Source organism: Ammospiza caudacuta, chromosome Z (genome assembly GCF_027887145.1).
Source record: "Ammospiza caudacuta isolate bAmmCau1 chromosome Z, bAmmCau1.pri, whole genome shotgun sequence".
Classification (NCBI taxonomy): domain Eukaryota; kingdom Metazoa; phylum Chordata; class Aves; order Passeriformes; family Passerellidae; genus Ammospiza; species Ammospiza caudacuta.
This window is the reverse complement of record NC_080632.1, coordinates 61,904,864-61,976,952: the sequence shown is the minus strand read 5'-3', so window position 1 is coordinate 61,976,952 and position 72,089 is coordinate 61,904,864. Positions and strand designations below refer to the sequence as shown.

The 72,089-nt window shown below is 38.7% G+C and overlaps 1 protein-coding gene across 1 annotated transcript; it reads left to right on the top strand.

The window, feature by feature from the left end:
• The first annotated feature begins 19,318 nt into the window (after nt 1–19,318).
• Nucleotides 19,319–46,518, top strand: LOC131571389 (solute carrier organic anion transporter family member 4C1-like). Its single transcript, XM_058824092.1, has 13 exons — nt 19,319–19,553; nt 24,363–24,626; nt 28,360–28,554; nt 31,150–31,246; nt 32,140–32,261; nt 33,108–33,223; nt 33,498–33,642; nt 35,531–35,726; nt 38,888–39,041; nt 40,600–40,787; nt 42,341–42,405; nt 44,174–44,311; nt 45,863–46,518. The coding sequence occupies exons 1-13, from the start codon at nt 19,319–19,321 to the stop codon at nt 45,985–45,987; spliced, it is 2,040 nt and encodes a 679-aa protein (XP_058680075.1). The 3' UTR covers nt 45,988–46,518.
• Nucleotides 46,519–72,089: the final 25,571 nt, after the last annotated feature.

Below are 72,089 nucleotides of genomic sequence, written 5' to 3'. Positions count from 1 at the left end.
ATTATGAAACATAGTTATTAAAAAATTACCATAAAACAGATTATCACTATGTACAGCGACCCTGATGTTCCAAAGATGAGTAGCAATGCTTCCTGAAGCAGGCTATTATTGGAACTTCTAGCCACTGGCTAGATTGCTTTAAAAACTGAGATAGAAAAATTTCATTTCTTTATGTCCTGATAAAAGTATTGGCTACATCTAAAGCCCTGTGGGCAGCAGGGCAGGGAGGGGATTCTGCCCCTCTGCCCCACTCTGGTGAGACCCCACCTGCAGAGCTGCCTCCAGCTCTGGGGTCCCAGCATAGGAAGGACATGGAGCTGTTGGAGAGAGGCCAGAGGAGACCACCAGGATGATCAGAGGGATGAGTCCCTCTCCCGTGAGGGAAGACTAGGACAAGTGGGATTGTTCAGCCTGGAGGAGAGAGGGCTTCTGGGTGACCTAACTGAAGCCTTCGGTGCCTGAAGGGAGGCCACAAGAAAGATGGAAATGTACTTTTTACTGGTGTTTGTAGTGGTAGGACAAGGGGGAATGGCTTACTGATACAGCTTTAAAATAGAATCAGTTTAGATCAGTTACTAGGGAAAATTTTTTTATTGTGAGGGTGATGAGGCCTTGGCACAGGTTGCCCAGAGAAGCTGCGCATGCCCAGACCCTTGAAGGAAGTGTTCAAGGCCAGACTGGATGGAGCTCTGAGCAACCCGGTCTAGTGAAATATGTCCCTGCCCAGAGCAAGGGGGTTGGAACTAGATGATCTTTAAAGTCCCTTCTACTTTTAACCAGTCTTTGATTCTGTGATTTCATGAGAATGCAATATGCAGTTCCCTCTTCAGTTATACGGCCACAGATAAATTTTCTCATTTTCTCACGTTATTTGTTACATTACTTTTTTAATCTGTGATGAAAGGTATGTTCTAATACCGTTAACAGCAATCTAAAATTTTTTAAACAGATTTTGGATTTAATATGCACATTAATATGCAAACAACCAAACTGTCTTCCCATAGTGACATGATACAGCAACATGGCCAAACCTTTCCTCAGTGTGTGCATTAGAACAGAATCTCCCAGACTGCTGTCACTGGCATGTACTAGACAACTTACCCATTGTTGCTATCTCTTCTTGCTGTGGCAAACTTTTTGAAGCTGTAGTGAAATTGTCTTTAGAGACGTGCACTAGAAAAAAGCTGGTTTCTCCTGTTGACCATATCACTCAGATTTCTGGGTCACAGGTAAGTTCTTAACAAACCACTGCTGATATAACAGGGCAGTTGTTTTCCAGTTGGCTGAAACACGGATATTGACCTAAGCCCTATTGACTCATAGCACAGATGAGATCTGACACCTGTGCTTTCAAATTATCATGAAATCGTGGGCTCATAACCACTGCCCTAATGGAATGCACCATTCACCTTTAGCCATTAGGTGTTCTTAGGCCTTTAAAAGCTAGACATCACACTCTAATAGATTACTGAAAGGCGTCTTATTCACTGAACACCTTTCTTTCTTTTGTAAGGCAAACACATGCTTTCAGTTTTGTTTTGTTTGAAAAAATGCTCCCAAATAAACAAAATTGGAAAAAGAGAAACATTGGTTCTAAGGTACTTGTTTTATGAAATAAATAAACATTTTCCTAAATACATTATTGAGAAACATGTTGAGGTCTAACTCTTCTTAAACTGGCTAATCAAGTACTGGCTTCCAAGCAGATGAAGACCATTGAAGTAGCAGCAAGTTAGGTATTTCCAGAGTGAACCAATGTTTGTAAACAACAACACTAAACAAAATACTACTGAAATCAACAAGTTACTTCAAAATGTGCATTCATACTATCACACAGAATATGGAAATTACAATAAACTCTTGTTTTGTTTTTCTCAGTAGTCCGATTTGGAGCCCTCTCCTGGAACTTCCAAGTATAAGGCCAAGTGAACTGTCACTCAACTTCGTACATTTGAAACCTTAAGCAGCCACTTCTACCTTACAGAATCACTCTGTTTCTTTAGGTTTTTTTCATTTGATGTGATTCACACTATTTTTATCAACTCTTCTATCTCAAAAAGTCAGACATACAATAGTTGTATTGCTTTGGCAGGTTAAGACATTCTACTAAGTAATATTTTTTAAAGTATTATTCTTTAAGATTAATATGAATTTATTTTTTGAACAAAAAGGAGACTATGGAAAAACAGTAGATTGCTTTTGCACACTTACAAATATTTTATAGATGTCATATTGTATTGAGGTATTTATTAATGGAAGATAAAATCTTATTGCTACAACATTTGAAGTTTATATTTGCAACATGGACTCCAAGTTTATGGACATGTAGATTTGAAATGAAAATGATTTTATAAATTTTATGTAAGAAATAAAGTAAAAGTGAATTAAAGAGAATTTGAAATACTACACAGAAAAATGTCATGTGAATTATGTCAATAACACATATTTTAAGACATTAAAGTATTTAACAGATAAAGGTGGCTAGCCCAGCCTTCAACATAAGGGATGAATTAAGAAAGTTCAGAGTAGTACAAATATATGAGAAGGATATGAATAATCTCTTCCTTTAAAATAGCTGGGGTTTTTTTTCTCCTGCCTGCTTCTTCATCCTCTCCACATATTTACAGCAGAGTGTGTCTCACAGACTCAACAGATCAGATTATTTCTGAAGGTTGAGGCCAGCATTTTGAATGCTTTATCTGGTTTGAAAGAGAGCCTGAGTCCTTGTGGAATGATTTTGGCATAGGGATAATGTAACCCACTGCCTTTAAATCTTACTCAGACCAGATGTTAGTATTAAACACATGGGATGACTGAGTAGGTAATTGTTTTTTTTCCTCAAATGCCAATTATTTAATTCATGTTTTCTCACAAACATGTCAAACATTCACTGCATTGGTGGTTTTAGTGTTGGAAATTTATCTTAAAGATTATGTCTTAAACAATTAAACGAGTAAGATTATAATTTACATATTGCCACATAACTTACAAAATGAGCAGACTGTATTTATGAATTGAATTTTAAAATATTTCCTATGTAACACATTTTAATGTAATGTTGCCTCTGAAAATTAAATGTCTTAATACGTTTCAAAAAGTATCCAGAATCCGTTTTTTGTTTAATCTCAAACAAACAGGAGTCTATTTAATGTACTTAATTCTATGTTAATTTTAATAATTTCATATTACTTCCTATTTTTTCCATAGTTTATACTTATATTTTTTCTATTATATTACATTATATTTTATTGTATTTTACTTGGCTTAAACTTAAATCCTGAAAACTACCAACTTTTATGTTTCCATTTAAAGAATTCATTCATCATCTACTACTAGAGGCACATGGGTCTTTTATCAGTTTCAGCATGTAGTGACCCTTTACATCTTCTAAAAATATTTCCTTAGCATTTAAATCTATATTGATGGCAAAATATTGCAGTTATTGAGAGTTCATACACTCTTGACAGTGAATACACGTTGTAGTGTTCCTACTCACACAAGTGATTACTTGCTGGTCTTCATTTATTTAGAATGCTATCCAATCTGTTCAATTCCTTCTCAAAATTTTCCTCAGATGACTAACATTCTTCCAAAGAGAATATATTTTAAGTACAAAAAATTGTACACTTTCTTCTTGGTTGTAATCTAGTAATTTGAAAAATTTCTAAAGTCAGAATGAATTTTAAGAACTACTTAAGGCTTCTGCATCTTCAGAGATGTGGGCTGCGTGCCTGGAACAAGAAAAAGACTATCTAAGGTTCAAATAAGACTACTAATACATTCTTTTTGGAGGTAAAATAATAGGATACTGACAAAACAAAAAAAATGTGTGTGTCCCCAGCTGCCATTACCATCTAAACAAGGGTGTGGAACAAAAGAAGAAAGACACGTGATAGCAATTAAAAATGGGAAAGATGCACAGCTGGTGCTATTTAAAGTGAAGTAGTTCAAGAAAATTAGAACAAATATTCATAATATGACTTCTTTAACCAGGTCAACAAGGATGTCCAGTGCTCCGGACTCCTTACTCCCATTTATCTCTTCTTCAGGTTTCCATGGATGTGCTCGCACAAGCTCTGATAGTGCAGCTGTGCTACCCTAGTGTCTAGGCTCCTGCCTTGAAACGGAAGATGCAAACCTCCTCCCTCTGAATTATTATAATTTTGAAATTAAGGGGCTCTCAGGCAAAGATAGGGGAACTGATACAGGAAAAGATGTAGGAATAACAGTTTTTTACTAGGAAAATTAAAAAGCATAAACACAATAGTACAAAAAAATCCAAACAACTCAGAAAACAAACCACTCTCAGAGTCAGAATATGACCTGACACCCTGTTGGTCAGGGTGTTGCTAACTGTCCAATTAAATGTTGGCTGCAGTCTTCCTGGAGTGACAGAGGGCGTTCTGTTGAAGCAGTGATCCTGTAGAAGGGTGTAGTCTTCCTCTGAAGGCCTGGTGGTAGTGTAGGTGGGCCTGGTCTTCCTCTGAACATCCAGTGGAGAAGCAAGCTGCTTCTCTGGGAATCCAGTGGGAAAAGGCTGCGTCTGTTGTTCTAAATCTCAGATTATATCCAGGTAGGAATGCTTGGCTTCTCCTTCTGGGTGGAGCATCTCACAATGGGACAATGTAATTTTATCAGTTATGCAGTGAGACTCATTGGACCATTAACAGAAGATATCTCCCCAGAGGGATGATTGGTTTTGGAAGAGATAAAGAAAATTGCCCAATTAACAGAAGAGAACTGCCTCACCGCTAACAGATGGCAAATAGAATACACACATACCTTACAACCCAGGGGCTGTCTCTGCTTCCCCTGGGAGCTGCATCATGCCCAGGTCTCCTTACCTGGGGTGTTGATGCTCTCAGTGCCTGGCGCCCCAGAAACTGCACAGCAGCAAGAGCTGCTGCTTGACAAAACCCGTCATGAACATACTTTCACCATGCTCACAGGTCTAACAGTGATGGAGCGGTACTGCCTCCAAAACTCAACCACTGCACACTTGTTTGCCTTCTATACAGCTTTTTAAAATAACCTTCAATATCCTTTTTCTTATGACAGGCTGCAAATGTCCACCCTGTGCTTCTGATTGCCAAGTGGAAAACACTATGGATTGCTCTCTCACTTTCAAATTACCCACAATTATTCCTGAGATTTTGATTTTCCTCTGGTGACACACTCTAAGACACTTTGAGTCTGAGGCTTCGAAAGCCTCACATGGGATCTGCACCCACACCTTTGCCTTCCTGCCTGCAGCCTGGAGCTTCAGGGGAGAACAGGGGAGAGGCCCCTGCCCTGCCTTCCTGGCTGTGCTTCTGGAGTTTCCTCTTAGCTCCTAGTCCCTGGCACACTCACTGGCCCTTTTCATTCCCTGACCTCAGATTTGGGGTTACACTACCTGATGTCTCAAAAATCTGCTACTCCTTACACAGTCATTTGTTGTCATTATAGTGAAAGACTTCTATTGCCATTACACTGCAAGATTTCCATATTGCTAGAGCTTCATACCTCCTTGATATTCCTTGTAGGCATCTCCTCTAAGCATTGACTCTAAGCATTGTCCTCACAGCAGCCAACCAACTCCAGTTCCCCTCAACCAACCAATCTACTCTTTTATAACACTCTTCTTATTGGCTACAGCTGCGGCCTGTTAACATCAGGCCTGCTCCTAATCCTTAATAATTGGCTCAGCTGCAACTCTTTAGGGAGGTAAGATTGTTTTCGATACTGCCTTTATTTACTTATGTTCTATCCCTCTACAGTCATTGATTACTTCACAACTCTCTGGGAGGCTGGAGGTGATTTTTGCTCCCTCAGGTCTCCTGAAATTTCACAGTCTCAGTGTGTCAGTGCTGAAATTGCTACTTGGAGAATTCAGGGTGTTTATAGAGAAATTTGACTAAGCCACTCTTCAGCTGGTCCTTAGCTATTGAGAGATGATGACTAGTAGCAGAAGATTCATGGGCTGTTCTCCTGCCTACCTTTACAATGTCCTTTTCCAAGTTGCATAAGTGAAAAGATGATAGCAACCCCTCCCCCATCACCCAAACTGAAGCCTCAAGCCATCTTGGGAAACACAAGAGGTTTCTGCATGTCATTTTAGCTATACACAACTTAGACTTGAAATGTTAAAAGCATCGCCATTGGACTATCAATAATTCCTTGATTAGAGATCTAAGTGTGTTTCCCCTAGAAATGTGAGTTTAACAAACTGTTCAAAATTCAAGGAAGCTATTCCAACTTGGATTCCATAACCTGGTGATAGTAAGACGGGCCTGTAGATCTGTCAAAATCTTCCCATGCCTTTCTGTTAGTGCCATGTCTCCTGAACCTTCTGGTGGGTATGTTATGCCCTCTCCTGTTGCATTTAGTAGGAAATCCTCTAATCCTTTTTCACCCTATAGCTCTTTTGTCACTCTTGAGGCTGTTAAATAGATTGACTGTAAGGTTTTGGTTATTTAATCTTGTGTTGAATACAGCCCTTTCTTTTTGCAAGGTACTTTAACATCACCTACTTTATTAACTATACATTATACAAAAATGTAAATATAATTTATTTCATAGAAGACCATCAGTTTAGCTTATTTCTGTTTTCTCAGAGCTTCAGCTTCCTAATCACGTAATCTTCAGCAAATTAGGTAGCTCTGACCCAGATACTTTACTTGTATGATCTGAAACAGAAATCTTGTTATTCCATTGCATTAGTCACCATAAAAGTAAAAACAAAATCTAGTACAAAATTAGACTGTATATGAAGCAAATTTTAAATCTGGTATATACAATCTCTCAATCAAAAATAAAGAAGTAGAAATGTATTATTATGGTTTCTTGTGACCAACACCTATCATATCATTTTATGCATAAATAAATTGCAATTTCAATTATTGTGCTATGGACCTCTGAAGTGGTACTTGAAAATAAACCATTGAATGAAGAACAACACTCTTTTCCAGTCAAATAATCACTTGAGCATTTTTGCAAAAAATAAAAAAGTCTTCTCATTATTTAACTTCATAATTTGACTACTGCCTTTGTTAAGAGCTAACATACAAAGGGTTTGAGGTTTTTCTTCACTTACATTTGTTTGATATACTCCATGAATTATATCTACTTGCTGAACGTGGTATTCAGTGGGCTGCTAAGTAGGTTAATTGCTTAATTTTTAGCTAAAATTATTTGAACTCCAGTGCAGTTTTTCAATTGACTTTGAGTTGTCAAGTTCTCTATTTTTTTCTTTCCATTTAGAGCTTTTAATTTATACATTTGCTTTTTAATGTTATTTTCAGTATTTTGTTGTTTTCTTGTTTAAAAGAAATAAAAATGGTAATTAATGCGTGCAAAGCTTAAATTTTCTGTTAAAAAGAGTATTTTTCTGTTCAAGTGTTCTGGTTTGAAAGCAAAACCAGTGAGAGACTCCAAATCAGGAATACAATTTATTAGGAAAAGGAAAAAAAAAGCCTAAAATACATGCAATAATACAAAAGAAAAAGCACTGACAGAGTCAGAATACAACCTGACACCCTGTTGGTCAGGATGTTGGTGGCAGTCCAGTTGGAATGATGGCTGCAGTCCTCCTGGAGCGGCAGATATGGTTTGATTGGAGCAGTGATCCTGTAGAAGGGTGTAGTCTTCCTCTGAAGATTCAGTGGAAAAAGGCAGCTGTTCCTCTGGGAATCCAGTGGAAAGGCTGTTCTGGGGTCCCAAAAACTTGGATTATATCCAGTTAGGCAGGCTTGGCTCGTCACTCTGGGCAGAGCATCTCACAATGGGATGATGTAATTTTTATCAGTCATGCAGTGACACTCAACAGCCCAGTAACAGCAGGTATCTCCCTGGAGGGAGGGTTGGTTTGTGGAAGAGATAAAGAAAACTGCCCGAATAACAGAAGAGAACTGCCACACTACTAACAGATGGCAAATAGAATACATATTGCCTTGCAATCTAGGGCATCAAGGAAACATTTGAAGGCTTAATTTGTTAATAGATTTTTGTGATAGAGATATTTTATGGTGTTGTCCAGATTAATAATTTTCTGGCACAGATTTTTCGATTTGTAATATATATTACTGGTCACCTTTTATATACCACATATACAATTATCATGACTAAGCACATATAAAAATAAACCTGGAAACATTTTTAGCCAGAAGGATAAGTGAATGAAATCATACTAAAAATCTCCTATACAAACAGAAGCTTTATAAATTCAGAAAGATGGGGAAATCCCTGAAAAACCCAGGCAGGTTTATGCTGCATCAATAAAATCATGGGGCATGTGTAATTTTAGTTTTATTATACTTAACGTTGAAATTTTCCGGTAAAAGGCTAGAACAGTTGGAAATATTTGACATTCTGAAAATCAAAGCAACAAATTCAGAATTTATATATTTATCTGGATATACTCCTGGCATCTAGACAGAAATATCTGCTAGTAAGATGTTTTCAAGCAATGTGTGGCTATGATTTGCTACAACCACCCTATATGTGGAAGGGGCTAGCAGCGGGCCTGTTAGCTAAAGGAGCGAGAAGTAAGAAGGAGAAGCTGAACCAAAGAGATCAAGAGAAGAAAGATAAGAGCATTCTACAGCTGGATGGGAAACAACTGGACAGTGTATAAAAGATCAGCCATTTTCACTAATAAAGTGTTGCCAATGGTTGCCAATGGTTGCCAACAGTTGCAAACGGTTGCTAACGGTTGACAACTGAGACTGAGACTGAGAGTGCTTGTGATCTCTGCTTTAATGTCATGACCGCCTTGACTGCGACATTTTGCTGATCCCCGATGTGATAAGAACATAGTTGGTGGGGGCCCATATGGGGTCCTAGCAATTGGCAACCGTGACCCACTGGGATGTGGTGGGGGAGGTGGCATTGGTGCAGCTGAGAGTGGCAGGTGGAAACCACAGGGAGGTCCGGACCTGATTCTCTCAAATCAAGACACCTGGAAGTAGGTGAGCCACCAACTGGTAATAATGGGACAAAATTTATCTAAAGAGGAAGAAGATGTTCTGTCTACATGGAAAGTTTTATTAAGAAATAAGGGAATTAATACGTCAGACTATGCACTTCGTAATATAGTGCTGTGGGCTAAATCACAGAATATTGGCACTGATCCCGACACAGCATTTAGTGTTAAGGCATGGAAAAAGGTTGGGAACAGACTTTGGCAAGTCATTCGAGTGGGAGATAAAACAGTTGTTGACCTAGCAGTTACTTAGAACTCGCTCTTTGAGGCTTTAAAGGAATGGAAAATAGAGAGAGAAACGGAGCAAGATGCTGACGAAGAGTCAGGCCTGATAACAGAACCTGACGGGAGGGCCTCTGAGGTAGAAGGGGGCTCTGAGGGAAAAGCTGCCAAAGCTTCTGGGAAAGCTGGCAAGGCTTCTGGGAAAGCTGCCAAAACTTCTGGACAACCTGCCCTAGCCTCTTCTTATCAGGCCCCTAAGCCTCCTTATCTCACACCTGCACAGCAGCTCGCAATAGTGCCTGTATATACTACACCTCTACGCCAGTTAGTTGAAATGTCTCTAGCAGAGAGAGAAACCCAGCCATCTGCCCCCCCCCACTTCCCTCCTCTCTGGTCCAGCCATCTGCCCCCCCGCTCCCCTCTGAGCGGCTTGAACAACCTGCAAGGCTGTATCCTCCTTTACCTGACAGTGACAGCAACAGCGAATCAAGTGATGAGTCGCCCACAGTAACACCTGACTTGGGGCAAGGAGCTCTGGTCTCTTCATCTCCTAAGAGCTCTAGCCTTACTGCCCCATGGACTTTGCCTCCATGCCAAGTCACTGTGCTTTCTCGACACCCTCAGGAGTTTTGGGAATTTGTTAGGAGGAAAGCAGTGGAAGAAAAGAATTGGGACATCATAGAAAGGTTAGATGCTCCAAGAGTACCTAAGAAGAACAGCGCCAATGCAAATGTTGCTTGTGATAACCCTATGGCTTTTCCAGTTTTCAAAGCAGTTCCTGGAACAGGACAGAACGACAGTCATCACGTCTTTGCCTGGAGGGTTGTGCAAGACCTCCAATCGAAAGTAGCTCGGTATGGTATTAATTCCTCAGAGGTAATGCAATTAATATGTGTGATTAATGCAGATTTGCTTGCACCTTATGACATCACTCATCTTGCTACAATTCTATTCCAGCCAGTACAATATGGTGTATTTCAAGAAACTTGGAGGCGAGTGGCTGAGCGCACTGCTTTAACAAATACACAGTTGCCTCAACATGACCCTCGTCATGCTGTGTGTGTTGATGCCCTACTGGGCTCTGGGCCTTTTGCTAATCTAGATTTACAGGCAAGGTGGGATCCTTCAATTTTGGCACAAGCTCAGCAAATTGGCATGAATGCTTTAACTAAAACAATGGAAATAGCAGCTCCAAAACAGAAATATATCACTATACAACAAGGGACGAGAGAACCATTTTTTGCAGTTTGCAGAAAAACTTGCTGCCGCTATTGAGAAACAGGTAGATGATGAAACTTTGCGAGACAAATTGTGCGTACAATTGGCTAAAGAAAATGCAAATGCAGATTGCAGAAAGATGATTGACACTTTGCCTGGGGAACCCACCTTGTCTGAAATGGTTACTGCTTGCTCGAAAGTTGGTTCAGTTGAGCATAAAATGGCAGCTCTTGCTGCAGTGCTAAGACCTTCAGCAAAGTGTTATAATTGTGGACAACAGGGGCACGTAAAGTCACAGTGTACTGTCTGGAAAACAACATTTAGGCCAAGTGCAAGCAGCGATGTTGTATGCAATCATTGCACTAAATCTGGACACTATGTGAAACAATGCAGGAGTAAATATCATGCAAATGGTCAGCTATTGCCGGGAAACCCAAAGAGGAGCGTGAGGGGGCGCGTGGGGAAACAAATACCCCAACAACCACAACAGCAAATGCGGGCCTTCCCAGCCCTGCAAAGCTACCCATTTGCGAACAATACTCAGGGGCAACAAGCGGGTCCGCAGGGATTGATGTACCCACAGCTGACACAGTAACCATTTTAACAAAAGAAGTATGTAAGGTACCCCTTGATGCCTATGGTCCGATAGGGGATTGAGTGCATTTTTGATAGGGAGATCAAGTACTATGCTTAGAGGTATTCATGTGCATCTAGGGCTTATTGATGCTGATTATTTAGGGCAGATTCATGCCATGGTATCCATTGATGATCCTCCTGTCACTATTCAGAAAGGAACTTGCATTGCTCAACTTGTACCTTTTGTGAGTTCTGTTCCAAATACAGTGGACCAAAGTCGCGGCACAGGAAGCTTTCGTTCGACAGGAGTACCTCAAGTGTTTTGGACTGAGAAAGTAACAGAGAGCCGTCCAGAAAAGATAGGCACTCTCACCGCCAGTGGAAGTCATCCAGGAGCTATATCAGTAACAGGTTTGATTGACACTGGAGCAGATGTCACAATACTTTCGTGACTTTCCTGGCCTCAATCGTGGCCTCTCACTCATGCAAGTTTTGGACTCTTGGGAGTGGGTGGTGCTACAACAGGTGGCCTGTCAGCCATTGTAATTAATGTGAAACATCCTCATGGCCAACAAACTAACATCAGACCCTATGTTGCTGATGCTCCTCAAAGTTTGTGGGGATGAGATTGTTTATCTCAATGGGGTGTCAAAATTACTACGGATTTTTAATGGGGGCCACTGTGTTGCAGGGCAATGAACGTCCAGTTGTACCCCTGACATGGTTGACAGATAAGCCTGTCTGGGTTCGCCAGTGGCCCCGACTACTGAAAAGCTTACTGCCCTGCAAGAATTAGTTACAGAACAATTGCAAACAGGACACATTGAGGAATCATTCAGTCCCTGGAAAAAATATTCTTTCCTCTTGTCTTGACTGTCGTATGACTCATGTCACTCAGAATTATGGTACCAACCCTAGAGGTCTTTCTGCGTTAAAAGAATGGCAAACTGATGTTACAAAAATGCCAGAATTTGGTCGCTTTAAGTATGTTCATGTTACAGTTGATACTTTTTCTCATGCAATGGTTGCTTCAGTATTCACAGGAGAAAAAACTCAAGATGCTATTCATCATTTTTATCATGCCTTTTCTATTTTAGGTGTTCCGTGTCACATAAAAACAGATAACGGCCCAGCATATGCTTCACAGAAAATGCAAGCATTCTTTCATGCCTGGGGCATTGAGCATTCAACAGGTATTCCACATGTCCCCACGGGCCAAGCAATTATTGAATGAGCTCACGGACTTCTTAAATGTCAGGTTCAAAAACAAAAAGGGAGAATGTAACAGGAGTCACCTCAAGTGAGATTAGATAAAGCTGTTTATGTGTCAAACTTCTTGCGTCCCCTACCTGACTCACAGTTATCTCCAATCTTTTGACATTTTTCTTCTTTGAATTCTAAGCAACCAAATTTCCATGGAAATGTTAAGGTATGGGTCAAGGATTTGATTACTGGTATATGGTCTGGTCCAATGGAACTGATAACCTGGGGGAGGGGTTATGCTTTTGTTTTGATAGATAATGGTCCTCAATGGGTTCCTGCTCGCTGTGTCAAACCTTACCTAGAGCATGCGGGAAAGGACAGGATCGATGGTTCTGTAGCTGAAGCAGAACGTGCGGATGACACTGGCTAAGACCATATATCAGTACTTAAAGATGGATGAAGGACAGGAACGATTGTATTAAGAATGGGAATTTTGTTGATGGTTGTGATTGTGATTTTGTGTGTCCCCTCTCTGCTTGGGTTTTTGCAAAGGGCCCTGCAAAAATCCATAGCAGCTATATTTACAGTTCAAAAAACAAAAAAAGGGGGAATTGTGGAAGGGGCTAGCAGCAGGCCTGTTAGCTAAAGGAGCGAGAAGTAAGAAGAAGAAGCTGAACCAAGGAGATCGAGAGAAGAAAGATAAGAGCATTCTGCAGCTGGATGGGAAACAACTGGACAGTGTATAAAAGATCAGCCATTTTCACTAATAAAGTGTTGCCAACAGTTGCCATTGGTTGCCAACGGTTGCAAACGGTTGCTAACGGTTGACAACTGAGACTGAGACTGAGAGTGCTTGTGGTCTCTGCTTTAATGTCATGACCGCCTCAACTGTGACACCTATATAATCTTGATGACTTGAATTACAAAGAATGTCATATCAATTGACCCATCCCTTACAAAATAATGGGTTTTCCAAAACTGAAACCATAGATTTTTTTAGAAAAATGTGAGATTCAGGAAAGAGAAATAGATAAATATTAATTATTTATTATTAATAGACCAAAGTCTCAAGTCTCTGCCAATTTAATTTAGAACTCAAATCTTATAAAAAACTGATTTCATAATCTATTTTTAAAGGTTAACTATATGGGCTGTACTTAGTACTGACTGGACTTCTTTTGTAGCCCTGTCTCTAAGATATTAGCAAGTTTCTTTTTTACACATTTCTGTCAGGGAATTTTTTTAACAGCCCAAGTGTAGATATTGATAATTTCTCTTTCTGCATGCACATTTACAGCAGTGTTCTCAGTTAATAAAGAGGAAAAGTCAACTAGACTATTTCCTAGACTAATAACTAGAACTCTGACAAAAGAGAATTATTCCATGCCACTCCAAAATATGCACATTTTTTTCTCTGCTGCTGAAATATGTGTTTATGCAACAGAGCACAGAATCACAGACTGATCAAACATGGCAGGGACCTCTGGAACCAGTCTGGTCCAACAGCCTGCTCAAGCATCACCTACAACCAGGTGCCAAAACCATATCCAGTCATCATTTTAACATGTGTAAGCACGGATATTTCCCCAACCTCTCTGAGAAACCTGAGAAACCACTTGAGCATCCTCACAATTAACTGATGTTCCGACTACATCCTGTGTCTCAGTTTGTGTCCATTGCCTTTGATCCTGTTACAGGGCACCACTGAAGAGTCTGGCCCTGATTTCTCTGCTTCCTCCCTTCAGGTACATTGATAAGATCCCTGTCCAGAGCCTACTCTTCTCCTGGCTGAAGTGTCCTGTCTATTTCAGCCTTTCCTCATGAGAGAGATTCTCCAGTCCCTTCAACATTGCAGTGGGCTTTCACTGCACATTTTTCAGATCCATTTCTCTCTTGCTGTGGCACAAACTGGACAGCTCCATGAGTGTGGTCTCACCCATGATGAGTAGAACTTACCTGGGACTGAAACTAGTGAAGCAAATTTAATACAGAGGGGCTGTATTATGAACATTATATTTAGATCAAATTCACTGCTAAAAAAAAGAAACTGCCATTATTGTAAGCATTGTATGTAAGACAGAAATGCTGTAAATGTTCATGCTCTGGATATGCAGAATTTACTGTATGTGATAAAACTTTACTAGCTGCCTGCCACTACAGGCCATCTATTTGCTGATGAAACAAACAATGAAGCAGATCCAATTTTTTGGCCATAACCTTTTCTGGCCATAACCTCATTCTGAGCTGAGAAAACAGAACAATTTTGTGTCAAGTCCAATAGTGCAAAAACAATCAAATGACAACCAGTCTGACTGCAGTACAATGAAATCCTGCAAACTTTTGTTAGCTGCCATAGCTTGCAGGCAACATACCCACAAGCACAGCAGCAATTGCCACCATTACTTAAATTTGGGCTTCATAGTTAAGAGAGGTCAGTTGTTCTGTAAAAGCATGGGTCAAAAAAGGGACAAAGCAACCAAATTGTTTTGTTCAATCTGTGAACCAGGCAAAAAGAAAAGAGTATTTAGAAAATACTGAAACTAATGTTTCTGAAAAGAAATAATTCATTCTTCTCTGTTGATCTACTCATTAAATTCCAAGGCTAGGAAAATTACAAGGATGAAACTTACTGTATGAAAAATCAATCCTTCTGGTAGTGGTAGTAGTATCATATTAGATAGTGGCCCTGAGTATGTTTACAGCTCAAACAACATGAAGGTTACAGAAAGCAGGTGAGGTTTGGCCGAAACAAAAAGATTATGGCATTGAGACAAAAACAGGAGAAGCCTTAAGTTTCCATATTGAGACATATTAGTTAGGCAGCTTAATAAATTATGGGAATTATGGAACTATAGGTATTAATTGTAGGATATCACTTTAACCCTCTTAGTATCACTAATCTAGTAATCAAACAAGCACAGACTTAAATGTGTTGCAGTTCAGGATGTGTTGGTTGGACTTACCAAGAATTAAAATGGGGTGCCTTAAAAAAGATTCAAGAAAATATCTCATTTGTCATATATTCAAAATAGGAAAGTTGATATTGCTTCCTTTGGCCCATACTATGTCAAAATTAAGTACAGTCCAAACTAAAAGCTACACTGCTGTAATTTATGTAGATACAAGACTCTAAATAAGCACTACTGTGGTGACAGAAGAATATGCTTTCCCTGAGGCACAATGGGATTTGGAGATACAGACAGCTACTTAGATCCTACAGAAGTGTACATAGCTGTAGGTTTTCTTTTTTCACTTAAAAAGATATTAGGGTTTTCAAAAGGAGACCAAAGCAGATAATTTTTACATAAATAAGTAGAAAACTACACATGGGCAATAAAAATGCTTTTTTAAAACATTATTTTGAGAACAAACACACCATCAGGACTGGAAAAGGATTAAGATCTTACAAACAAATGAAGATAGAAAAAATAACTAATATATAAAATTCCTAGTTCTACAAGTCAATCAAGCAGGCTAATTTCTATTTCATTCTGACTCTCTCTGGTTACTAAAATTCCTCTTCAAAACAGGAAATACACTTGGTAAAACTGCTAGCTCCATCTTTAAATAGCAAAAACTATGTAAAAATTCAAGACCAAATTTCATAACTAGAAAAAATTTAAAAAGAAGATGCAAGAGGAGATTCTTCGTTAAAAAAAAAAAAAAGTAATACTGTTTTTTCATAGTATTCTTTGCATGAATTCTGACCCAGCCCAAACTGTAGAAAATTATGCAGAGAGAGCTAGTGACAAAAGAACTAAAAAAGGAGGATTTTTGCCAATGGCAAGGTATCAGAAATAAAGTTGTGCAAGCATTTGAAGTCTGAAACATTCAGCAAACACTCAAAAGCTGCCTGGAAACTTTGTTCTAAGGACCCCAGGTAATCTACTTTGCACTTACTTTATAGCTAGCTGACTCAAAGGAAATATTGTATTGAAAAAATATTTTACTGAGTTTCTGGGAGATATTCTTGCAATATGAGAGTGGGTTTGTGCTCCACTTGGCCTTTATATGACAGGGGATGGCTTTGAGATCCTTGAAAGAAATATTTTGGATATGTATTTTCCCCTATCTGCCTTATCTGATTGCAAAATCTCAATTACTTGAAATTCAGAGAATGGCAGTTCTGAGACTTCATAATGCAGTTAATATTTCTTAAACATAACCACAGGTATTATCTGGCATTCCCATGACTGCAAGAAATGTGACATGGCATGATAACATGCAACTGGACAACCATGACTTGTGAGGGTGCAGACTCAGTAGCTGATCAAACACAATACTGTGAAGTTAGAAGGGCCACAATTTTATAATTCTTCTAGAAATTTAGCAATTTTTTTTCTATAAAATGGTTGTTTTCTTTAAAATAGGGTCTTTGCAAGGTATTCCAGTTTAAATTTTATTATATTCTTCTGTAATAAATGTCCTTATTTTTCCCCTAGAATATGGTTTCCTATTCCTCCTTTACACTTAGGGACTGAAAGGGACTTCCAAGATAATCAGTTCTCATTTCTTTATCCTGGTTATAACTTGATACATCTCCATTTGGAATTTTAAAGTTCTGTAAATCCATTACTACTGTGTTCCAAAAACTCACCTCTACTGAAGATTAAAAGGCTTCTAATGTCAAAGAGAAAATTAATTAGTTGGAAAAGAGAAAATTAATTGTAGTCAGTTTGCTCATTTGTTCTGAAAGTGTCTGTTGCATTTTATCTTTTTCCTTATGGTTGCATATTTCATTAAACACTTCAACTTTTTAGATTGAACAAAGTTGTTTTGTTCACCTTTTTGTAGAAAACAAACTTCTCTGTAATATTTCTGCACATTTTATCCTGCAAAATTGATTCCATCTGAAGTTGAGGATACAAGTAGTACACTATATAGAATAACATAGAAAAGAATTTTAGCAGATACCTCTGACTTCAATACACACATAAACTGTTGGTCATATTTGCCCTTTTGATGAGCATCTTTGGTCTAGGGAAATACCTCACCAAATTCACATCACAGTCTTTTTTTTTAATCTGAGCACTCCAGATACTATCAAAGAAACCACTTATATTTTGCCATTTTCAGGTAGGTTTTGTATCCAGTCTTAAATGCCACGAACTTAAACGTCTGTTATGGCTTTAGATACTGTCTCAGAGAAAGCAGTTTATAAAAGCTGGTTAAATCTTCCTCATTTCTCTGTAAATTGCTTTTGGGGACATAACCGGCACAAAACCACATATTTTATTCTCTGTCTCTCTCTTCCTGTTCCTGTAGGTTTCTCCTAAAATCTGTACTCTTCTAAGTTGACCCAATTTAATTTCCTTGATTATTCAATTCCCTATTTAATTTTTAGATTAGACTTACACTGGACACCACAATGCTACCCTCCTCACCAGTTTTCTTAAAAATGTTGTTTGCTTCATATGAACACTTTTTTTTTCATACCAAGCTCCACTAGCTTCTCTTTTTGTCTTCTGTTCTGTCACCTTCCTGTGGTGATAAAACAATGCCACTAATTGACACAGTGACAACTAGATGAAGGCAACAACAAACCTAGCTGATCTGGCAGATCAAGGGAGGTTTTAATGTCTTATTAGCAGTATAATAGTTAAGCAATTTAATGGGTTACTCTTACTATACAAGCATGTGGGAACTCTAGCAAAGATCAGGATGTTATTTCAAATGGCATGTCATGCTTTACTATAATTAGGAGGATATAAAAGAAAAAAAAATGGAAACACAAAAAGAAGTTCCTTTAAACAGACTGGTGTGCCAGCTGGTTTAGGTATATTCTTAGACATCTCATGAAGCTGTTAACTGGGATATATCTTGATAGCCACTTAAGGAAACAACATTCTGGGATTAAAGCCTGAAATTATAATAAATTTCAGGGCTTGGGATCATCAGTGACCAGCAGAGGAATGCTTCATGGGAAGCAGCTTTCTGCACTTCTGTTGGCTTGGGAAGGTGACTTCTGGCTGTGGGTGTGGGACAGCACCTTGCGGGGACCCTGAGGTGGCCAAGGAAGAGGGTGCAGAAGACTCAGGGAAGTCCATGCCCCTCCAGCTCCAGCCACCACAGACTGTCCTTACAAGATGCTGCAGAAACATCAATAACAGCTGATTTCCCATTTACAACCTATTTGAATAAATAGAAACATATTCTCTCATATAACTTACTTGTTTTCATTTTACAGAAGAATGTCTCTATTAAGTTTCTGTGTTGTTACCTAAATACTGGAAAATGTTTGCTTGCATCTAAGAAGAGTTGGGAATTCAAGGTGATGCCCTGGCTTTCACTGTGAAACCAAAGTCACTGCTGATGCCTCTGGTTTCAATCCTCTTCCTCTTGATTCTAAAACGTCTTGGACTCTTTAAAAGGGAAGAACTTTTCAGGACTGTCTTGTACTGCCCAGAGATGAACCTCCGTGGTGAAAGCTCTCAGTCTGGAGTCCCAGACTCTCTCCCAGTTATGCTAGTGAAGATGAGTCAATTTATACGAAATGCAAACAAACTCAGACTTTCTTATGCCCTTGACAAATTCTCATGATTGATGTCTGTAACTGAGCCGATGTGTTTAATGACTGGGAATGCCGGCATGTGGAAAGTTTCTGAGGTACAGGAAGAGAACAGTATTTCAAAAGGATAGCATCTGCAAGTGTCCAGCGTTTTTGTTGTGGGCAAATCATGTTGCCTCAAGTGGGAAAGTACTGTATCTGGTACATTTTGCAACTTTTCCCTTTTTTGCAACACTTACACAGAACATTTTAATGTCTTTGGTTTCTTTTCTGCTTCTCGAAAGGAACATTCCTGATGATTTTTCTCAGGTACGGGATTTATTATTATTACTATTACTTCTTTTTCCCCTCAGAAGAATGTTGTTGGAGAACATCTACATGCTTGTCCACCTGCCCACGTTCAGTAAATCTCTCAAAGCTGTAGATGTTACGAGGCCGCGGTGCGGGGAGAAGTCTCTGCAGGGCCGGCCGCGGGGCAGGAGTGGGGGCAGGAGCGAGGCGGGCCGGGGAGGGGCGGCGGAAGCACCGCCACATGCACGGCGGAGCTGGGCCGCCGTCGGGGTATTTAGCAGAGCGTTGGGCTCGGGTGCCGGTTGCAACCGTGGCTGGTAACAGCTTTTTTGGGCGCCATGAAGGGCCGTGGTATCGACAACCCAGCCTTCGACACACCCTCCTCCGACTTCGGCCAGCAGTACCACGCGGGCCCCGTCGGGGCAGGCGCCGGCGGCGCGGCCCCCGCCGGGCCCGGCCCTTACCCCGAGGAGGGGGCCTGCGGGTGGGGTCCCTGCGCCCCCAGAGCTCTGCAGTTCTGCAACAATGCCAAGGGGTACTTGGCTGCTTATAGCCTGTTGGCCGTCTTCCAAGGTAACCTGTCCCTGCTGCCCAGGGCACACGCTGTTCCCCTTCCCGGGGCTGGGGGAGCCTGGGCTAGGGAGGGCGGCGAAGGACTGGTCATGGGTGGTGAGTTCGTCTAGTGCTGTGGCTGAACAGTGACGGTAATGGTTTGACTAAGGGACGAAAGTATACCTTCTTCTGTGCCCAGGATGGGGACGTTCCACAGTATTCCTTGTACTTCATTCCGTTTGTCCTTTTCCTCTTTTCGCACGTACTTTATTGACCGCGAAGTCCAGGCTCTTTGCTTCACGCACTTGTCAGTGCTGCATCCCCACTGCCCACAGGGAAATAGCTCTTCATGTGCACACACAGGCAAAGGCTTAAAGTCTAGGGATTAAAACACCAATATAAAATTGTAGCACCCCACTACTTTTTTACCTGCTTGCTAATTGAATTGAATCCTGGCCTGGTTGTGTAGGACTTCAGGTAAATTTTAAAACAGCAAAAAATGTGATTTTTTTTTCTGTGAATCACAGTGCAGCCATCTTCTTAAAACTTAACTAATGATTTAAGTTGACCTTGGGAGTAACCTGAAGTTTAGCTTGGCCTAAATTCCTGTTTTTCAGCTTCAGAGATTCTTGTCCATAGTTTTGTTTTCCTGTAATGATTGGTTAGGGCCTTGGCAAGCCTTAGACTTAGAAAGTAGAAATGCTCACTGAGGGGAGGAGAAGAATTACTGTAAAAAAAATTAGAAAATGAGATTTGTGGAACTTGGATGCATGTCTGCCAAAGGGAATGACTGGGTCTATATTCATAACCTTTCAACTTTATTTGACTAGCTAGGAAAGAAAAGGGTATTTCCTGGACAATTTGCTTTGAAGCTCCTTGTTGTTACTCATAAAGGGATTTCTACAGAGGCATGGAGGGGAATATTTGGATATTTGATGTTAGAGGAGAGAGCAGCCTGTACCAAAGAAATGCATTATTTGGATGGCTCCATTCCATGGGGAACCACACTGAGGCAGCTGGAATGGTATGAGGAGAAGAGAATTGGAGACTCTGCTTAAAACCTAGATTACAACGCTCCTTGTAATGCTTGGAGATTCCTTGCATGAAGTAGTGCCTTAGTATGTGTTTCTGAGAACTTCTTCTGATTTAATCCCCTTCAGATTCTGATCTTGTCTTAGCATATAGGTTTAGTTTTAGAAAAGAAGTATTTAGAAAGTTTTGTGATAAGCCTGTTGTTTCTTGCTTGACTTTGGAAGGTCATGCTATGGCTGGTAGGGTCAGGAGATTATTCCTGTTGCAGTTGTCCTGCCAAACTTGTTTTCTCTATAAACACAAAGAGGTGGGGGGTGGGGTGTGTCTGTGGAAAAACTTTTTACATCATAGCTTTCAATAATAGCTGAGTAGTAAAATAGTAAAATACTTTCAGAATACACATATAAAATTTTTTGGGTGGCATAAGAATAGGGATGGGCAATTAAAAATGCCTTAATATGACACTGAAAAGATTGTTAAAACTAAATATAGTGTCTTGAATATTTTTGATGTGTCTCAATTTCTTAAAATCAGTCCTTCTGTTCTGATCTGATTGTTGAGCTGAATAACAAACTCAGCATACTTTAAAATCTTGGTTGTAGACTGGATAGGTTTCCAACTGTAAAAACAACTTGTATTATAAGAATCTCTGTCCCCTTAGGAGGTTATTTGTGTTGCTTGTGCCACTTGTCCAAATATTGCTTTGGTTATTTAATGCTATATGTATGCCAGGCACCTAATGAATGTAGTTCAGGTTTAAGGCCTTAAAGGATAGAAACTGAATAATTTTTGTTTTGGAAGCAGGTGTAGGCATGGCTATTACAGATCTTGTGACATTCCTGATGTGTTACCTGGATTTTCTGACAAGAATCTTTCCTTTGCTTGAAACATAAAGGAAACTGGGTGCTGAAGACTAGCTGCAATTCTTTTTGAGATGTGTAAAACTAGGTTCATCGATAAGAAATTCAGGCTTGTGTGTGAAACTTTGTGAAAATATTCAGGTCTTGCAGCTTCAGAGTTTAGATAAAAGCACACAAAACACACCTAGGATTTTGAAGTTATGTGACCTAACACTGTACTCTAGTTTGGGTCTACCCTCCAAATTACAGAAACCATCACTGAGGAAGATAAGATGTATCTATTAAACTTGCCTAATGTGCCTCTAGAAAAGATTATTTCCTAATGCATTGAAGATTAATGAAGTAATCCATAACACACTTTCGCTGAATGTAAGTTGTTGTCCTAGTCTTTCTAAATGAGAGAACATAGTGGATGATTATCTGTAGTGACCTGGTATGTTGTGAATCTAACTGAAAGCATGTATTTGTCAGCTTATTTTCTAGCTGCTCTCAAAAATAGATTGTTGTCATTAGCACCTGATATGCTGTATTGCAGCTTCTCAGAAGATTTGAGGTGGAACTTAACTCTAATTTCTGGCCATTTCTGTTTCAAGTACATGTGAAACTTGTATTTCCAGAGCACAAAACACTTGTTTGCCTAGAATTTTTTACATGACTAATACCTGCTTTCTCTATGGCACTTAGAGTTGCCAAAATGTATGATTGCATCTAGTAATACATTAACTGGATATGCTGCAGTTCATAGCTGTAGTAGAAAACAAGGCAGAGATTATCTCACTATTTTGAGTACAAGAAGGACTGTTTATTTCTCATGTTGTTAATGATTTTTAGTAAATAAAAAAACAGAACCACAGTTTAAGACTGTCCAGTCTAATATATCTAAAATCTTTTTATATCAGTAAGATTTTATAGGCTGATTAGACCTGGTACTTTTACCAAGGCATTTTTAATTGTTACTTTTATGTGTTGTTAAAGCCACCATTCTTATGACAACTGCAAAGCACGTTTTTTGTTGAATGGATGAAGAAAAAGAATACTCTTGTGTTTTGTGATAGCAAATAAAGTTGGTGTATAATTAATCTGGATTTTGTGTCAGTACACACTCTACCTAAATCCCTAACAGATGTGACAGGACAACAAGGTTTTGGTTGGTAATTTCTATACTACAGTTTTAAGTGTTGGGATGTCCTTACAGAATTTGGTTTTCTGATCAAACTACTATCAGTCAGATTCTGTATTTCTTGAAGAGACTTTAGTGATTAATCACTGGATGATGTAATTGGAGAAGTTATGCTGCCATTCATCACATCTGCATTTTTACAGATGAAGTCTAATTATCCAGTATAATTAAATGGAAGGCTTTATGGGATTTAGAATGTAAATTAAAGGTAGTAACTTAAAATACCTGTAAAAGACAATGCCTTCTAGCTCTGTAATCCACTTGCTGTGTAGCACACCTTCACTCAAGTGTTTTAAGCCTTAGTAGGTGTTGAAGTTCTGGCAGGTGGGAAAAACTTGTTTGTTCATTCCTTCATGCTGGTATTGTTATTTGGTTAATGCTTCTTAAGAGGAAAATAAAGTTACTGAATGTATAACTAATGGCACTGGAAGGACACCTGTATAGTTGTGTCAATCCCAAATGAATTTAAGTGTGATGACTAAACTAACAGGTGAAATTGTCAGCCTTAATAAAGAGGCCATAGTAGGGTATTGGAAATAAGATTTTGCGAAGAGTTGTTTCCATATAGAAAGCTGACGTTTGGCTATTAGAAAATGGCTGGTTTATTTGGAGTAATTTTTTAAATAAATTAAAGTGCTCTAATGAGATGTTGAAACTTAGCTCAAGTAGTTGTACTTATGGATGGTGCAAAGCTTGTTGAAAACTAACTTAAACACATTTCTGTCACTAGTCTTATATTCTTTTCTTAGATAGACAGTAGAAAAGCATGTTTTAATTTTAAAGTAACTGAAGGGCCTGTGTCAGGGAAGATCCTCATCAGTCATCTGTAAGGTTACAGAACTCAAACATGTTTGTACTTCTGACTCTAAGACTTCACAACTATTTTTTCAGGTATCTCTTTTATTATAGGTACAATTTAATTAGACTATAATAAAGTTATCTGACAGTGTTATAGTAATAACTATTTATCTTCTAACTGAATCCTATTTTGGGATTGCTAAAACCAAACTTACCAAAGTTTAACTACCTATCTTTTTCACAGAAACACAATGTGAAGCAGTGTAGAAGATTTAAGTTAGTCTACAAACAGTGCTCATGTAAAAATGGACATAGAGTGTTTAAGCATGCACTGGCAATTGTGTGTAAAAGCTTAGTTCTACTTTTGGTTAAGTTTTTTTGCAGTTCATCTGTGCTTTGGTAGGGCAGCTTGTGCAGTGATTTCTTTCCAGGTTGTTTTGTAACTTCAGGGAAGTTACAGATTCAAGGGGCAAACCTTCTTTGCTTAGTTGAAGTAAATCACCTCAGTTGCTCTGACACAGTTGCAAAGAATTATTGAATAGCTTTACACTTTTTTATATTATGGAGGATTCATGTTTATTCACCTTCTTTTATCTTCCCTTTGTGGTGGCAGGGAAGTTGGGTGTTTGCAGTAAATAGAAAACTATGTCCTGAACTTGCTTCAGCCATAGCATGTATTCTAATGCAAGTTATAACTTTGACTAAAATACCTTTAATTTTTAAAGTGTCTTGTGACACCGTAAAGTATTCTGTTTGAAAGCTGTGCTTCAGACAAATACATAGGTCCTGTACAATTTGACTGGCTAATTTGGCACTGTATTACCTACTATGTACCTGTATCTTATAGCTAGTAAATACCTTATAAAGCAGCCTTGTATAAATATATATATAAATTTAGCTCTGCAACTCTATTGAGTTAAAGTATCTTTGACTAATTATCTCATTTTTTTATTTTTGTAGGTATTGTGGTAAATGGCCTGATTAACATTAGTATTTCAACAATTGAGAAGCGTTACGAGTTGAACAGTTCCCTCACTGGTTTAATCTCTGCAAGCTATGATATTGCTTTTTGTTTACTGTCACTGTTTGTATCTTACTTGGGAGAAAGAGGGCACAAACCACGATGGCTTGCTTTCTCAGCATTTATGTTAGGACTGGGCTCACTTGTATTTTCCTTACCACACTTCAGCAGTGGAAAATACCAGTATGGAAGTAAAATTGAAGGTAAGCTTACAGTTGTTTTGAAAGTTAAACTAAAAAATTTAAATCTTTGCATTAACTTGGTGCAACTCCTTATTTTCAACTCCTTACAACATAGTTAATCTCTCTCAATGTCCTAAAACAGGGTGCTATCTGTAACTGAAAATTGATTCTTTGAAATCTGGAAGTTCAAGCGCTGCCTCTCTGCACAGTGAACTTTATTTTTCCAGAAGGAATATGAGTGTCAATATCGGTTCTTGCTATTAAGCAACATTTGAATAAAATGCTTTTTTTTCTTGCCTTGATGAATGCAATTAAAATTCACTAAAGAAAAAAATGATGTGGCATCTCTTAGGAGATGGAATCAAGCTGGGTTAGCGAGGTAGGGGAAATGTTAAAGCTGTTAATCTTGCCATCTTACCTGAAGGTGACTAGTGCTTGCATTTCTTTGTGGTTTTGAACTATTAAAGGCATGTTGATTAATTCATTAACAAGTTTTTCTAAGTTCTTTTAAAAGACGTTGATTTTAACTTAAGGATTTACTTGAAATAGAGAGGGAACAAGCAGTACTGAACTGTACTGAACAAAGCAGTACTTAAAGTCATGGGTGTAGCTATCCCTCAGTTCTTGAACTTTGTTCACAAAACAAGACTTAGCACAGTGTGATTAATGCCAACTATTTGTATTTCAATTTAGTGGCACATCTATAATACAGAAATGTTCAGATATGTTTAAAGCAGGATGACTTAATCTTTTAGGATTGTCTTGTTATTGCAGTCTTTAATCAAAATTATGCCTTCAATGACTAAACATATTAGAGTGCTCACTAAAAAAAAAATCAGTAGCTATGAAGAAACATGATGAAAGGTTGTTGATCCTCAAATTGATATCTTCAGTAGTAATCAGTAGTAATTTTGTCCCCTTCTATGAGCTGTCTACTTGTTAGTCTAAAAGGGTGGGCAAGCTATTTTTTCCTATCTAATTAATGAGGATCTGAAATGGAAATTAACTGAAAAAGGTCAGAAAAAAACATCTTTACTGTTTTGGGGGCTATGAGCAGATAATTACTTGTTAGCTCTTGGGAGAAGGACAAAAGGGTCCTGGCTCTGTTACAGTCCCATTTCCCTGTAATTCTGGTTTCAGTATTCACCTTTCTACTGCACTTTGATGAAGGGGAAGCTGAATTTAATACATAATACATAAAAGTTTGATTTTTTTTTTGGAACAAGATACTGACAGTGTGAGAGAGTACATTACCAGTTATTCCAACTGATTTTCCCCCTTTCAAACAATTTTAGTTGAAATTCCAAGGAGCATGTTACTGTTTTATCCAACATCCATCATTGAAGATGGCTGTATATATTGATAGCTTCCCCATGGAGTTTTGAAACCCAAAAGGAGTGGGGAATTTTTGAATTGGCATGTGTTTCTTCACCATAGCACTGTCAGGTGACAGCTTGCCTGTTGTTTTGACTGTTGTAATGCAGGTGCCTATGCTGTGCTGGTGGTGAACACATTCCAGATCTTAAGCTGACTTAAACAAAACACTATCAAAAATAAATGACTGAGAGTGCAGGGAATGTCAGCACTGGGGCAGTCAAAATAAATCTTCAGGTGCAGTGCAACAGCATCTCTTAACTGTCAAGTAAACCACAGCACAGGTTTATGTGTTGTCTGGTTTAACTAGTTCTGAGGTTGATGGAACATTTTAGCTATACAATTAGTTGCAGGATTTAATAGCACCACACCCCAAAAGTGTTCCTTTTAGTTATTTGTGCGAGTTGCTTATAGAGATCTTAATTCTTTTTAAAATTAAGCTTGTATTTTATGCTTGTATTAAAATCCACCACTGAATTTTTTCTGAACAGGCCTTATAAGGCCAATTTATTTATCATAATACTACTTCCTAGAAATAGTCTAATCCATTTCATATTGAAAGATCTGCTAATCAATTGTCTGCCTATTATTGTTTGGGGTTGGGTTTTGTTTCTTTGGAATTGTGTTTTTTTGGAGGGAGGGGGTGGAGCGGCTGAGTCGGTTTTTTTTTGGTTGTTGGGGTTTTGTGTTTTTTTAAGACACCGTAAAATGTGTTTTCTATTTTCCAGAAAGGTTTTAGACTCAAATTTGTAACCCAGGTACAACCAGCTGTTTGTTCTGGTAAATTTCCAGGTTGCGTGGGCTGCTGGTGCCTCAGCTGGCTGTGGTATGTGCAGTCAAGGGCTCCCCCTGCTGCCTTAACAGAATCAATGTAATTTGATTAATTAGCACGGAGGACTGTGAGAACCACAAATATTATAAGCAGTGTACCTTTAAACTTCAGTCTCGGATTTTATTTTAAAAATTAAACATGTTTCAGTATGTCTGTGGCAGCAAATGAGAATCCTAGTTTCTCACTTGACACAAGGAAAATAACTTCATTGTGAAGACAGTCAAACATTGGGACAGTGTACTCGGGATACTTCCTAAGTTGAAAGGAAGGAAAACTTTAAAGACTCTTCCTTTTGATGTGAGGTTTTCTTATCCCACATGTTGGCCTGTTTCTGTGCAATGGCACTGTATCGCCTATGTCTGCTAGAGGAAGTAATGATTTAGATAAGTTTTCTTTAAATACCTGGTGCATGGCTAGCACTTTCTTAAGCTTTGTTTTGTGAGACCATAGTGTGGATTGATCTTGGCTCTTCTATGTGTAAGTAAAAAGTGTTCTCAGATGTAAAAGGATCTAAGAAAAATAAAGGCTGTAATAATTTTGTAGTGAAATAGTGTGAATTAGTCTACTTATCTGATCTGGATGACATTTTCATATATTTGTTTAGTGGGGCTCATTACTACCAAATGAATGGGTTTATCCTCCTTCTTAGGGTTTTATACTCTTATGAGGAGAACCATGGAAATGTTTCTCCTACATCTTGTCTCTTGGTATTCTGCTACCAAGAGTGCAATGATAGCAAGAGAAAGGAGAAGACAACACGGTACTACCTGTTTTCAGTTCCTCTTTTGTCTTCCCTCCTTGTAGTGCCAAATATTACACCAGCAGACACAGCCTTACGCTGCTGTACCACTGCTTTCTTTTTGTGTGTGTGCATAAATGCAGAGGTTTTACGTTAACTTCTCCTTTTAGAGGGATAGCAGTGTGTGTTCTGAGAGAGAGTGGTGTAGGTTTTTAAGGTTTTCATAGGTGAACACTTTAAAAAGACTGAATGTAAAGGAAGGATTATCTTGGCTAATGACTTCACTTTCTGTCAGGCAGATTTCCTCAGGTTGTGCAGGCTGCTCTGTCACCTAAGAGTGGGAGTTGTTAGTTCTCCTCAGAACTGTTATAAGGTGCAGGCACACAGTGAAGTGTCTGTTACATGGGAGTACTCATAACCTTTGGAATGACCATTTGACAGGTGGTTGGTTGTTTGGTTTTTTTCATACAATAATTTCTGGTCAATAATACTTTCAGTAAGCCAAAGCATATTTATAGGGCCATTTGATTCCTCTTGCCAAAGCGTATTCATAAGGCTATTTCAATCCTGTTTCTTCATAGAGAGGAAAAAAACCCCAAGCCCTGCTAATAAATCTTTTGGGGGATATGATATCACAGAAGGCTTGGCACTGCAATATGGGATATATTTACAGGTGTGAAAATTAAAATAGGAGCCTGGCATAACAGCATTCATTGTAGTTTAGTTTAGCTTTTAGTACAGATTATTCTTCAAGTTGGACTGTGAGTTAGGTAACAGAGTTGTAAAGTCTTGCTGTCTCTGTTTTTCAGACACATGTCAAACTGCAGAAACCACCTTTGCTAATGCCACTTGCAGTGCCAGCACAAGCTCTCCACTTCGCAGCTATCTATACGTCTTCATCCTTGGACAGCTGCTGCTGGGAGTTGGAGGAACTCCTCTGTATACTTTGGGGACATCTTTTATTGATGAGAGTGTCCCAAAACATAAGTCTTCCCTTTACATAGGTAAATTTAAAACTGTTTATAGAACACTGTCTGCATAGATTATAGACTGCAATACATTTTAAGTATTTTTATGAATTCGTCTAATTTAAAAATTTTGTGATTATTACTTATGTGTATGAAGTATTTCTACATCAGTTACAATGCAATTTAGATACTAATCTAAAGTACCAAGTCTTATCAATTTTCATTTTGTAGAGCATGGTAAAGCTTCTTTGAGCACCCTTTTGTTACCTTTTCATGTCAGTAACTGAAAATTGTTAAATGGTTCATGTAGCTTGTCTGTAAATGACAGAATAAGTTGTTGCAAAAAACTTGCACAGTATTTTTCAACACCTGTGACTAAAAAGTATCAGTGAGGTCAGTAGCTAGATCATATTATATCCTTTAATAATTTAATTTACTTACCTTCTCATAGTAGGCTGTCCACTCAGTGCATATCCACTCAATGCATAAACACTGGTGTGTCTCATCTGATCAATCCCGTTCTCTAACCACATACAAATTTGGCACTTGGCTGGAAGTACAGAGATTGCCTCACTGGGAGTGTTTAAAAGCTAAGGAGTAGTAATACTTAGCAAAGGTTTTTAATCTTTTTCAGTCACCATTCTCTAGGTTATATGCCATTTTATTGCCAAGTTCATTGCGGTCTAAGTGTGTTTTCTATGGGTATGAAGATATTTATTTCCCCTACCTCATATGTAAGCTGGTTCAAAACATATTATCTATACTTCTTACTTGCAGGAGGAAGTCAAAACATCTCAGGTTCCAGGGTTGTATTCAGACTAGAACAATATTTTAAGGGGCAAAATTGAAATAATTATCTGTTTGCATGCAAATTTTTCACAGTTTTCCCAGGCAAGCTACTTGATTTGATGCCAACAAACAGGATAGATGCCTATGACAACTCTGAGATGAAAAAGACAAGTTTTGTTTTTGCTGTTTCTTTATTTTGAGAGGGATGATATTGCATTTTTTCTTCCTCCCCTGAATCCAGTGAAATAAATAGAGCAGAATTAGGGTTGTCTGCATAAATGGGGAAACAAGAAGTGACATGAAAACTCAGGAGAATGGTGTCAGTGTTTATACTTTTAGAAAAAGATCAGTACAAAAAACTACTTCATGCACAGTCTTCAGGCAACTGAGTTGACTTCAGAAGAGCAGTGTATTCTGCCTAATATAACAAAACTGGAATGCAAGTGTGTGGGTAGGTAACTAAGCCTTGATTATTTTCCTTGCTTCATGCAATGTGTTAAGTATTTAAGTATATTGTGTTGCTTTACCTTTTACAAGAAGGCTTATGCAGTGCAGAAAAAATAACAAAGCCCAAAAAAAACCAACCCACAAAACAAAACCAAAATAATCCCAGAACCCACCCCTAAAATGGTCCATAAATAGCTGCCAGCACCTTTTGCTGTAAGCCTGCAACTTATAAGTTGGTATTTTCTTTATCCTCTATATTGGGTGCATGTTCATGAGGATTGGTACATCTACAACTAAAGCTAAACAATTCCAAATGTATTTAAATTGAGTGTGTGGGAGAAAATAGGCACTTTGTAAGCTCAGTTTGAAGTTCTATAGGATGAATATGAACTTAACTTAGAAAGTTCCTGTGACCATGTCACTGTTTCTGGAATGTAGGAAAACCTGGGACACATCTACTCAGTATTTAATTTTACTTACCTGACTGTCACATTCTGCATTGCTTTGTCCTCTTGCACCCCTGTCACCCTCCTGGCTCCCCCATCATTTCCTCTTACTAACTAGAGGAAAATTAAGTGCTTGTGATCCATGCACTTCAGAAACAAATGAGAAATCCAGATTATTCAACCTGGGGAAATGGTAGGAATGCATGTTTACTAATTAAAGATGGATCTAGTTGCTATTAATTGGAAGCCTTAATTTGCAGAGACAGTGTTCCTGCTGTCAGTGAGTGCTAAACTGCCTAACAGAAATGTGTCTGATAGGCCAGGAATGCTATTGTGACATCAAAAAAGTCTTACATTCTTTGGTAGGGTATGGTTACACCTGCAACTTTGCAGGTTAGTGATTTCTTTTTTAGGGGGAGGGGGTTAGGGTGTTTGTTTTTGTTGTTTGAGTTTTTTGCTTTAAAACTGCCAGGAGCTGTTAGGAGCCTTGGCTTTGTATTTTAAGGCAGATATTACTCCAGTCACACACTTTGATGTAACTATCTTCCTGTTTTAGAAAATCTAGAAAACAACTTAAGATTGAAAAATAGATATAAGAAAGCTCTTAAAGATTGTGGTTAATACAGTTAACAACCAATGTTCATAATTTCACTATTTTTTTCACTAGTTATTTTTTAAATGTAGGCACAAAATGGGGAAAAAAGCAATCTAATAATGCTTAAAGGTGCAATCAGCCTTTTGCTGAACCTGAAGCTTCTGAGAGCTGCGAATTTCTTTGTAGAGGGTTAATTATAGATTTTGTCTTCTAGGTGCTACAGCTGTAGTGACAGTAAAAGAACAGGTTGACTTACAGAAACCCTTTGGTCTGAAGTTGACTTAAAAATGTTACTAAAAGAAGGCTTAAAAAAATAAAGAAGTTATCATGAACTTGATGTATTTTCTCTTCTAGGAGTTGGCTATGCCATGTCTCTGCTGGGTCCTGCTATTGGCTATGTCTTAGGAGGGCAGCTGCTTCAAGTTTATATTGATATCCAGATCCCAAAAAGGCAAGATACAACTTAGTTTATTGCTTCCTATTTTCTTTTTCTAATATTTTTTACTAAAATATTCAGCTTTTCTCCCTGTGAGGAGAAAATTTTTCAGAAAATACTGTGTTTTCAAAAGCTTCATTAACTTGAAACAAGTTGCACTTGAAAAGGTTTCATGCTAGTGAGTTACTTCCTAGAGTGAGTAGTGACTCCATTGTGTGTGGAAGTTTCTCTGTAGTGCAAATAGTTAGTTCTAGCATTTAAATATTAGCTATTCTAAACCTCAGTAGCAAAAAATGCTTTTCCTTTTGCTTAGTTGTATATTCGGGGTTAAACCTCCATCTACTGATGTCTTGTGGAACTGTTTCCTTGAGCTGGAGTATTAGGATTAGGATTCTTAACTCCTAGAGAAGAGCTTGCTAGAAAATCTTTGTGTTGAATAATAGTCCATTTTTTAAAGAAGTGTTATAAATTGTACTAATAGTTAAACCAGCAGCTTCATTTACACTTTTGTTTCCTGTGTTTTAGAGCCTTCAGATTGATGCAATGGCATTCTGAACTTCTGAATTGGTTTTGGTATAACTCATTGATTGAGGAATCTTTCTAAATCCAGCATTCCCAGTATCTTCATAATGCCTCAGAATCTTGAAATCAGGGCCATAGAATAGTCTTTAAATTGGAATGACATTAACTAATGAGTTGAAGGCTACATTTGGTAGAATTCAGTATTTTTATAACTGCCCAGTGAAGGTGGTTTACACAAGCAAACAATAAATTTAATACATATAAAACTAAGGAAAATAGCAATATTAAAAGGCTTTATTTTAAAATGTATTAAAAGGAAATATTCCAACTCACTAAAATGTGAAATTCAGAAAGGTAAACCTGCTTTTTCTGAATTACTTTTCCAGTACAAAGATGGATCAAGATGACCCACGTTGGCTTGGAGCATGGTGGATAGGATTTCTTGCATGCTTTTTTGCAGTTTGGCTTCTTATAATACCTTTTTCATGCTTTCCAAAGCACCTACCAGGTAAAGGTTTAGCAATGCTTGGCTACTTTGAAAGAGACATTTGTTCATATTTTTGGGTTGTAGAGTACTGAACCGAATGTTTCCTGTTTGATTTTGTTTCTCAGTTAACTGTCTTTGACTAAAATCTGAGGACAAGTTTGTTTGTTTGTTTGTTTGTTTTGTTTCCCCCTCCAATATGCAGCCTTTAAAACAAGGTGAATCAGCTAGAGGGAGGATCTCGTGTATGGTGGTCTTGTCCATGGCCAGGGGGTTGGGAATAGATGATCTTCAAGGTCCCCTTTCAAATCAGCCCATGATTCTGTGATTCTCTGTAATGATGGACTAGACTGGAAACAAATACCTAAGTGTGGAGACTGGTGGTCAAAGTTTGAAAGGTGCTTGTAGCTAAGCACCCAAGACTGTATTTAAAGCTTCTGTGTTACCCAGCAAGAACAGTGTAGAAATTCCATGAGCATCCAAAGGGACTTACTATGGTAATATTGAAGGAGAAAAATGATAGAGGAAAAGAAAAAGAAAAAATAAAGTAGGAAATGGAGAATGTGAGGATGATTTAAAAAAAAAAGGGGCTTCAGCATACTCTGAAGTTTTTAGGATGTCCCTGATAATATCTTCTTGCAGCCAAGACCTTCCAACGTCCAATGAAAGTATAATGCTTTCAACAAACATCTTTGTTCAACAATACAGTATTGATCTCTTTAAAAATCTGTGCCAATAAAACAGGCAAGAAGACCTGTAATATCTGAAAGCACTTTCCCAACTAAAGGAAACAAAAGTTTTTGTGGTTCACATTGTCTAAGAGTGCAGGTATTCAGTGTTTTCATTGTTGATAAATATGACCATTTGTAGGAACTGCAAAAATTCAGGCTGAAAAAATCCCTGAAACTCATGATGATGGAGGTCAAGTACTGGTTCAGATCAACGATATTGGACAAAGTTTAAAAGACTTTCCTGTGGCTCTCCTGGTAAGTAAAATTTCAAATTTGCTAAAACTGAATATATTCGGAGAAATGGAATTATTTTCCAGATGTTAGAGGCCTATAGAAATGGCTTATGTGAAAGGGAAAACTTCAGTGTTACTGATAACTTAATGCACATTCATTTTGTTGATGCCTGAGATTGTTAGAAAGGCATATTACTGAAGTTCCATTTCAGAGGATCTCCTTTTAAAATATAATGACTTTAGTTGGTACCAAAATCAAATAATTTCCAGAGTGTTATGATAATTTCTCCCCATAGATACTCTTGAGGAATCCAGTGCTCATGAGTCTAATAGTAGCCAGCTCCTCAGAAGCTTTAGTTGCCACTGGATTTGCCACATTTCTACCTAAGTTTATAGAAAATCAGTTTGGAAAGTCGTCAAGTTTTTCAGCAACTCTTGGAGGTAATATGGCTTTTTAATTTTAAATCTTACATATATATTGTGTTGAACACTTCATTAACATTAGAGGTGGAAGATTATATGGGTATCTTTTTTGTTTGAGATGTTTGTGAATGTACTTAGGTGGAATGCAGTAATCAGAGCAGTATTTTTGTTATTCTTGCCTGCCCTTAAATACTCTAGTACTACTTAAGTACTCTACATATTCAGAGTAGACTGAGGATTTTGAATGCTGATGAAACTTTTAGTTTATCTAGTAGTTTATTCCTTTTAGTAAACTTTTAGTTTACTAGTAGTTTATTCCTTTCTTATTCTTGGTGAAAAACATTTAATTTTCCTTTATTTGAAATTGCCTGAAGGAGCAGTAGTATCTTAGTCCCTACTAAAACAATCAAGATGAAGGGCAACTAGGGAAAAAAAGCAGTGCTTATCACAAATTAGAAGTTGATTTTGCCTTTCTCTTCTTTAATTCCACACTGACATTACAATGAGTTTGGAATAAAATGACTGATCAGGATATGTAGTAAGTCTGTGATATAACTGGCTCTGCTGTAGTTGGGTTACTGTCACTTGTTTTTATCTGATATGGAGAAGTAATATGTAGAACAGGAGAGAGCTTCTATGAAAAACTGAGTATTGGAGGAACAGAAAACATCAGATGGAAGAGCTGTGCTCAGTAGATTCATGTTATTGACATAATTAATTCTGAAGAATAGCAACCAGATCAAGTCAGAAATGTCCATAATGCAAACAGATGCTTGCAATATGCAGATTTAATATTCATAGAAAGTGTCTTGCTAAGCTGTAGAGTGCTGCACTATAACTGTGGTAGTTGAGCTGCTCTTTTTCCAACAGAAATGTGTTTGGGAAAGACCTCCTAAATTACTTCTCTGGGCAATATTAGATAGTATCATTGCATCAAAACAAATAATCTGTAATTTTACATAAAAACACATTGGAATATATGCCCAGTTATTAACCAAAGACTAGGAGAGAAGTGAAAAGCTGAGTGTTGCATTTTTTGTCCATAGACCTTGACTGAATGTCTTTGAGTTGAAAATATTGAGAGTGCCTATTATATGTACAGCTTTAAAGAAATTTCTGCAGTAACATTGAAAGCTGGCTGTACCTGAACTGAACTAATTAGTCTAAGCATTACCAATGATTGTGGAAACTATTTAAACTGTCATTGACTGTGGTTTGTGGAATTCCCAGGTCTGTGGCCTGGGCAGTTTTGTCACTGTACCTGAACTATTTGTAAAGTTAGCTGTCTCAGGTTGGTGTAAGTTATACTGAGTTCTGTGTTGTATTATACATTAGCCATATAAAAATGCTCAGTCATTTATCTGGAATGCAAAGAGGATAAATCATGGTGGACTATGTAGACTATGACAGCAAATCTGACCCACTGATCTAGACTTCTTTAAATCTTTCAGTAGATGTCTTCTTGCATCTTGTGTTTCTTGTATAACAGAGTTTATGTTCTTTTATTAATGAGTTCATAACAGATGTATAAGAAAGAACATGGACATGTCAAAAAACCACTGAAAGAATGAAACAGGATTTTCTGTTTTCGTGGAGACACCTACTGGTGTTCAGAGATTCCCACCCCATAGTGCTCCTAAGTCATCTAGTTTGGCTGTATTGAAGTTGGGTTTTGGACAACTATAAATTATACTTTCCAGTTAAAGCTCTGGAAAGGCTAAAGGTGATGTAACAGTACAATAAATTGCTCATGTAGTTAGATTCTGGTAGTATGGTTTGAAAGCAATATCACATGGACTGCTTTTTGCAGGTAACTGTTTTGATGTTTGTTTTTCTTAGCATAAAATTGCGTCACAGTTAAGTCTTGCACTTTTATGTAACTGCTCCTTGTCTTATTTTCCTCTAGGACTTGTACTAATTCCAGGAGCAGCACTAGGCCAAGTCATAAGTGGTGTCTTGGTTTCCAAGCGCAAAATGGATTTGAAAAGCATAATCAAGTTCATGATAGTCACCTGTACAGTGGCCTTAATATTAAACACAGTGTTCTTATTTGCTAAATGTGGGAATGAGCCTTTTGCAGGTGTCTCTGAAACATATAATGGGTAAATATATTTTAATGCGCTCTTGGCTTTCATATTAATATTTATTCAATTGCCATAGTTTCAAATAGTACACACCAGCAGTATTTAAAAGCAGAAGGAGGGCAACTAGCTATTCCAGAAGTCTGCTCTCAAGTGGTCAGTTATCCCATTATAAATTAACAGAGGCAACAGCAGCTGTTTGAAGGTCTGTCAAAGAGCTAGATGGGGCTGTGCAAGATAATTCAAGTAGTCTGGTACTTAGGAACTGATAGATGCCATCTAAAAAAATCATAGGTGTCAGTTGTATGCTGTGTAAGTTGACAAATAACTTACCAATACCTTTTTACTGTTTTCCCAAATCCCCCATTTTATGCAAAGGCTAGATACTGCTATCTTGTATAAAAGCATAATCTGATGGTTCTTCTCCAGTGCATAAAGAGACACTTGAAGCTAAATGAGATGGGGAAGAGGAGTGGTGCAATTTGCTGACACATTAGCATGATATGTACCATGAAAACAGAGGAAATGGGTTGGGGAGGAAATTGGTTTTGTAGCCTCAAATCCCCATGCAAGTTGGTGGAAAGTAGAAATTTACTGGTATGCAGAAGTATGCAAAATGAATCAACAAAGTTCCATACACTGGTGACTGAAAGAAAATAAAAAACCTTGAAGCCCAAAAAGGCCCAAGTTATGACGCATTCTGATTTCATCTTTACAACTTGTTACATAAATTGACAGCATATTTAAAGGCCAGTGTTGAAATTGGATGACTAAAATATGGCTTTGCGACAGATGACTTAGACAGCTCAGAACTGTGAATCATAATTCAGGTTTTGGCTACAGAAAGGTTATAGTTACATATTTGGTGAAAGAATCTGTAGTCATCAATAAAATGCTTAAGATACAGTATAGAAAATGGTATATGAAATTACCTCTATTTTTGTATCAGGTCCTATGGTAACAGGCAGCAGACAAAAGTTACAGCTGAACTGATTTTCATCCTAAGTTAAATACCACTAGCTTGTATTTTACAGTTTTGTGTAACTTTATCAGTTATGTAGCTTAACTATTGCTAAAGGCTACTTAGCTACAGCAAGTTAACCAAGTTGGAAGTTAACCAGTCCTGAAATATATCTCTTCCCTTGGTATCCATTATAAGAAATGGCTCATTTCTACCTTATGCAGTTTTACGGGTTGGCTTATACTTTACTGGATGTGTGCATCAGAATAGTTAGTGGTATTAATACAGTGCCAGTTCTTCAACTGTTTTCCATACAGAAATAAAATATGTTTTAAAAGCAGTAGCTGTTTTAAAGCAGAAATTTTAAAAAATAATAAATGTGTAAACTTGTGCAAGAGCAGCCAAGTTCTTTGCCTTCATGCTACTGAACAAATGCTTCTGAATGAATAAGTTGTGAGACTACTCTGAGGGTTGACTTAAATTTGATGTAGATTTTTGTCGAGAATTTAAAGAAATCCTTCATGGCAAGCATTATCTTCTTATTGAAAAACAGCTCAGAAAGGTGAGAGAAGCTTTTGCAGGTTTCGTCTCAGAATTATGAGTACAGGATCACTTGTTTGTGTTAATGAAAACAGCATCTTACTTTTAGTAACACTATTTATTACTAAATAGGCTATCAGCAGAACTAACATAATTTTGTCCCACAGGCACTTCAGAGAATTGCTTTTGCCAAATTCTATTGCCCAGTGCTTCCCTTAAAACTTGAAAGAACAGAAATGCAGTGACTATTTCTGTACTTTATTTCCACGTGTCTCTGGGTCTCTTGATTAAAAACTCCTATAGAGTTTTTTAATGAGCAATTGATGGTCTCATCAGCTAGATTTTTTAGAAAAGCCAGGAGTATCTTTTTTGTTTTATTTTTCTCTGACTGGGTATAACTAAGTGTTCATTCCCTCTTTGGAGGTCAGGGAAAGAGACACTGCACATGTAAACAGGACAAATGCCACCAAATTGATTAAATATTTCTAGGCTTTGCATGCCTCTCAGGCTAGGAAGGCACTGAATGTACAAATCTGATTAGTGAATTTGCTTATGGTGCAATGTAGTTCATTCTTTGTACTTAGAAGAATTGAAGTTAGTTTGCTTAGGCTTAAAGCACAAATTAATTTAGTGGAGTTCTGCTGAATTACAACAAAATGGATTTTATATGTAGTTATGATGTCCTTTATATTCCATTTGAAGTCTGACTGTATGTAAGTTAATTCCTACATAAACTAATTCTTCTATTACTATTTTTTTGTAATCTCAAATTCTCACAAATAAACATACCTTTAGATAATTAATGTGGAACTTTATTTTACAGTACAATATTTAAACTCCAGTGGCAGTGTCAGAACTTGGTTTTAGCTGACTGAACTTTTAAGCTGTGAAAATTCTTTACTTATTAATGAACTACAATTTGAAAATCAAAGGATGTTTTTATTCTCTCTGGTTATGCCTTAGGACAGTCCTCACACAAACCAATGTGATCTTTCATGCTAATAGTACAGTGGGACTACTTCAAATAAAACCGTATGATTACCTGTATTGGAAGTAAATTGAAAGTAAATATAGTGTGCAAGAGTTAAAGTAAACTCTGTTTTTAGTTATTCCTTAATCAGCCAGAGGAAATCTTTAAGGTCCTTCATAGTGTCATTGCACTCTGCATTTAACGTGTACAGTTGTCTTTGTGCTCATACAATTTAGATGTCTCCATGGCAGTGTTAGAAATAGTAAAAATAAGGTGGCTTTGCAACTGGACTCAAATCAAAAAAGGGGAAGAATGTTGGAGTATTATGAGTAGAATAAACAACTCCAAATACTGGTTTTAATCTTGTATTTTTTTCTTGAAATTATAAATGGAAGAAATTCAAATACCTAAGTGGGAGGGGGAGGATGATATAAGAGTTGGGCCGAGATGCAGTATTTTGTAATCTCTTTTTTTAAGTGGAAATGGGAGGAATAATCTTTGGGTAGAATAACAGCATAAAAAACCCTAGGTGTATAATAAATGGAAAATCCAGAGCTCTAACTACTATGCTTATTTTTAAACAACTAAGTGCATAAGTAACATGAATAGAGTATTTTAAAATTTATTATGCTATAAATATTGCTTTACTTGTTTACATATCTTCTGTTTTCCAATTGCTTTTTAAAAAGCCTATTAACTTCTGCTTTTCAGAACAGGCACTCTGTATAACTTAACAGCACCATGCAATGCAAACTGCCGGTGTTTGCGCTCCGTGTACTACCCAGTTTGTGGCAGTGATGAAGTCCAGTACTTTTCTCCCTGTTTTGCGGGTTGTGCCTCATATCTTTTAAACAACATGAAAAAGGTACTTTATGCAATGAAGATAGCTGATATGGTTTGTTCTGGTTTCCTGTAAAATGCACTGTATTTCAAGATGTCCTTCCTACAATACCAAATATAGGTTGTATTTAACAAAATCCAGCAATTACAATACACAGTTCATTTACGGTACCAGTGTGACTCCCACTGCTGATCTCTTAACATGTTCACTGCACAGTGCTGGGCCTCCCCAGTTATTGGGAAGGTATTCATGGGTTGAAGCCAGGTCAAGCCCATTACTCTCTGAAATGTTGCTGGTAGTTGTCTAGCTTTTTATACTGTGTGTTGGAGTGAGCTACATTCCCTTCCCTTCACCACCCTCCATGTTCATGCTGGTCTGGCTAACTTAGGAAAATGTTTCCACTCTCTTATTGAACTCAGAGAAAAGCATTTACATCTCTTTTGATTCACTGAAGTAGCACAGCTGTTTGTTTTCTATATAGCTTTCTTTGCAACATTTCTGGTCATTCACAGCCTGCGTTGTTCTGTGAGTTTTCTGGGCACAACAGTCTTTCCCACCTCTGGGCCTTCTTTTGTTGTAAGGGTTTACTGGTTAGCCACAGTGTTTCTCATTTGTGTGATGCCATTCTCCAAGTGTACATCTACCAGACTTCCTAATGCTGAAAATAAGTTAAATCTAAATGTACTTTAAATAGGATTGACAATTGGAAAAGTCAGCAATTGTCTTGAGGTTCTGAAGAACCTGCAGTTCTTATCTAGATCGTTAAGCAAAATGCAGTGTTTATTGTATACATATACATGGCAACCTGCTTCCGTGAGTTTTGAAAACTTGAATCTCAGTAGCCCCTGATGCAGGAATGGTAAGCTGTGAAAGTGCCTAGGTTATTATCAAGCCTTCCTGGAACTGAGGGGCTTTCTGTGCTTATCTCTTCTAGTACAATAGACTCTTGAGAAGGGATGTGGGAGCAGTATAGAGAGATCCAAAAAGCAAGCTGACCCAGGAAAGGCCTTTATACTTTTATATTGGAAAATGAGAGAAGGTATTATCCATAAGAAAATGTAGGAGAGTAACTACTTCTTGCAGTCAAAATTTCCCACTTTGTTGACATGTTATATTTTTCTTTGAAAACAAACTCTCTGGGTTTAGATAAAGAGCATGTTCCATTTGTTCACCTGCATATAGAAGTGGTACTATATTACTTCTGTTCTTTCTTGCTAAAGTCTAGTGTAAAGAAGTGTAGTGCTTACCTTTCTGCATATGGTTTGCCTCTAACCTCTGCAACTTTTTTATGAGTGTAGCTAAAAGCTTACAAAGCATACAAAATGGAGGCTGTCACTGTCTTTTTAGGTCAAAAATCCAAAAATACCTTTTGCTCAGGTGAAGTGGATCAGTCAAATTCTGGTGAGCCAGTTTTAAAAATTAATCTTATTTTCATGTGCTCATCAGGAAATTAACTGTTTCCCATATAGTAAAGTCAATGTTTATTCTTGTCTTCTGTGATGCAAATGTAATGAAAATTTACCAAAAGGTGTCATTTTGTGACATTCTGGGAGCTAAATTTTGTCTTATAAATTATTCGTAGACATACCACAACTGTTCCTGTATTGGGAAATCAAAAAGAAGAAATGGTTCAGAAGACTTTCTCTATGAAGCTGTTCCTGGGAAATGCCCAACAAAATGCAAACTTTTACCTTTATTCCTGGTCTTCTTCTTTTTTACTGTTGTTTTTACATTTATGGCTACTACTCCAACAACCGTGGCCATTCTCAGGTACGTTTTTTGGTCTGCAAGAAAGGTGACATTGTTTTGAAAACTACTGTCAGTGAAATACTTAATTCTTTTGCTTTGCAATGCAGTATTTTAACAAGGTTATGTAGTAAGCAAGCAGTACTTTAAACAGAGCATAGTCATACCACTGTTCACTTTTGTTTGTAGACGAGTTTTGAAATTATTTTTAAAAAATCTCTGTAGCGTGAAGCAAAGTCCATTTTATGAATTTTGAGCACTCTTGACTGTTTTAGTTGAAGCAAAAAGGAATAAATGTGCTTTGTGCTTTGATCAAGAAAATATTTGTCTAGCCTATTGATAGTGTGGGCATTTCAAATTGTGTCAGCAAAAGGACAAAATAACAATTAGTCTTCTATTTTCTACCTTAGATTCCTGTCTCAATTCAGAGTTCTAGCTTGAAAACTTGTAGTCTGTCAAGAACTGTAGACTATTTCCCATGATACTGATTTTGTATGTATGGTGGTCACTAGTATAAAATGTGATAGTGAGTTAACCAGTGGTTTTGCCGTCTTCCAAATTGCTGAAGCTTACATGCATGAAATATAGTTTTTGTTTGTTTTTATTTTTAAAATGTGCTTCTCATTCTGAATTCAGAGCCCTTTTGTGTTTGTTGAAGTCAAACTACAAGTTTGACTTGTAGTTCTAATACTTCCAGTGAAAAGATAACCATGATGCAATAGCATGTTGCTTTGTGAGGATGTGGCTAGATGCCCTTTGGCGAGAGGCTGAGGAAATCAGTAACATCCTACCAACAGTGCTTTGTAATAGCCTCGTGTCCAGGTTTGGTGTAAATCTGGAATTAACAGCTTGTCATTAGTGTGGAGGCAGAATAGCATAAAGTTCTGCATTATCTTCAAATTTGAGCTGACATAGTTTTATTTCAGTAATTCTAAGCAGTAACATTTGGATATTTGAATCCTTATATAATTCAGCTGAAATAGTGGAACAGTTTTTTATGAAAAAAAGGACTGTAAGTAGATTAATTTTCTAAGACTAATTTAAATAGCTAAAATGTCAGTAAATTTTACAGTATATTCCAATGTCTTTTCTGTAAGCCTTTTTTGTGCAATTTCAAACATAAATTCATATATTCATGACAGTGTTCTACTGCTAGAAAAAATCTACTGCATGATGTGGAACTCATTCTCCTTCTCTTAATTGCCTTTATGGATAATAGAATCCAACACTTACTTCTTTTTGTATAGTAGCTCTGGATTGCATCCTAACACTGTTTTAATTTCCTTGGTTATTCTATGGAAAAAATGTTTATATCAGGACGCTGATAGCAATCTTCCTTTTTATTTATACTATTTTGTTAAACTAGTTAAATCTAAAATTTCTTGATGGGCTACTGGTGTTTTTTCAGTCTTTTATCTAAACACCATTTTAAATAGTTGGGTTACTTGTTCTGCACACTGGATTTATAAACCCTTCAGCATTTAACAGGTTAAAAGAGTACATAGAGAAAGCATATTCATACAGCAGAGAAGTAGAAATTGTTTACTCTGTCTTAAACTGCAAATCTTGTTTTACAGATGTGTGCCAGATAAACAGCGTTCATTTGCTCTTGGAGTACAGTTACTGTTTCTGCGAATACTGGGTATGACTTTCTTGTTGAAACATAATGCCTTTGAGTAATCTACTTATTTGACATTTTTTTCTCAACTTTAATATAATGCCTTAAAAAACTTTCAGGGGTGCTTGAAGCAGTCTGTCATTGGCTTATGGAATACACTTTTAAGGTTACATCTGGATTCAAACTCATTGTTAATAGGGCGTTCATGCTCTCTTGAGCCTTTCTCACTCTTACAAGCACAAGCCAAATAGAGGTAACTGCCATTCTTTCAGTAAAACACACCTGGTGCTATTTTCCCCAGAAGAAGGCCTATTCTGAAAACTGAGATAAGAAGAACTGATGTAATAGAAAACAGTTTCATGTAACATCTGAAATCCAGAAGTTTAAAAGAAAAATGAATATGTGGAGCCTTTCCTCTTCTTCTTCCTTTAAAATGTCTTTTACTAACTTCAGCATTTCTTAAGATAGATAATTGTACATAATTATTTACAGAGTATAATGTGGGAAGTATAATACTTTAATTCCATATCTAAGCATCTCCAGCATTTCAGTAGGACAGATGAATCTTTTTAAGTAAAACAAGGTTAAGCATATGTATTTTCTGGTCCACAAGCATTTGAATTTTCTCAGGCATAATGGAAATTCTTGTTTTAGTAGTAGACAGTTTAAGAATGGTATATTTAATTCAAGACTGGGACAAGACACAGTTGCTGATTGGACTTTCATGCCAATATTTAGTACTGTAGCCATTCCCTCTCCTTTCAGATTACATATCTAACACTCGCAGTAATGATTTCCGCCTTGCTGTATTCAAACTGTGATTAATATAAGTTATTCTGCTGATAAAGTGTAATAAAACAAACATCCCCACAGGTAGAAATAAGCTGGAAGTCTGTGATCAGTGTTGTATAAGGGTCCCTCTGATTCACTTAACTCAGAGTTCAGATATTTATGCTAGATCTTGAACTCCTGACTTCACTGTGGAGTGATAGAACTTTTTGCACTGCTTGTACTATGGCTGAAGAAGACAGTAACAGCGTTACTTACCCATATTTTTGCTGTAGGCTTTAAGAATTGCACAGGGGTTTTAGGCTGAAGACCTAGTGAGGGACATAGCTACTTGGTTAGCTCTAGGAGAGTTTAGGCCTTGGGTAGTTGGGTAGACATGCAGTGATGTACCTGGTGTGTTTATTCTAAAATTGGCTGTACTTGGATGCAATACACTTGTGCATTATAACACACAAAAATCACATGGAGTTAATAAAATCTGTACAAGAATAATTTTAAACAGTGCTTTTTTTGGTGAAATTTTTACTGGAAGCTTTGCTACATATGAGGAATAGGGAGAAATGTGTAACTGAACATTTAACATAATTATATTTTAGTTCTCATAATTTGGAACAGGGTGGTGTGTATGGTCAGAAGAAAGGAACTTTTTTCCTTTCAGTTACATTCCTGATTTCTTAATTAGTTTTTTCACCATTGATTTTAATTATTTTTTTCCAGTGAATACAGAGGAAGTTAAGAATCTCAAGTCTTTGAATAAATTTCTTGCTTAACAAAGTGAGAGCTGTATAATGAATTAACTCTCTGCATCCTACCTGTTAACTGAGAGCATTGCTAGGTGCAGACTTACTGTGTAATATGAAGCCTATGACTTTGATTAAAATTGTTACATTTAGTGTCTGGTTCTCCCATTTTATCTTCCCCACCAGCTTAGCATTTCACTGTATTCATGAAAACTAGTATGTCAAGTAACTCAAACATTCTAATGTGTTGCTGTGTTTTTTAGGTTCTATTCCTGGACCAATTTTGTTTGGTGCTGCTATAGACAACAGTTGTACTCTGTGGGATATTGATGAATGTGAAACTAAAGGAGCTTGCTGGGTATATGACAATGAAAGAATGGCTTATTTGCTCATGGGCATAAGTAAGTCTTTTATATTAAATACATATACTAGGTAATATATATACTGACCTTGTCCGCTAGATGGGGATTATTTTGATATAAAACCTTACACTTTTTATTTTTGGCAGAAGTGTTTTTTAACTTACTTTCATAAATGATCAGCAAAATATTGCGGAAGGAGAAACACCACAGTAAGTAAACCCTAAATATTACTTTAAAAACTCCTTTAAAAATTACACAAAATAGTTTTGGTCTTTGATCTTGCTTCATTGTCATACTTATTTACTAGATTTTTAAGGGACTGGCTCACACTTCAGTCTGTCTTCAGGGCAGTGAGCATGAACAGGGATGTGAAGATGATGAGAGGGATGGAGCACCTCTCCTATAAAGAAAAGGCTGAGAGAATTGGGTTGGTTCAGCCTGGGAAAGTGAAGTCTCCAAGCTGACCTTATTGAGGCTTTTCAGTATCTGAAGGGGAGCCTACAAGAAAGATAAATGGAGAAGGACTCTATACGAGAGAATAGTGATGGAACAAGGGGTAGTGGACTACTACCCTCTGAAACTCAGAGGGTAGGTTTTGGTTAGATATTAGGAAGAAACTGTTCACTGAGAGGGTGGCCAGGCATTGGAACAGGTTTCACAGACAAGTTATAGATGCCCTGTGCCTGGAAGTATTCAAGGTGTGGAGCCTTGAGCAATCTGATCTAGTGGAAGGTGTGCCTGCCCCCAGCACAAGAGTTGGACAGACTTTAGATTCCCTTCCAACTCAGATCATTCTGTGATTATCTGGGTTGCGTGTTGGCAGTTAAGGTCTGGGGAGCTTTCTTTCTCTTTTTGTATCTCAGTTCTTTTCTGTAACTTATATAAAGTTCTTGAAAATATGTCTGAACACTTGTCAGAAAAAATCCTGACTTGTTTAACAATTTGTTCCCTTCATATGTGTGGTATATATGCCAGTGGGAGAGAGGGTGTAGGCTAAACTTGCATGAGATTAAGTGCTGATGTCCTGTCTTCTAGCAACTGTGATATTTACAGTGTGTGAGCTGAAGTACTGATGTCTAATCCTGAAACTGAAAAAGCAGCAGTCACAACTTGAGGATAAGGATCTCAAGGCATATTTGTGATCAAATACAATCCCTCTGGTTTTGCCCTTCTCCTTGGCCCTCCAAGTTGTGCAAACACCTTTCTATAGCCTTCTAAGACATCTGATCAGAGAATACTTAAGACATATTCTATTTGGGAAGCTTTAGTTTCTGGAAAAGAGAATATTGATATAACAAATTGCAGTACTGAAACAAAAAATAAGAAAGATTTGCACTTCAGGCTAGAATGGGGTGAAGAAATACAGGAGCAAAGCAAAAATTGGCAGGCAGGTGAGTGGTCTGAATTCAGCTGTATGACTGTCTTTATCTGCCCTTTGTCATTCATGTAGAGTACATTTAAATGAAGGCTGTGAATTTCAGTCTTACAGGGTGTATGTAACTCACCATATGAAGCTTTATAAATGAGTGAAACACTGCCTCTGCTGCAGAAAGTGAGTGTGATAAAAACTCTCCTGTTCTTTGCATTCAGGTACTGCTTGCAAAATCATCACAATCATCTTTGTGGTCATGGCAGTGTATTTCTACAAGCCTCCACCATTAACTAAAACCCTGCAACAAAAGACTTCAGAGAAGATATCTGCTGTACACACATAAATTATGAGCAAATCAGGGACTTTTGAAAGAAAACTGTAAAAATAAGCATTATTACAACACCTGTACCAAAGTTCTTGTACACCATTGCCTAAATATAAAATAACATATTCAACATTGAAGAACTTGAAATATTTTGAATCTGTGCTATTCTCTAATTCATTTAGTATTCCATTGTGGCTGTCCAAAGAAGTCACACTGAAATTTGCAGTCTAATTTTAAAAGTCTAGTATGAAACTTAATTGAAGTAAGATGGAATACTCTGATCATAAAACAGGAAAAATAAAGTGAACTGAGCTGTGTTTATCCCTAAATGTTACTGTAGTGGGAGAAAATTGACTTGGTATATTGAAGGGAACTGTGTATGTTTAGAGAGGACTTAATGTGCACATAATTTGGGCTAGTGCCTTTGGGGATTTTTCTGTAGGAACACTTGGCAAAGTGTGAGTTTGGCTATGTTTTAGAAATATTTTTACATGTTATCTTAATGGCATAAGTTCATATTTTAATATTTGTAGGAGGATGTCAATAGTTATGATAGAATAGCTGGGTTGTCAAATCAAAGTATTTGTTAATTTATGTACTTGAGTTTGTCTGGATTATATACAGAAAGTTGCTGCCCAGCTGCTTTATTTAAGCAATCTAAAAATGCTTCTATAAAATTTTAAAATAAAACCTATTTTCTTACTGCATCTGTGTATGCTTTGTCATTTCCAAATGTGACTGAGTTCTTGATTCCAAGAAACACAGTGATGAATGGCTAGCAAGAATGTGTATGGAAGCGTCAAAACTAAAATATGGCTTCATTTTCTTTCTGACTTAAGTTTTATTAAGTTATGAGTCATGTTATTAAAGCCATATTGGTGTAGCACAGTGCAATTGGTCACAAGTTAGCCACTGTTACCAGACATTAAACAATGTTGCCTACCTCTGAAGTATCATTCAACATTGACAGGAAAATTTTAATGAGTAAGTTACCCTCTACACTTGCTTTACTTTGGTAGTATTTTTTTTTCCTGTTGCATTGGCTGTTCATGTCACTCTTATGAAACTGTGTGCCTTCTTCCTTGGGTTACAAGGACTGTGTTCAGTGACTCAGTCAAGATTTTTAAACAAGTGCTAGAACAAAGGATTATGACATATGGCTCAAGTTTCATCTAATTCTCTAAATATAGCTGTTAAATTAGGTAGAGGTTAAATATGCAACTGAAGAAGATCCTCTGTTTGTAAAGAAAGATTCTGCAAATAAAAAAAAATTGACTGTACCCTATGTGAAAGCACAAGACTTGATGGCTTTTGAGGGAGAGAAGAAAAAGGGCAGGATTTGTTTGCTTCAGTGTAGATGAATGTCTCCTGATAAGTTTGGTGCTTGTTTCCTGATGAATGGGCTCATAGTGAGAGATTAACTAGCCCTGAAAGAATGAAATGCTGATCCTCCTTAATGTTTGGCAGTGTGGCCTAAAACTCTGAATTAATTTTCTAAGTCTGACATGGTTTGTGTGGGGTGTAGCAGATCATTAAAAGACATATAGTACTGTAGTTCAACTGGTATACTTGTCTCTTTTGTTCTGTCCTAGACTCTGAGATCATAGTTTAGTTTCTGCTGCTTAATGTGGTTGCATAAATTACAAAACTTGTGGGACAGAGCAATGAGGGCTTTCTCTTCTGAAGAAGTTATCAGCAGTCTTGCTCTGGAGTGGTTATTTAGGAGGAGAAAGAAGGAAGAATTGCTTTTGTAATTTATAATCTGGCTTTATGACCCATTAAAGATTTCCCTTGCTGGTTTAGGATTATCACAGTAACTAGAAGACAGGCCAAATAGAAGTATATCCATTTACCTTGTTTCACAGAAATACATAATGGAGGCAAGTAGATGTCGTGGAGGCCAGAGGTTTCACAAAGCAAAGGTAAACATCACAGTGAAGTGTGTTGTGTGTATCCAGACAGGGAGGGTGAGCTAAAAACTGACCTGGTAACTGTGCCCAGAGTGTCAAAGCATGAATCCAGGATGAATCAAGTCACTAGTGCTGAACCCCACAGATCAATACAGGGGCTAGTAAAATTCAACTCTTTTATGATGGCCTGAATGATGGGATATATAGTGCAGTGGACAAGTGACTGATAGACTGGCTGATTGCTGCTGTTGAGAGGGACCTTTACAAAACTGAGGAAGGGGCAAACAGGAACCTCATGAATTTCAAGAAAGTAGCAAAGCCTGCACCTGGGGGAAGAATAACCCCATGCAGCAGTAATATGTAGGGGACCACCCAGCTGGAAAGCAGCCCTTTAGAGAAAGCCCAAGAGTTCATGGTGGACAAGCTGACCACAAGGCAGCAATACACACTTTCTGCAAAAAAAGGCCAGGGATGTCTTTAATGTGTTAGGCAAAGTGCTGACAGGAGATCTAAGGAAGTGATGCTGTCCTTACTCGGTGCTAATGTGATCACATCTGGAATGCTGGGACTAGTTCTGGGTTCTCCAGAACAAAAGTGTTACAGACTCACTGGAATGGGTGTGCTGCAGGACTACAGAGGAAATTAAGGAACAGGAGTATCATTCATACTGCAACCTAGGGAAGTTTCTTCTGGCCAGCAGGTCAAGCTAAAGGGAGTTGAAGAGGTAAAAACCACACTGTTGTTGATTCTCAGCTTTCTGGACAGTTAGGAGGCAGTGCACACAAAGTAAACACCTGAAATTTCCTCTGAACACAAGAAATTTTTAAGTGTGAAAGTGGTCAAACACTGCAATAAGTTTTTTCAGGAATTTGTGAAGCTTTTCTTGGCAATTTTTAAAATCTGACTGGCCATGATTCTGAGTGATCTATTCTGGCTGATTTTCCTTGAGCACAGGGTTTGGACTAGATGATCTCAAGTCTTCCACCCTGAATGATTCTGTGTTTCTGTGAGATGGTCGTCGGTGAGACTTTTGCCCCATTCACCTTATGATGTGAACCTTCTATATGTGTTCTTACAATGACAGAGATCTATCTGGTTTTGCACAGTGTTTTTTGGTTTATTTTCTTGGGTTTTGTTGCTGTTTTGTTGTTCGTTTAACATCAGCCTGTATTTCATATTAATATTAAACAACCCTTTAGCAAGTAATATTCTGTGTATGTCTCACTGGGTGATTATATTTCTTTTCATGGTAGCAGTGGTAAAACATTTCAAATAGAAGTTGTGATTTTTACATGCTCTGTGAACTGCTATTTAGAATGGGTGGACTGTTAAATTCGTGGACTCTGTCTTTGAGGTTATATGAATTACCACAGATTTGGGGTTTTAGAAATTCAAGTTTTGTCCAAACTAAGGATGATTTAACATAACTTTTTGAAAGTTATGTCTTCTAACTAGCATGATTACTTTTAGAAACATATCCTACTGTAAACAAGACTGTCTAACTAAACGTTGTAGTAGAACAAACATTGTAATTCATCGGTGAACCAAAAGTAAGCTTCTAAAACGAGGTACATTGCCCTATATGGCTAGTGCAAATGAATTATCCAAAAGTTTATTAGAGCCTCTGTCCAGTAAATATATAGGATTCCATGAGTCTTACAAGGGAGTGACTGTAATTAACTGTTAGAGGTGAGACTAAACTGATCTAAACTTTCTTAGTTGTTATATGGATTTTTAATCTCAAAACCAAGACTGCAAACTGCATTTTCTTTCATTTGAAGAGGAAGGATGATGATAGGGTAACCTCAGCCTCTGTCTGGACAGCGAAAGCAAGCCACTGTTAAAAAAGCTAATTCTTCTTGTTTGAAAACTTCTCTAAATTTAATAGCTTAACACCAAAATTTACTTGCAATGACAAGAGTACATTCTTTCTGGTGTTGTGAATACTGAGAAAGGGGAAAATAATAGGAACTTTGTTATGCATGTGGCTACCATAAATATAATTACTTAAAACTTTAAAATATTTTGTATACATGCCTGGTTTGTGAGGTCTCTTTGCACATGAGTAGAAGTATGTTAGAATATTAGAACCTGAAATATGTTGGTTATGAACACAGTAGACCAAAGTATATCTACTGACTGATTATGGACAGAAACATGGGAACCTTAGCAATGCTGCAGCTTATTAGCTGGTTTTACATGTTTGTTGACCATTACTGAGATGATGACAGTATGAAGAACTGGTAGTTAAAGCAGTTACCTTAAGGTAGGTTCAGGTGTAAGCAACTGTAAGAAAATTACTGAAAAACATCTGTGTCTGAAATCCATCAAAAAGGGCTATGGGTTAAGTAGTATTTCTTTTTATGAATTAGTGAGTATAAAAGACTGTCTTAATCTTTAAGACAGACAAACATACAGTAAGACATTAAACTTTAGTTTTTTTGTTTGTTTGTGGAGGTTTTTTTGTTCAGTTATTTGTTGTGGATTTTTTATTGTGTGTGTGTGCTTTTCCCCCTCCCCACCAGATGGTTCTGTTTCTGCTAAAACCAGACAATTTTGTTGGTTTTGCATGCAATATCACAATTTTTAGAACGCAGAGCAATAATATGCAGCTTTTGCAAAAATACTCAGTTAATGAAAGTCTAACTTTGCCTTTTGTTGGCTTGATTTCTGCTTTTGCAGTGGCAGGGATTCTCTTTTTTGTGGTAAATAAATGAATATGTTTGTTTATGACTTATTTTCTTTTCATGACATGTCTGTGAAGCACACTGTACAGCTCTCTTTTTATATGGGTGGAGGTTTTTTCCCCCGAAAGACAGAAATCCACAGGCAAAAAAGATCAATGTTAGATTAAAAGAAGCTTTAGAAAGTTACTGTTACTGAGGAATACTGTTACTCTTGTATCTCAGTAATATATGATGAAAAAATTGGGAATAAATTATTTGTGTGCTGCTTCCATGGGAAAATCCAGCCAGAAGAATGAGTCTGCTATACAGAGGAGTCTTATGAATTTGGATAGCTTACACATGTGTATGCCTTTCAAAGTCTGTATAATGGGAATTTGGTAACTGGCTATAATTCCTCTCCAGTCTACAGAATACCTTAGTAAATGCCCAAAATGGAAGTACAAGTGGTACATATAAAGTTTTTTTCTGATCATTATTAATCTTTGAGCTTTTGTAATTAACATATTAATTTTTAATATTAAGTGGAGCTCTTGAGGAAAGGTGAACTATAAACCAGAAAAATCATCATTCTCTCCAAATTATTCAGGTACCTTAAAAAATTTCTGGGCTCAATTGATCCTTGTTTTGCCCCCAGTATTTTATGCTGAGATTGTCTTTAAAAGACACAAAATGAAGGAAGTATCTCATTTGTATGGAAATAAAATCATAAAGTATGGGTCTGAAGTCTGTGAAAGTTTCGCTCTTTATTTAAGGGAATAAGGGTGCTTAGATAAATTGCAAAAATAGTTGTTTGATGTGTGTTGTGTGATGTGTGTACCATGTATCTAGTTGGAGAAAGTTTCTGTCACAAAACGAAAAGGGTTTAGTAACCTATCAACCGGGTAAGAAATGACTGAGCTATGACAGAAATGCAAGCTAGAGATAGAAAATTAGTGCTTTTCAGAATTTTTTTTCCTACTTAGTCATTTTTAAAAAGTGTCTTACTTGTCACATTTCAATTCACTTGATGTAGAGTTTGGTTTCAAATATTAGGAAAAGCCTCCAGATTAAAGCAAATCCACATCTCTACCTTTGCACTTCACATTACTCAAGCATGTCTTGCTGTTCCTTCAAATGGCAAGGTGTCAGGCTACAGATAATGGAGGCTCCAAAACTGAAGTAATTACCTGCAATAAGTGAGCTGAAGCAGTTTGTGCAGGATATTGGCAAATAAACATGCTGAAAAAGCTATATCAGGAGATAGGAAATGAAACAAAACAAGTGCAGGCTGAAAATCTGGCACAGGCAAATTCATATAGGATATTAAGAAGATTACATTGATGATGTATTTTATTATAGTCAAGTTAATGACCTCCATTTGAAGAGCTTTGTAAATCAGTTATTTTTGTCTACCAGAACACAAGGGCATACAGTTGATAATTGCATAGGCACAAAATCTCCTGGAAACAAACCTGGTAGTGGGAACACTGCAGTATGTAGTAGATGTGGTTTAACTCCATCTGGCAACTAAGCCACAAAGGGCCACTATTTTACTCCGTTCTGGTGGGAGGATGGAAGAATTAGAATGGTAAAAGTGAAAAAACCTTAGCATTGAGAAAACTACAGTTTAATAAGTAAAGCAAAAGTCACATATGCAAAGAAAGCAAATCAGGGAATTCATTCACCCCTTCCCATGAGCAGGCAGGTGTTCAGCCATCCCCAGTAAAACAGGTTTATATCACTTGTAATGATAACTTGGGATGAGAAGCTAAACACTCCAAACATCCTCCACTTCCTTCTTCTTCCCTAAACTTCATATGTAAAGCATGATGCTATATGATCTGGAATATCCCTTTGGTCATTTGGGGTCACCTGTCCTGGCTGTGTCCCTTCCCAACTCCTTTTGCACCTCCAGCCTGCTCACTGGTGGGGTGAGAAGCTAAAAAGCCCTTTGCTCAGGAGGTTGCAGTGAGAGAGGGATTGGTCCCTGCTACTGTGCCTGCAGAGAGGACCAGAGGCAAAGGCCTCAAGCTGATACACAAGTGTGCTGGTTTGACCAGGAAGTAGGAATTCTGGGATGCTGTGGTCAAACCAATGGGTGCTCAGATTTTGATATTGGCACCTGATGTGGCCAGTGGGGTTCGGACACACCTCTGAGAACACACAGGGGTTAAAAACCAGACCTTTGGCCCTGGGAGCTTCTCTTGGGACTTCGAGGTGAAGAGGTCAGATCTCCCTCCCCCGTACAGCTGCTACTGCTGGGTGGGGGAGGGGCAGCCCTGCAGTAGGCCTGGGCCTGGACAGAGATGGGGGGGTGAGGAGGCCCTTGAGGATGGAAGGGTGGAAGAGCACCAAGAGACATCGGGCAGCCACCCCCCGCCCCCCCAGGAGAGAGAGAGGGAGAGCCAGCGACAGAATGTGATAGCAGCCAGCCGAGGAGGAGAAGGGGGGAGTGCGGCGAGAAGGTGCCTGGCCAGGGCAGCATGGGAGTTCTGGAGCTCTGGGACAGGCAGAGACTGAAATTTTTAACCCTTTTCTGGCCTGATAGAGACCTTGCAAAATGCTGATCCTCCTGGAGCTGAATGAGAAGAGAGATAAGAGATAAGAGGGAATGGGCCATAAGGGAAGTGCAGAAGACTCTTGAGTGGGGGAGAGATGACGGAGTGGCCTTTTGGCTGGACTTTTCTTGTATGGCCATAGACTGAACCATTTTTTTTCCTGTGACGCAGAGACTGCATTTAGGGGGAGGCAGTGCCTCAGAACCAGGAGGGTTCATTGTGGGTACCCCTTGGCCCCAGGGGGTGAAAAATTGGGGGGGACAGATGTCCCAAAGGAGAGACTGTGTCTTTTTTTTGGAGTGACACAAGGCATCCTTGAAAGACAACCCTAGAAGCAGCTCTGGTCCATGCACAGTGGTGAGAGCACTGGGCATGGAAGGCAAGATGTCATGATGCAAAAGGACTTTCTGGGCAGTGCTGAGTGACATGGAAACATACGAGGTTTCAGCGTGTTTCCAGGGGAAGCCTATGGTGCAAGAAGGACTCCTCTTCATGAACTGAAGACTGAGTATTCTAAAGGGTGGTGCTGGACTGGGAGTTGGTGATTTGGGGGAATGTATTGGATTGGGAAATTTGGTGGGGGGGAGGAGGATAGTGCTTTTTGTAAGGTTTTCAATTTTTTCCCTTTTAGTTTTTTCCCTTCTTTTCTTGTAGTTTAGTTAATAAAGTTTTCTTTATTTCTAAGCTGGAGCCTGCTTTGCTTATTCCTGATCACATCTCACAGCAGACACCAGGGAGAGGGTATTCTCATGGGGGCACTGGCTCTGTGCCAGGCCTAAACCATGACAACGGGAGATTCAGATTAGGTTCTAGAAAACAATTTTGGTGTGGTCAGGAACTATACCAGGCTGCTGAGAGAGGTGGTAGAGTCACCATCCCAAGGTACACTTAAAAGACACATGGATCTGGCACTGGGTGATGTGGTTCAGTGGTGACAGTGACAGTGTTGGTTGAACTGGATGATCTTGAAAGTCTTTTCCCATCTTGATAATTCTTTGATTCTATGAGAACACAGAAGAACCTTCATTGCATTAGTCAGTATTCCTCCAGATAGTTCGAGGACTGCTTCTGGAAACTGTAAAGCACTTTTATATTTTGCATGGGAGACCAAGTAACAAGATACTAAAACTTCTTGAGTAGCTTCTTAGACAGACTGAGCTAAGACATTTAGTTTTTTTCAACACCTTAGTGGCCAACTCTAACTTTTAAACAGAAAAAAATTTCATCAGGCTTGTGTCATTCTGAAACCTAATAAATCTCACTTGCTTAGGTCTGCTCACATAACTGGCATCAAAATTTTGAAAAAAATAATTTAAAAACTAAACAAAATGTCTGTTTAACTATTCCCAGAATGGTAACTTCAGTATTCAGAAAATGTCCAATAGAGCTTTTTAGCAAAACAGGCAATGAAAAAAAAGGGTGGTTTTTCTACTATATCAATAAAAATTTCTAACTCCAAAAGGCTCTGAGAGTTTCCTTATCAGCTCAAGTACTCAAGAAAACAGATACATCCCAAAAACTCTTCTACTGAAAAATGCAGTAAGATCCATAAGGCAGGGCAGTCTTACTACTACTGCAAATAATTCAGAATTAACTGCTTTTGCAATTGGTTTCAATAGCTTTCATAGTCTTTTCTATGGGTTTCATGATTTCAGTGAGAGTACATGGATATCTGAACATGTGAATATGATGAGAAATGTGGACTGGATAAAATTTGATCTAGTAGAATATCTATCCCAAATGCTGGAGTTAAGACATATTTGTCACCTAAAAACAAAAGCCACATAAATAGTGGAGAATGGGAAACACATAGGTAAGTTATAGCCCATTGTTACTTAGTCAAAGTACTTAGTGTCCATGAATACAAGAAGTATATTCCCATGATAATAAAACTGAGTAAAAAGGAGGAAAATTTTTTACACATTCCTGTTAGGTGTTTGTATTCAATTAGCTTTGCACTAGTGTTGTTCCCTATTCTGCTAGAATATATTATTATTATTATTTGCTATGTGCTAATGAAGATTATTGTACCATGAAGTAAATTTCAAGAGAAGTCACAGAAAGAAGAAATTAAATTGGTGCAGGAATGATTATGGAAAAAAACTGTGTTATAGTTTTGGTGAATATTCCATTGATATGTAATACCTTGCATCTTTATAATTACATGTTAATGAGTCTTTTGGAACTTACTCTTCAATTTCAGTGCTTGAGGAAACTTGTGTTTTGCACATTGTTTTGTGATGGCATTTGATACTTAAAGTCTCAATTCAAGATTATATCCCTTGTGTACATAGAGGGCAGTATTAAAGTTGGTATGGTCACAGTGACTAGGTTTGCTTCATTTTGAAAAATTATCAAGCTAAACCAGACTGACAACAGCAATGTAGTTAATTTTTCCATTTTTTGGTTTGTCTACTTTGTTTATATGTAGTCAGTGTCTTCCAGTACTGTGGTCAGCAGAACTGACCTGGACTCAATATGGCTGGATGCTGTTATTCTGTGCTCTGTGAAAAAGTGTGAAATCTTATACATAGTGAATGGTAGGTAGTATCTTGTTTATAAGACTCTGTTGTTTGAATAGTTTAGACTTACTTTGAAGACATTTAATTCATCCTGAACTCCATGGTGGTTTGCATGAATTGCCTGGTCCACCCAATATGTATTCTATGGTCCTTCACTTTCATATTGAAACTAGCAAAGTGCTAGCTATTCGTTTTATCTCATAACTTTTTTACATTGTGTTAGACAAAATATTTTCCTTGCATTTCTATTTTATGATTTGGTTTTGAAAGTGGTACTTGTAATGTGTTATACAGAATTAGAAATAGGGAGAATTCACTTTTTGGGATGAGGAAGAAGGACCATTAGAAAAATGTGCTCATTAGGTCCATTATTATTTTTCTGAACAATAACATCCTTTTAGAATAGTACTTAACATCACTTGTAGATGGTTAAATAACATCATTAGGAAAATGGCATATTGCTTATTTTAACATGAGCCATGTTTTCCTGTGGAGGTTCTTCAGAGTGTTTGGGTGAAGCTCTACTGAAAGACTTATGTCCTCAGCAATCTGAAAAATAAAGTTTACTTAATGAGATATCTGAAGGGACTACCCATGTGTGTGTCCAACTGGAGTACATGCAGGTAGCTGAGCTCCATTTTAAATACTCAAGGTAGAAGCAACTGCATTTATCCAACAACTTCTGCTTGTTCAGGCAACTTGAGGTGAAGTTTTCAATGCAAATCTCAGGTAATCCTGAGTTTTAATTTCCATTTAAAAGCAAAGTTTTCTGTGATTCCACTATCTGGCATTCTAAGTGTTTATTTGTTATTATAACAGGGAGCCAGGTCTTGTTGAAGTAAGTAAATTCTCTTCAGAAAGGATATTCTTCTTTTGCTTCAGAGCATAAGAGTAATTGAGATGGACAAACAGGGGCACTGAGATCCCCTTCTTCCCTTCCCCCGGCATATACTTCTGTACTATTAAATTAACTAGACTGTAGTGACTAAATAATTTAACAATACAAAAATATGCAGTTGCTGCTCTCCTAAAATATGATCCTAATGGGAATTTATGTCTTCAAACAGAAAATTCATTTGCTGAGAGCAGCATATTCATAGCAGAAAATTAAAATGGAAGTAAAATTGTAACTGTCAGCATCTGATGCAGAGCAATATACCAGTAACCATTATATCTTCTTGTTCTCTCTGCAGGGGGAAAGTGATGATGAAGATTACTTATTCTAATACTTCCACTTCAACCCTGTTGGCTGTTATAAAAAAATTATGTGCTTGAACAAAATTCACTTTTCTTTCTACAGTATTAGCCTCAGATTTTCCCTCTATAAAGATTCTTACAAATGAGATTTACTATTTTCATAGGCTGAAGAGAAGCAAAATCTGAAACATGGCATGTCAGCCTCTTTTCCCTTGGCAAATCAAAACATTTTAGTGGCGTGTAGTGCACTGGTGCCAGAACTTTTGACAAGTGTATAGTACCACACAATAGTCCTGTTCCCATTCCCAGCAGGAAGCTGAGTCTCTGTCAGGTGCTGTGTGTATAGTGGGTCCAAATGGCTCTTGAAAAGCTGTGGAAAGCATCACATCTGATGCTGCATGCTTGGCAGGGATTCAAAAGGTTTGGTGTTCTGCATTAAAATTATTGTTGAATTCTGAATAATAGGCCTTAAGTTGACAAGAAAATACAAATCTGTAGCTGTTCTTACCACGCTCAAAACAGTGAGATGAGCCATTTCACCCTTTACGTTCTTCTTTTTTCCCCCTCACTTAGTTCTTCTCTCTCAACACTTTTGTATTTTCATGGTTTCATCTTCAGAATACTGAAAGTGTATTCAAATTTATTGTGATTATCAACTTTTTTTGAAAGGTTGGAACAATCTCTGGGTACGATTGGAAGTATTTTTGCTTTTGCTTGGTCCTGTGTTTTCCTGTGAAACCACATGATTGAAGACTGAGGTTAAAGAAAAGTTAGGATATGGTCTTGGATTGTCTTCTTTTTCCCAACCTTTTCTAATGACCACCTTAATTCCTGGCTGATTTAAGTCATCTATTGATGCATAATTTTATACTTTTACCACAGACAAGTTTATAGTATCTACATTTTACAGTAGACAACACTGTTTCCACATTGCAAAACAGTTAGAGGAGAGATTTGTGTTTTGATTAGGGATAATTTTATTCATTCTTTAGTGTGACTCAAACATCTCATGCTTTGCTTGTGGAAATACTATCTAGGCTTCCAATACCATGGGGGCAGCCATGGGTCAGTGTTTGTCGCAGTTCAGTGATAGTCTGTTTTAATTAAATGCTTTCATGCCAGATTGTAGATATAATATCTATGAAAATGTATATTGATGAAGATACTCACTTTCTCTTTAGTATAAGAAAAATAATAAAAACACTAGTTCAGCTTTTCTAATACCATAATGATTTCTAATGCCTTAATAGTGTAATTCAGAAATATATTTTCCTGTTTCATAAAGGCATTGAGAACACAGGGAGAATCAGACTCAGTCTCAGAAGATTACAATACCATCACAAGGCTGGTAACACTGAGACAACTCCTGGCCCAGCACAGCTTAACCCTCCTTGACAGAGCTTTGTGTTATTCCCTTGGTTCCAAAGCAAAGAAAGCTTTAACCATCTCTGCTTTGTGTAAGTCCCTGTTCAGTGAAGTGACCCTCTCCATGATGTGACTGGCCAATGTTATTTCTAGTATCTATTTCTACACTACATTTACCTGTTAACATGTTTTTAAAAGTTCTTTTTATTGTTGCAACAGTCTGTTGGAGGTTGGTTTATTTCTCTTCTTTCCTTGTTAAATATGGAATTTTGTTCCCATTGAGTTGCTAATAAGCACAGATGGCGAGGAGGGGGAACTCCTTTGGGTTTTGGGAGTTTCTCTGGCGGGAGGGGAGGGTAGGGGGACACAGGGGGCCGTGACGGGGAGGGCAGAGATACCACTGCGAGAATGGGAGTAGGTAAAAAAGGAGACGGGGTTGGGGGCAGTCCTCTCTCGCTTTGCAGTATCAGAGGCGGACTGCTAGACTGTTGCTTACTGTGGCAAGGGTGTATCTGGCCTGGGTGGTCAGTGTCCGGCTAGCAGAGGGTAGGCCGACACCCAGCTACAATCCAAAGCGAGCACCCCTCAGCGTCTGAGGGCCTCGGGCTGTGCTCACCTGCGGACCGATCTCACCGCCAACGCAACTGGAATAAGGAGCTGGACTCTCGATGGCGTCAAGTCCAGTTTAATGAACAACTCAAGACAACATCCAGGGAGAAACCCCAGGGAGAGACCCTGAAATGGGGGTGAAACGAGGTTATAAAGGGGGTGGGTGTACAAAGGAGGGGTTTACACTGAACCAATAAGGAAGGGTGGAGGGATGAACTTAACATAACTGACATAAACAGGAAACCAATAAATACAAAGTAAAGGAGGGGCCCCGAGACCACAGCCAACCACAACCCCCAGAGGGAAGAAGATTCTGGAAAGCTAGGGGGGGTGGAGGGTGATTGACTGGGCCCAGGGAGGAGGGAAAGTCCACATATAAGGAAATAAGGGGGAGGAGGAATTATATAACTTAACTGACAGTTAATGCCAATGGCGGGAAAACTGGGAAGGGCAAAATCATTTACACAAAACGGGGGGAACAATACAAAATGGGGGAGCTATATGATAAACTTAACAAACACACTACTACAGCTTACTGCAAGGAGAATTCACCAGCACCACTGTATCTCAGCCCTGAATGAACGATCACTATCTGCTTGTGGAATCCTGAACTTCACCTCTCCCTACTCTTCTCAGAGCCGGGCCACCGCTGTCCCGCCTCCACTGTTTCCTTGTTACTGCTCTGCATTTTCTCCATGCTGTAGCCTGTACCGTGCTGCCTTGCTGGCATGTCCCCACAGTTCCAGCTACTGCGAAAGTGCTGATATATCTTGCCCACCAGCCCAGGATTTTTGCTCATTGCTGCCGGCTCTGATAGCAACTGTACCAAGGGGCAGAGGGACTGCCGACAAGGGAACTGTTACCGGGTCCCTGATTCTGTTGTTGTTAATGCCATAAATATTGTAGTTTTGTTTTGCCTTGTTATACATACTAGTAAAGAACTGTTGTTCCTATTCCCATATCTTTGCCTGAGAGGCCCTTAATTTAAAGATTATGATAATTTGGAGGGAGGGAGGGGCTTTACTGTCACAGACATCTTTTGTAAAAATCCTTTCTTTAGGATTTTTCCCCTGTCAGAGAAGCTGTGGCCTCAGCAACAAAATGTAAACAATGGTTATCAGCTGCTGTGGAATGCAACAGGTGGATGCGTGATTGGTCTTGGGTGAATGTTTGGATTTACTGACCACTCATGGCAGAGCTGGGTCTCACTCTCTGCTGAGACACAGTCCTTTGTTTATTCATTCCTTTTCTATTCTTAGCTTAGCTAGCTTCTGAGAACTTTTCTCTTCTATTCTTTTAGTACAGTAATAATGTAATATATATATCATAACCTAATAAATCAAGCATTGGAATTAACATTCTCGTCTCTCTCTTCACTCTGAAAACCCTTGCAAGCCCTGTAACACTCTACCTTCTCCATTCTAAGGGAAATTTTCTGCCTTCCCTAGCAGACACCTTTCTTGTAAACCAAGACACAGCCCTAGACAGCTTCAACTCCAACTGAGCTTTGGATACACAGTTTTTTTGCTGTAGTGGTGACCAGCACACGTCTGTACTCCTCCCACATAATCCAACCTTGCTTTCACTTTCCTTTTTGTCACCTTAGCTCCAAAGATCCCTGCTCTGCCAAGCGGACCTTCTCTCTGACCTGCTTGACTTCCAGCATTTTGGAATTGCCAAATCTTATCCTAATGGAAAGTGATGCTTAAAAAGTGACCAGCAATGATGGGCCCCAGCACCTTCCAAAGCATTTATCAGAGACCTCGCTATTTCTCTGAGCAACCTGCAGGCTGTGCTCCTCATATGCAGGAGGAGATCCTGAATATTGCCTAGGAAAACTTTGTCTTACAATTCATTGTGAGAGATCATTTGTATGCAGATGATTTATTGGTTTCTTTTTTGTTTGTTGGTTTGGGTTTTGTTTGTTTGTTTGTTTTCTGCTTTACCTTTAGTATTTCTAGTCACTGAGTCTGGAATGGCCTTAAGTTCAGCAAGCTGACTTGATTCACCCTCTCCTTCAATGGCTTCTGTTGTGTGGGGCACCATACGGCTGTTTTCCACTTCCGGTTCATCCCTATGATGCGACAGGAACCGTCAGTGAAAAGACCATAGCGTGTTTCCTCTGCTGGTAATTGGTTCTATGGTGGATAGAACCATAGAACCATATGCTTCTTCAGCACGTATCACTTATTCCTGCTTCTCTTCATCAATGAGACCAAAGTTTACACCTTCTGGCCAGTTTGTAATTACTTCCAAAATCCCAGGGCAATTTGGGTTTTTAATACAGGTGCGCTGAGAGCAATCCATTTGCTCCATGTGGTGCCAATGGCACAGTGGGTAGAGGGAACTTCTCCTTTAAACATCCACCCCAGCACTGGTAGTCGAGGTGCCAGGAGTTTTGTTTACATGCCAGTCACCTCTGAGGCAGCTTGAACTCCTTCACAGGTGGCCAAGATTTTGTTCTCTGTGGGACTGTAGTTGGCTTTGGACCTTCTGTAACTTCAGCTCCAGAATCTCAGTGGCTGGCCTCGAGTTTCCCCAGGCACCTTCTGCCTCAAGCTCCAGGACAAGCCATTGTTCCCAGCTGCAGAGTAAAGCACATTCTTCACCTCTGGTCCCATCCTGACTGGACCAAGGGCTACTGCATGAGTGATCTCCTGCTTGATCTGGGCAAAGGCTTGTTCCTGTTCGGGGCCCCAGTGGAAACTGTTCTTCTTACGGGTGATCAGGTAGAGAGGGCTCACAATCTGGCTGTACTCAGGAATGTGCATTCTCCAAAAACCTGTGTTTCCTTCTTGCTGGTAGGTGGAGACATTGCTGTGATCTTATTGATAACCTCAGTGGGAATCTGACGCCATCCGTCTTGCCACTTTACTCCCAGGAACAGGATCTCTTGCACAGGTCCTTTGACTTTGCTCTTCTTGATGGCGAAGCCAGCTTCCAGCAGAATCTGGATGACTCTCTCCTTTCTCACATACTTCCATATGTGTGTTCCCCCACACAATGATGTCATCAATATATTGCAGATGTTCTGGAGCCTCACCCTTTTCCAGTGCAGCCTGGATCAGTCCATGGCAGATGGTGGGGCTGTGCTTCCACCCCTGGGGCAGTCAGTTCCAGGTGTACTGCACGCCTCTCCAGGTGAAAGCAAACTGAGGCCTGCATTCTGCTGCCAGAGGAATGGAGAAAAATGCATTGGCAATATCAATAGTGGCATACCACCTTGCTGCCTTGGACTCCAGCTCCTACTGGAGTTCCAGCATGTCTGGCACAGCAGCACTCAGCGGTGGTTACCTCATTCAAGGCACGATATTCCACTGTCAATCTCTATTCTCTGTCAAACTTGGGACTGTTGAAGGTTGAGTGGGCTTTACTGACCACCCCTTGGCTCTCTAGCTCATGGATCATTTTGTGGATGGGGATCATGGCATCCCTATTGTCCATACTGTCAGTGCTGCACCATCGAGGTGTCAATTGGTACTTGTTTCTCTTCCACTCTCAGGAGTCCTACTGCAGATGGGTTTTCTGATAGTCCAGGCAAGGTGTTCAACTGCTTAATGTCCTCTGCCTCTACAGCAGCTATTCAAAAAACCAACCTGCGTCCCTTTGGGTTTTTGTAATAGCCATTCTGGAGGAAGTCTCTGTCTAGAATTCACAAGGCCTCTGGGCTGGTCACAATAGGATGTTTTTGCCACTCTTTCCCAGTCAGGCTCACCTCAGCTTCCAACAGGGTCAATTGCTGCAATCCCCCTGTTACCCCAGCCATGGAAACAGGTTCTGCCCCAGCATGTCCCAATGGCATTAGGGTACACAGCTCACCAGTATCAACTAACGCTTCATATTTTTGTGGCTCTTATGTGCCAGGCCATCAGATCCACACTGTCCAAAAGACCCAGTTTTCCTGTGCCTCTTCCTGGCTAGAGGAAGGCCCCCTCTATCCCTGGTTATAACTTTCTTCCTGGGCATACATACTAGAAGCTCCTTCAAGGGGTTCTGACAGATCATACCCAGCAGCTCTGTCATGGGAGGTTGAGACTACCTTCACTTTAGTGGAACTCCCTTGGTTAGTGGTTCCCTCAGGTTGATACACCTGTGCTGCCAGGAGAGAAGTGGGTTTCCCATCCCACCTTCCCATGTCTTCCCCATGGTCACGCAGAAGAACCACAGGTCAGCTTGTGAGGTGTACCATCTCCCTGGCTGGGGGACATTGGGTTCTGACTTTGGAGCCTGTGACTCACATTGGTGCCATATGAGAACTGTTCCTCCTCACTTCCTCCCTCATCTTGCCTTGGAGGCTCTTAATTACAGCAGAGACATGAGCCTGCTTCAGGCCATTGATCATACTCTTGTAATTTCTAAGCTTGTTGGCAACAGAACCCACTGTCTCTTGGTTGGTATTGGCATTAATTGCAATGAAGGTGGTGTATTGACCTTGTCAGGGTCATTCTCATGCTGTTCGTTCCTCCCAAAGAGTACCTCCAATACTGCCACTTCTCTCAGCTGTTGGATCCCTTCCTCAAGGGTCTTCCAGTGCATTCTATGATGATGGTCTTGCATTCTCTCTGTGGAAAAACCTCTTTCTTACACTCCTTAAAAGCCACTCCCAGAGGGAAAGGGAACCTGGCTCCCTTAAAAATACCTGATTCAAACCTCAATCTTGGGTCAAGGGTCCCAAATTCCTTACCTCATCAGCATCCTATTGCATGCCTGTACCCTTAAGTTCCCAGACTCAAAGTATCAAGGTTGTACATGCCTCACACCCCTGTCACACAATGTCCTTGTGCAGATTACAGAGACTTTCGTATGTCAGGAACTTGGTGATGATCTCAACCGTTGGCTCCCCTGCGAGTTGTGAGGGTCCTCCTTTCTTGTACTTATTATCTGGGTTCTTTGACTTCATCTTAGACTTCCTCATTTTCACAGGGGCAACTGCTGCTGGCTATGACTGCCTTTGTGATTCATCTGGAACCTAGACGGTTGTAACATCTGAGGATCCCATTGCTGCACCATTAGATTATCCCTCTTCGAGGCAGGGGGGAGGGTTTTTCACCAGCTGGGGAGATGTACTCCTTAAGTATCTGGTGTATCTTCTATTATCCCACACCAATCTGAGTGGTTTATTTCTGAGGTGGGCTGTGGGGCAGGATCAGGCTCTATGGCAGCTTCCCTAGTCTCTGGTGCTGTGTCAGGTTCTGGGGCAGCATCCCTATTTTCTGGTATCAGGGTGGTTATCCAAGCCAATCTCCCCTTCTCTATGAATGCTAAATAGAACAAGCTTAATAGGTGTATCAGCAACACCAACTACTCTATGATAACATTAGCATCTAGAGAGGATCTGAACCCTTTGAAAACTGGTGTGTCAGACCCAAAGAGCTGGTTGAAGGGCTGGGAGAAAATTTCGCCCAGTGTCATTTCTTCACAGTAGGTACCATTATTAAAGTAACCCCAAAAACATACAGTTGATGTGTTATAACTCTGAATCCCTGCGCCTGCCTTCCACAGAAAGTGAAAAATCCAATAATTCCTCAGCTTATTAATCCATAAAGAAAACTGGATAACAGCCACAGCGGCCTTAGTTATAGGACCCAAGATTAGATAAGGGTCTGCAAACAGGAGAAATATAGCCACGACCATGTGCCACCCAAACCATGGTAAGCTAGACCACATGGTGACACCTAATGAGGTTTCTATATCCAGCACACAAAAATTAGGTTACTCAATAACTGCTATTCCTTTTTTCCCTGTTTTTCTCTTGATGCCGTCGGGCCCCATGGTTAGGCACCAAAATCTGTCTCAGTTTGAAAAGACAGGTGTCTGCTAAGGAAGACAGGAACCTCCCTTGAAATGGAAAATGTAAACCCCCTCCCTCCAAATTATTATCATTTTGAAATTACGGGGCTCTCAGGCAAATATATGGGAATAGGAATAATAGTTCTTTATTATGGAAATTTAAATAAAAATGCAATAGTACAAAAAAACACAGAGTCAGGATATGACCTGATACCCTCTTGGTCACGGTGTTGGTAGCAGCCCAATTAAATGATGGCTGCAGTCCTCCTGGAGTGACAGATGAGGTTCTGTTGAAGCAGTGATCCTGCAGAAGGTGTAGTTTTCCTCTGAAGATTCAGTGGTGGTGTAGATGGGCCTGGTCTTCTTCTGGGAATCCAGTGGAAAAGATAGCTGCCCCTCTGGGAATCCAGTGGCTGACTGTGGTTACAAATCTCAGTTTACATCCAGGTAGGAATGCTTGGCTCCTCCCCCTGGGATTACATCTCACTATGTAATTTTATCAGTCAAGCAATGAGATTCAATGCACCATTAACATAAGGTATCTCCCCTGAGGGAGGATGGGTTGTGGAAGAGATAAAGAAAACTGCCACGCCTGGTTTTAACAGGTGGCCCAATTAACAGAGGATAACTCCCTCAGCTCTAACAGACGGCAGTAGAATACACACCCCCAACCATATCTTGGATTTGCAACCTAAGACACTCTCTAAAAGGGAAAATTTTATAATGGAGTTTTCATTTTCAGGCAGTGCCAGTGAAGAATGAACATTCACACTGATGGTTTGGCAATAATTTGCATGCTGAAATAGTATTTGCAGACTGTCAAAGGAGTGGCATTTTAGAGTAACTTGATGCTTTAAAGAACCTAGAAATGAAACAATACACTTTCAAGATAGTATTAGTACAGGAGGTAGTACTAAGGCTGGTCTTTATTGGAGACCTCCAAGGAGAAGATATGGAAAGTACCCAAATGCACATCCCCACAGGAGGTGAATAAAGTTTTTAAAGTTTAGCAAATTAGCATAACTGACAAAAATCCCCAATTAGACACATAAGTGGTGAAGTAATTCAAATCCTCCCCCCTCAGATAGGAACTAAACTTTGTTTATGAATATGTGTCTTGAAGAGCTGGTTTCAACCTTGGCTCCCAGGAATAAGCAAGGTCAGTTCTTGGGGAGGCCTTGGACCTTTAGCTTGGATCCTCTGGACTGTGGTTCTGCCACATCAGGGTAGGGAGATGGTAGGGGAAAGTACAGGGGCTAGCTACAAATACAGTAAGGGGCCACAGAGGTACAAAATATGTGTAAAGAACATAGAGAATATATAAAAGCAAAAGAGGCAAAAAATCAATTTGGCATCAAACTAAGACTAGATTTATAGGCTGAAGTCTTGTACAAATGCACAGAAGTAAATTAATTTTTAAAAGGGTAATTATTTATGGTTTGTATGTTTTTAAGTGTGTAAACTTCCCAGAAACAGGGTTTATACTATTATAATTGTTGTATAATATTATGTATTATTGAATAACGCACTGCAAAATCTAACAAGCTGACATGTCTATCATATTCAGAGACCATAAAACCACTGAATTAAAAACAATTAACTGCCCTCAAGATTAACTGATGTTGACACAGCGTTTAAGCAGAGTTTGAGCAGTCCTTTGTTAGCAATGATTTCATTTACTGACCTGAAATAATCCAATGACTTTGTAATTTAAATGATAAAGCAAGTGTTAGGAGAAACACTAGTAGAAAACTATGGAAAATTTGTCTTAACTTTTTTATTATGTTTTATAATAAGCAAAAGACAATGGCATTTATGAACATAACAGATGTATTTTTAAGCAGTTACAAGGGCCTTCCAGGATGAGAAGAAATGGCCTTAAGTTATGTCAGGGGATGTATAGACTACACACCAGGATAAGTTTCTTCACTGAAAGGGTGGCAAGGAATTTGAACAGGCTGCTTAGGGAAGCAGTGGAATAACCATTGTGGGAGGTGTTTAAAAAGCATGTGGATGTGGCTCCTGGCCATATGGTTTAGTGATGAACACAGATGAATTGGTACTGAGTTACCAATCCAACCTGATCATCTTAGAGGTCTTGTGCAACATAAATAATTCTATGGGGTTCCATAAAAGTCCTATGCATTAGTTTAAAGCACAGGAGGGTCTCTAGTGAAGATGGATTGCACAGGTAATTGAATGAAAGTATGAGTCTTGTTGTCACTGTCATATTTTCTGAAAAATCCCTTTGGCATGATTTCTTCTCCTGGGAAGCTGAGAAGCCTCACAGAAAAATGAAAACAATAATTATCTGATTTGCTGCTTCTGTGTTTTGCTGCTTTGGAATGTGGTTTGTACATTGTTTACCAACTGGTCATTATTTGATTGGTTTCATGTGAATTGTTTTAACTTAATGATCAGTCACTGTCCAGCTGTGACGAGGCTCTAGAGAGTCATGAGTTTTTCATTAGTATCTTCTTAAACCTTCTGTAAATATCCTTTCTCTATTCTATAGTATAGTTTTAGTTTAGCTTTTTTAAATATAATATAGTATCATAAAATAATAAATTAGCCTTCTAAGAACATGGAGTCAGAGTCATTCCTTCCTGCCATGGGCGACCCCAGGAAATACCACATCTTGTGAATTATTTTGCATTCTCTACTCTGACAGTAAAACAGAAATGCAGTAATGAAGCTAACTCTAATAGAATAGATTGCACTGCAAGCTGGTAGCTGGCTCAGTTCCAAGCAGTCCATTCAGGCTATCTCAAGATACTGTTATAGTGCTCCTAATTGCAACTTAACTGAACTTCTCTATCAACTTTACAGCATAAGTACTTTGAATATTTTAAAAGTAGCTGGCTATTATTTATGTCAAATAATATATAAATAGTTAGGTCATAACATGAATTGGTTTTGCATTTTATGGATTTTTAAAGGCCCTACTGTCATCTGAAAATCAATTTTACCATCATTCAAGTCTATAGGTTAACATCTAACAGACATTGCAGCTGGCAGGCCACAGTGGTGAGTACAGATCTCTTTTGTAAAAGGGTAAGAGAACCACAATAACTTCTTTGTATTAGTCATGGTTTGCATGGCTGAATTTATGTACCAGATTCTCAGCCTCATTCAACACAAGCATTCTGGGAAGAAGCAGTGATGTCTTTTCACTGTGTTTGTAATGACTAAGGGGCCAAGAACTGAAGTCAGCAGATCAACTGATGTTCTCCCTCATGTATAAAAAAATTGATTCTAAAATTCTGTGTTAGATCCAGTGTGATAATGAGGACCACCAGCAGACGTTATATTTCTGCTTTGTGTTTTGCTACTGCACCAGCATATATCAGGAAATCATGACATAAGTGCCAGAAGTTATGAAATAGAGAAAAAAACCAAGATCCTCCTCCCTGCAAGCCCCCCACACATTCTATCACAAGGTTTTGCTTTATTTGAAGAGGAATTGTGGAAGAACCTGGATAGACTTTTTCTACACAATCCTGGCGATTCATTGAAATTTTGAATGTTTTACAGAGCATCATGGGCAGGTTTTTTTAGTTGGGGATTTTTAGTAGTGGTTTTTTTTTAGTTGTGATTTTGTTGGATTTTTTTCCTTTTCTTTTTGTTTGGTTTGGTTTGGTTTTTATTAAAATAATCTGCCCTTAAGTATCAAGCAATACTCTGATAAATGCTGGAAAGGGTGATATATACTCCTTTCCAGGGGAAAGCTCTGATAAATCCCTGACCACTTGGCAGCTCTTGAGTCTTGCCGTGTGTAGGAGCGTCGGGGGGTAGGATGGTCAGGACAGTCGGAGACGAGAGATCTCTGATGCCAGGTTGTGGAACTTGTGGTTTATTGCAAAGGTTGTAGGTGCAGCGCCCTGCTTGGAGATGCCAGCTGTAGCTTGGACCAGGCCTGAGAGAAGAGAGTGGTAAAGAGGATGAGAGAGAGAGGATGAGAGTGGTAAGAGAGTAAGAGGATGAGAAAGAGGGTAAGAGAGCAAGGTTCCCATTACAATACAATAAATCTTCTTCTGTGTTGAATAATCTAATTCTCACTAACCAATCTAATACAATATACAAATCCTATAGCATTTACATACAGCCTATAAGAATCATCACATTACCATGCTGTGTTACATTTTAAACCCAAAAAACTACTCTTTGGACCCCTTCTGCTAAGCTAGTAGGGTCTGCTCTGATCCTTGGACCTGTCTGCGAGCAGAGGGTATTGTTTCACCAAAAGGGGATTACCTTCAGTCTGACCACACCATTGTTTTCCAGTCATTCAGTAACTAACGTATCTCAAAGTTTGCTTTCATTTCAATCTTGCTTATAGTTTCTATATTCTCTAAATCTTTTGCCAGACAATCATATTTATAAGGCTTTCCTGTTTCATCTTCCCCAACAGCCATGTATCACATCCTCTTCATCATGAGGTGTTTTCACATCCTTCCTGGGGCTAAGCTCTGAAGTGCTCAGCATTCATAGCATGCACAACTCAGGAAGAGCTAGCAGAAGATAATCCAGAGATATGAACTTCTCGTCTGCCAACTTGCGTGTTGCTGGTGTTGATGAAGCTGATTCTGGAGAAGTAACATCACATTGTTTTAGCAGACCTTCTGGACTAGTATTTGCTGGGCATGGACTTTTGTCTGATCTAGAGCTGAACCTCTGCCTTGTGATTAAATTTTTCCTGTTACTGACAAAAGACCATTTCAAGAATATGAGAATATTGTTTGGAAAACATCTATGGTGAGAAAATACTGTTTTCAACTGTATAGACAGGTGTTCTCCCAATTCCTTGTTCTGATGCTACAACTTACAACAATGCCCTATTTTTCAGGCAAGTTTGCTAAAAAGAAAGGATTAAAATATACATATACGCATATTTTTCTCCCATGGAAGGCATACAGATGGTAGAACCAGTTGTCTAAAACCAGTTGTCTAAATCCCAGGGAAAAGGTAGAGGAAACTTAAAGATATCACACCATGATATCTAAAAGTTTCATCTACCTTTTCCCTGGGACTGGGATACTACACTGTCTTCAAAGGTGGATTAACTGTCAGAGCACATTGGAACTGAAAACTGCCCATTCATATAAACATGCCTTAATGAGCGGGCTGGTCATTTTTAAATTATCATCAGGTATGTTCTTTAGTAGCCTGGACACTTCGTGACAGAAGATTCTCTGTGACTTGGAGAAGGCTTGTAAATACTTGCTGCATCACACAGCTCCATTTTGCTGCCATCTTATTTTCTGAAAGAAAACAGGTCTTTTGACTAGACCTATTACCTTAATAAAAGATCAAAGAAAAGTATGTTTTTTCATCTCAGCAACAGAACAGAGGTTTGAGATGACAGTCTAAGGTCTGTTTTGAAAATTTTGATTTGTAGTAGTTGTTCCCTAATTACCCTGTGGAAGGACAGCAGAAAAAAGTTAATGATCAAAAAATCTCTACTCTAGTAACCTAAAATTGATATATATCTACCTCCTACCTTCAAAATATACCACACAAACCTATCATATTTTTTATTCTATGTTCTTACAAGCAGGTAATGTATCCATTTAGTACATAAATCAAGTGCAAAGTTAACTGTAAAGTCTAGAATAAATTTATCACACCTTGACTTTCTGAAATTTCTCATTAACCACAAAGTAATACTTTTAATTATATGTGGAGTGTAAGCTTTACCTTTTGCTTGACTTTCACTTGGTCTCAGCACTGTGGCAGCTGCAGCACACAAATGCAGGGGAAGAAAAAAAAATTCCTGGCCACATGACAGGGAGGAACAAAATGGTGCCAGTTTTTGTATCAGCAAAAGGAAAAAAGTTCACACAGCAGCTTGGGAAAAGAAAACAGATGGGAACTTGGTGGATCTCCAGTGTTGGTCTCCTCCTCACATATGACAAAGCTGGTGGATGCAGGGTCCTTACTTTCACAGGTCAGCCCCTTCATAGGTCTGGGCTCCAGATGAAGCTCCTCAGATCTCACTGGTCCACAGCCTATGCTTGTCCCATTGATTCGTCATCTCTGATCTCGGACCAAAACCAAGCTGAACAGTTCAAGAAAAAACAAAAGCTGCTGGAGTGCTGCTTGCACTCTCCAAGGCCAGGGAAAGGCAAAAAACCCTTCCTCTTGCCTATGCTAAGACGAGAGCCCTAAGGATCCCACCCCTTGCCCAGCCCCGTCTTAAAGCTAAAACACCCATTTCTGGCCACAGAGCAGATGATACAGGGAATAGAGGATCACCATAAAATCACTCCAGAACAGAAGCCATTCCTCCATGTCCTATCACTAGAAACTCTTGTAAAAAGTACCTTTCTGTCATGGGGACTCCCTTCAGGCACTAGAAGGTCATAGTTAGGTCATCCAGAAGCCTTCTCTTCTCCAGACTAAACAATCCCAAGTCTCTCAGTCTTTCTCCATAGAAGAGGAACACCATCCCTCTGATCACCTTGGTGTCACTCCTCTGGACTCTGTACAACAGCTCCATGTCCTTCCTGTGTTGGGACCCCTGAGCAGCAGCTCTGCAGGTGGGGTTTTACCAGAGTGAGGCAGAATCACACTCTCCACTGCTACCCACTGGTCTTTGGATGCAGTCCAAGATACATTTGGCTTTCTGGGCTTGGAGTGCCCATGGCTGGCTCATGTCCAGCTCTCACCCACAGCAACTCCAAGTCCCTCTGGGCAGGGCTGTTCTCAATCTGTTCATACCCAGCCTGGGTTGCTTTGATGCATGGGCAGCACCAGCACTTGGTCATATTAAAATACAGGAGATATGTATGGACTCCCTGCCTTCTGGTTGTGACTACCAAATGAATCCCTCCCAACAGATGATCTACTGAATCCATCTTTCTCTAATTTATAGAGCAGAAAACTGCTAATGTAGTTAGCAATTGAACAAAAAAGCCAGTTTAAGCCAGAAGATTTTTTTCTGAGGTGCTGAAAGGTTCAGCACTATTTACTTTTGACAAGATGAAGGATGCTGGAAAAGTTGACAGTGCAATTACTTTTCCTACTAAATCACATTATCTTAACATTTATTTAGGCTTTATTTGCATATGTGGCATCACATATTTGTGTGTGTATTTTTTGTGGCTTTTATAATTTCTGCCATTTGAAAATATTGGTAATTAGATTTATACAAAATATCACTAATGAGATTATTTGTTTTGATTGAGGGGTCTTTATACTATTATTTTGCTGTGAAGATGTGAGAAAAACAAGGCAACAAAATTAAAATGTTATGGGGTAAGAGGAAAAAGCACTAGTTTAGCTTTGCATCTGTGATCTCATGACAGTGCCTAGAATAAAAGTCAGCTACAGAAAAGTTCAATCTCGCTTGAATTTACAGGGTTTAACAGCAAGTAGAGAACAGCAACTCACAGAGGCGATGGTAATATCTTCACTATATACCATAAGGGTAAAGGAAGAGACAAAGCTCAGCTCTACCTTGTAGAGTGTAATCTCATGGCCTTGTGCCATTTGCTGTGCGGG

Bases quoted from the DNA above. Each gene is read 5' to 3' on its own strand.
- LOC131571389 (XM_058824092.1), top strand. From the start codon at position 19,319: ATGAAGGGCCGTGGTATCGACAACCCAGCCTTCGACACACCCTCCTCC. The intron at 32,262-33,107 runs GTAAAGGTTTAG...GACCATTTGTAG, and splicing joins CTTTCCAAAGCACCTACCAG to GAACTGCAAAAATTCAGGCT. The intron at 42,406-44,173 runs GTATGACTTTCT...TGTGTTTTTTAG, and splicing joins ACTGTTTCTGCGAATACTGG to GTTCTATTCCTGGACCAATT.